The sequence below is a fragment of the Phragmites australis genome, chromosome 11, assembly GCF_958298935.1.
Source record: "Phragmites australis chromosome 11, lpPhrAust1.1, whole genome shotgun sequence".
Taxonomy (NCBI): domain Eukaryota; kingdom Viridiplantae; phylum Streptophyta; class Magnoliopsida; order Poales; family Poaceae; genus Phragmites; species Phragmites australis.
This window is the reverse complement of record NC_084931.1, coordinates 24,877,417-24,929,163: the sequence shown is the minus strand read 5'-3', so window position 1 is coordinate 24,929,163 and position 51,747 is coordinate 24,877,417. Positions and strand designations below refer to the sequence as shown.

The 51,747-nt window shown below is 42.9% G+C and overlaps 2 protein-coding genes across 2 annotated transcripts; both read left to right on the top strand.

Annotated features, from left to right (window-relative positions):
• Positions 1-985: 985 nt before the first annotated feature.
• LOC133883888 (beta-galactosidase 7-like) lies at positions 986-18,936 on the top strand. Its single transcript, XM_062323276.1, has 19 exons — positions 986-1,273; positions 7,211-7,306; positions 7,414-7,526; positions 7,630-7,696; positions 7,891-7,983; positions 8,054-8,197; positions 8,286-8,380; positions 8,478-8,586; positions 8,671-8,755; positions 8,852-8,970; positions 9,053-9,214; positions 9,323-9,507; positions 9,630-9,727; positions 9,919-10,031; positions 17,497-17,604; positions 17,683-17,790; positions 17,889-18,034; positions 18,138-18,447; positions 18,557-18,936. Exons 1-19 carry the CDS (start codon positions 1,043-1,045, stop codon positions 18,665-18,667), a joined length of 2,493 nt encoding a protein of 830 aa, XP_062179260.1. The 5' UTR covers positions 986-1,042; the 3' UTR covers positions 18,668-18,936.
• Positions 18,937-42,554: 23,618 nt separating this feature from the next.
• On the top strand, positions 42,555-43,345 carry LOC133883947 (dehydrin DHN3-like). The gene is made up of 2 exons (XM_062323354.1): positions 42,555-42,884; positions 42,978-43,345. The coding sequence occupies exons 1-2, from the start codon at positions 42,663-42,665 to the stop codon at positions 43,215-43,217; spliced, it is 462 nt and encodes a 153-aa protein (XP_062179338.1). The 5' UTR covers positions 42,555-42,662; the 3' UTR covers positions 43,218-43,345.
• Positions 43,346-51,747: the final 8,402 nt, after the last annotated feature.

The window sequence follows — 51,747 nt, the reverse complement described above, 5'->3', positions numbered from 1 at the left end:
CTTTATTTTTACTTCTGATAAAGTTTAAGGTACATTAAGTGATCCAAATAGAAAAAATTCGTTAATTTTATAAAAAATTTATTAAGATATCTATTCAACTTCTATAATCACCGACCTCGATACGACCCAGAACGTCTCAGCCACCAAATGGCTGGCTTGCAGTTGCAGACCGAGTTTTTTCCGTCCCACGGTTGTCATATGGCAGCCAGTAGACAACGCGGATCGTTACGAACGAGCACCGGGCGTGCATATTTCGAACGAGATGGCGGCCGGCGATTTTGTTGTGTACCGGCGCTGCAGTGCTGCCATCCAGTTGGAGGATCCCTGGTTTCTGCTTTAACGGAAAGGTCATGCCGTACCTGTACACAACTGTCCATCAACCATGAAGTTACCATCATCATTGATCAATGATGACTCGTTCCAACTGAAAGTTGGATGCAGCGATCAACCCTCGTCCATCACCATGAAGTTATATATTGTTTTATCAATATATAATAGTAAAAAGCTAAAGTTGTACTTAAAACGGTGTTTATATATAAAACGGCACTTATTTGTAAGTGGAAGGAGTACATTCATTACAGATTAAGTAGTAGTTTTATCACACAACTTTTAATCAAGCATGCACCGGGCCGCAGGGCACAAATTTAAATACGATGTTTGATTCTACATTTGTGAAGTAGTGACTTTTGAACTAGTTATAAACCAGATACGAAGAAAATTGTCTTTTTAAAAAGTCACTTATCACTTCCAAAAAATGTTTTTAGAAACAGAAGCGTATGAAACACTAAACCATGCATGGTATCTTCTTCCCTGTTCGTCGGACTCTTGTCCACGCAACTCGCGCTCCCCATCAAAACGCGGCAAGCAATCTCGTAATCGTTCACACAAGAAACGGGCAATTAGTAAACTGGCCAAACTTCATTAGACCAGGTATATATAGCAAGCCAGCAGCAAGAGATGCGCTGCCATCTCAATCGATCTCAATGCGGTCCATATGTGCTCGCACTTCCATTTCTGTTGCCTCTGCATGTATAAGTAGAGCATGCATTGCAAGGAACTGCTGACTCGGGAGAGGCACCAGATCAATTCAAGGACGTGTAGAGAAATGGCCGTCGCGGAGGCGGTTGCTGTGGTGCTTCTAGGGCTGGCGGTGTGCGCATCGGCTGCGGCGGCGGCAGGAGAGGTCACGTACGATCACCGGGCTTTGGTGCTGAACGGCACCAGGAGGATGCTCTTCTCCGGAGAGATACACTATCCAAGAAGCACACCTCAGGTAATCGATCCCTCCGTTTCTTGCTCCAATGCTACTCTGTTTTTCTTGCATGTTTCTCGCTCGCTTTAGTCCTTTGAGATGAGGAAAACCACTACACCACATGCCAACAAAAGCTTAGATTGCCCTCGCAAGAAACATATGCTGCATATTGGTTTTCTCCAATCCTGCGTCCCCTGTGAAAATTTCTTCCCCGTAGAGAATGGACCAAGAAACCAAGCCGGAACGCTTTCGATTTTTGCGGTGGGGGCGTTCGTGTCAGCTACTCAGCTTACGTTGGGATGGCTGACAGGGCTCTGGAGCGGACGCGTCCGCCCGCGGCCCGCACCACGTTGGGGAATGGCGAGAGGCAGGCGAAACCGATCCGATCATGGGCTTGGCGTTCGTTCGGCCCGACCGTGCAGCCCACTCCGCCTGACGCGCCGCGGCAGTCGGCACGGCGCGTGTGTTCCAACGCTCCGGTGCTCATGGCAAACGCGTCGCGGATGTGCTCTCCGCCCCTCTCCCGTTCGCGCCGAGCCTCGTGTACCTCCCACCGGCCACGGCGTCCTGGGACCTGGGCTACCGGGCACGCCTGCCGCTCTATCTCGTTTCCTCTGAGAATACTGTAAGATCGACGGCGGCTCGCGCCTCGGACCCAATCGTTGTCATCGGCAAATCATTGTGCACGAGCAGTTCGTGCCGACAGCTCGTTAGTGCCGTAGTTTAAGATGTTATCTAGTTGGCCGATCACTCAATGATCGTTGATAGATTAACGAAAGGGAAACGAAAAGAGGCGCCGCAGCAAAGCTGCTTTGCCGTTGATAGATTAGTGATCAGTGCTCACCACGTACTGGAAAGAGGAAACGTTCGTACGCCTTAGCTTGTCCCGGGCCCGTCCCAAACTCCCAACTGAAAGCTGGAGAGATTGCCCTGCCTTGCCCTTCCCTGCTCTGCTCTCGTACGTTAATCATTGGTCGCGTCAGTGTCTTGAGCATGCATGCGTGCATCGTTTAGACGCTTACGCATCTCTCTAGCCAAACGTCACGCGGTTTCTCATGGCGCTGCTCCCGCGAACCAACGCGAGTTCTGTCCAAAGTGCCGTATACAATCTTCGTGTTTTTTTTTTTCTTCTTGAACGAAAGATCTCCAAATTTTCATCTACTCGTTTTGGTACACAACAAGCAATGGGAACACACGCCATGCGCATTCCTTCGATAGACAGCTAGCGAGGGTGTTGTGCTGTTTTGCAAAGCGCATCACTCTGTTATCGTCTTCAAGGGGTATTTGGTCTGGAGTTCTGGACTTGCAGAATGCACTTGCAACACGTACTGTGCTCCAGAGCTAGCCTAAAAAGACTTCATAGTTCTCAGGGCTTGCGCATCGCGTCAATCACATATTTGAACACAGTCAATAGCCAAAATTTTGTGTGAATGCGTACAGTTTTTCTGAAGATCACTTGTCGTTACCGATTTAATTAAGCATGGGATTCTAACAGAGTAACAATCTCATTGGTCAACAGTGCAGAGTTTTTTAGTAACAGATTACTTCCTCCGTCCACAAATGTAAGGCCTATTTTATTTTGAAAAGTTATCCAAAGTAAATTTTAATCATTAATTTTTTTACAATATATTATCAAATGCTATAAAATCAACAGCATCTTAAAAGTATTTTGAAATATGAATCCCATATATTAAACATGCATACAATTTGACTAATTATCTATAAAAAACTTATAAATTTAACTTTTATAAAATAAAATACATCTTATATGTATGGACGGAGGGAGTATTTTATTAACACAGCTTGAACGTCCAAACTAGTGTACGATCAGTGGATCACTGTAAATTCGCCGAACCCGGTTCAACTGAATACACTTCACGAAGCCAATAGGAAGACATGCTCCCTCTGTTCTTTTTTGTTCAGTTGTTGACTTTACAGTTTTCGAGTTAATCTTTAACTACTTTATGTAACTATATATTAATATGGACTAATAAATTATTATTTTATAAAAAATATCAAAAAATAAATATGATAGTATGAATTTTATACAACAATTATTGATTGGTTTGAACGTACTAGGGATTAAACTTTAAAAACTTTGACGGCATGGATCCTAGTACTACAAACATAAAATAATAAAGGGAGTACAAGTGTAGACCTATCTTTTAATATGCAGTAGATGGCTAGATTGTAGTTGCAGGCTATTTGGGCAAAAAATCTAAAATTAGACAATATATATTAGCGTATTTATTAAAATAGATAATATATTATCGTATTTACAATTTTAGTATTCGTATTCGGCACATTATTTATTGAAAATGAAATTTCGGTACATCATACGTCGAAAAACCGCGGGCCCGGTTATATTCGGCACACGGTGTGCCGAATATGACATTTGCCTGCCATGCGGTCATGTCGTGCTTTTGTAGATCCCCGAATTTTAGTCGCGAGGTGACCGTACAGCAGGCAAAGGCTATATTGGGCACACCGTGTGCTGAATACTGCACTATAGCCTATATTCGGCACACCGTGTGCGAATACAGTTGATATTCGGTACACAGTGTGCTGAATATAGGCTAAAATACCGTATTTGCCATACGGTATGCCGAATATAGCTTTTTCGGCGTACGGTGTACCGAAAATATATTTTTGGTAAATGATGCGTCGAATACGGATACTAAATTTGTAAATACGACAATATATTATCTATTTCGATAAATACACTCATGTATATTGTGTAATTTTAAATTTTTACCGGTCACTTAACTAAATACTGTATACTAGCACTTCGATAGCCATGCGAAGGTCAAAAAGGTGTCGTTCTCGAGAGTGCACTTGCAGGCGACATGATGCAAATATTTACGGGAGCTATTTGCTAGTAACGTGTTTAACACTTAACACTTGTTTGGTAGATATGATATGAGACCCAGAGATCTAGTGGATTAGATCTGCATCCTAACGAGGTAGGTGATCCCGTAAACAAACCTAGAAAAATGTTTTCGCTAAAAAAAAAACAAACTGGCAAAAAAAAATAGTGCGAACCTTTAACCCTTGGCCTTGCTACATAAGCAAGATCCTGAGTGGAGGGAGTATAAGTTATTTCTTCTGCAAATGACTGTTTCTAGATATGGATTTTTTTAAGCTAAACTCTTAAGAGATAATCCATTGAGGTGGTTATTTGTAGTGTTGTCTCAACTATCAATTTTTTTTTATCAATTGTCGCCAATAGTTACCTTACCACCTTTGGTAGAGTTGATTAGATTTGGCAAAGCATTTAATTTGCAGCCAAATTTTAGCAAAATTCCTTATCACTTGGTTTCCTGGTTCATTTCCTTGAAAATATTTGCCCAAATTATGAGTTGCCAATGTGGTGACCAACTTTTAGCATGACAAATGTTGGCAAGGTTTGATCAGACAAATATGACACAATGTGTTAATGGTAGTTTAGAGATAACCCAAGAAACAACATCAATGCACACAGCGCACGCATGCATGACCGTCCAATCATCTCCGCGTGCATATATATTACGTGACTACACTCAACTCTAGTTATGGTTATATCACCCTCAGTTATAATTTTAAAAATAGTAGAGTTATAATTCGCAAGATAGTGGATTATAACTAGACGTAAATAAAAAAAATTAAGTTACAATTGCGTTATAGATGAACGTAACTCCTAACAAATTCCTTGCCTAATGATGTACAACTTAAGAAATACGACTGTAATTGTAGTACAATCTAAAACGTAACTCATTAGCTTCTCGTGTTGCAATTACATATTTCTAGACGCGTGGTTGTAACTGATCTACCAAGCGAATTGTAATTAATAGTTGTTTGAGTTATAACTACAGGATGACATAACAGTAAACTACAGTACACCTAGACACAAAATAGACTCATCGTATATATATAGTGTGTGTGTGATAGTGCTATTTTACACATATGATATAACGTATTATTCTACACCTACTGAATAAAATTTTAGTAATAATTACTGAATCACGTTTTATTACTAAATTTTATTCGATAGTACTAAAATTTTGTTCGGTAGGTATAGAGTAAAGAGTAATATGCTACACACAGGATGCAATATATATATATATATATATATACATGTATATATATATATATATATACATGTATATATATATATATATATATATATATAGGACACCTATTCTATACTCCTAGGAGTATGTACTCCCATATGCAATATACCACCTAAACAAACACTTTATACTCTTTTATCATTTTTAGTATACTCTAATACTAATTCTAAGATACTCCAATATGAGTTGTATGAAAAAAATTCAATGTTAGCCTTTCATTTTTGCTATATACTCTTTTTTATACATAAAAGAAGTATATACGCAAATTAAGATAAAAATTATGGAATTTCATAAAAAAATTCGTGGGATTTGTATTGTAGTATCTTATAATTACTAATGAAGTATATTTAAAGTGATAAAGAAGTATAACACACGTGTAAAAGTGGTATATGAGAGGTTGGAGTACATACACCCAGGAGTACATACTAGTTTTCCTATATATATATATATATATATATATATACATACACGCGCGCGCGCGTACGCATTTCCCTTTCAATTGCCCGCTCTCCCCATGAATCATGCCCATGTCATCACCCCAGTCCCCAGGTGTATCTAACCTGAGCAGAAACAGCACTGAAGTAGCCTAGTGATCATAGAAATGTCGATAAACATGGCCGCTGCGGCGGTGCTCGCCGTGTTGGCGGCGGTGTGCACGCCACCGCCGGAGAGCCGGTGGTGGGAGGAGAAAGGAGCGAAGAGAGGTGTCGCTCGATAGTAGGGCCTTGGTAGTGGACGGCACGAGGAGGGTGCTGTTCGCCGGTGAGACTCACTACACCAGAAGCACCCCTGAGGTAAAAGTGTATGCCATTGCTTTGATGCTACCTTGCAAGTTGGTCTCTCCTAATGGCGAGGTGGACCAGAGGTTTGACCGTGGTGTCTGGTTCACGGCGGTAAACTGAGCTCCTTGTCTCGTTTTCTTCGAGTAAGATGGAGAGCACCTTTCTTTTCTTTTTGGGAGACATGATTTTCCTTTTCTTTTTCTTTTTTGCGAAGGAGGGAGACATGATTTTCGTGCTTATGCTTTCATAACTTCATGCGCGATGCCTTTTTATTTCTTTAGAAATAGATGGCAGGAGCTCTGTTGTTTTTGGTTAAGTAGAAGAGAGCAAAAATCGACTTGCAGTAGAACTTTCTGTAGCGAAAACGACAACGACTAAGAAATCAGCCTCCTGAAAAAGCAATCCTCCTCTGTTCTATGTCTTTCTCTAACCTTCGCTGCTACTTTAGAACTCTGCGTCTCTGTTACGCCACTATATTTGCAAAGAACACAATAGCTATCACCCTTCCAATGGATCTTCTCAAGCTGTGATGCCGCCTGTATCTTATTTTGAAAAGCTTGCCAAAGAAAGATTTTAATCTTCATTGGCAATTTAGCTTTGCATAAGTCAGTCATAGAGGTATAGTTGAGGATAAATCCAGTGCGGTTCAGAGCCCAGCTAATATGATTAGGGCCCTCCTGTAACTGGACCTCACCTAGAAGGGACACGACCTGTTCTCAATCAGTCAGCTCAGCTGCGCCAAATGACCTTCTAAATTGCACATTCCACCCACCCCAACTATTGATTCGGCCACTGTTATATCAGATTCAGACTTTTTGACATATCTCATAGGCTCATATAGCTGAATTGGCTTAGAGGTCAGGCATATCACAAAGCGAAAACATGAAAACTCTTAGAATTTATACACAAAAAACATGCAATGTAAACGATGGTATGGGGACAACCTTCACTATTATAACGAACTTAATATTATTTTCCAGCTTCCTTAAAAAAGTTCTTATGCACTGCATGTTTCGTTCATCCTATAATTCCTTTCTTACAAAGTTCTTGAACAATAAAATCGACAGATGTGGCCAAAACTCATTGCTAAAGCCAAGAAAGGTGGCCTTGATGTGATACAGACGTATGTATTTTGGAATGTTCATGAGCCTGTCCAGGGTCAGGTAAACACTTTGTCCAGTTTGATTTGAATGCCGGTCAAAACACAAGCAATATTCTACAAATGAGTGGTCGAAAACTAACAGATGTGTACATTGTATCATTTCTCCAGTACAACTTCGAGGGAAGATATGATCTTGTGAAATTCATCAAAGAAATTCATGCTCAAGGGCTCTATGTAAGCCTTAGGATAGGTCCCTTCATAGAAGCGGAATGGAAATACGGGTATGAATGAATGAAATAGAAATGTGTTCTAGAGAGTAGAACCTAAAATATTTATAACTAGAATATTACCTCAACAAATGCTGAATATCTTTTGTTCACGCAGAGGATTCCCGTTTTGGCTACATGATGTCCCAAACGTTACCTTCCGAAGCGACAACAAACCCTTTAAGGTAATTGCACCTGGGAGATATGATTATTAAACTCAGCACCTGCAAACTGTAGCAGGCGAATTCAAAATAGAGTTTTCATTTGCCAAGATCCAAAATGAAACTCTAAGGAAGTAATTTCATAACCGATTCTATCACAATAAAAACTCTTAAGGCATCACATTAAATTACTTAAATTGGATCCATCATCCATGCAGAAACATATGCAAAGATTTGTCACAGATATAGTAAACATGATGAAACATGAAGGGCTTTACTACCCACAAGGAGGCCCCATTATAACTTCTCAGGTCAGCAAAACTTGACAAAATTCTCTCTTTTTGACGCGCACATCATCTAACTACATAGTTCGATATGCAGATTGAGAACGAATACCAAATGATTGAGTCTGCATTTGGCTCAAGTGGACAAAGTTATGTCCGTTGGGCAGCTGCAATGGCTGTGAATCTCCAGACAGGCGTTCCATGGACGATGTGCAAGCAAAATGATGCTCCCAATCCAGCTGTCGGTATTCATTGTCATACTGTTTCACAAGATTTCCACAATAGCTAGCTGAAAATTAAAACCAGTCTGACAACAAGTCCATGGCTAGATTAATACCTGCAACGGGCTCATATGTGGAGAAACATTTGTTGGACCAAACACACCTAACAAGCCTGCATTGTGGACAGAGAATTGGACATCTCGGTATATGTGCTATGATACTTCTGCTCTTTAGTTTTACACTTCCTAATCATGATGGAATAAAAAGTGCCTAATGGTATATTTTTTTTCCTGTATCCAGCTACCTTGTATATGGTAATGATACAAAATTGAGATCTCCAGAAGATATCGCCTTTGCAGTTGCACTTTTTATAGCAAGGAAGAATGGAAGCTATGTGAGCTACTATATGGTATGAACTTCCAAAAAAAATTAAACATTTCACAAGCACACCACCTCTCCATATTTTATTCATTTTCTGTTGATTATGATGCAGTACCATGGAGGAACAAACTTTGGGAGGTTTGCCTCTTCATATGTAACAACAAGCTACTATGACGGAGCTCCTCTTGATGAATATGGTAAATCTTTACACAATACGGAAGCGTGCTGAATGTATTTACACATTTCTATCATACAACAGTACTTCAATCGATTTAATTGTATCGATTATTCAGGTTTGATATGGCAACCAACATGGGGTCATCTCAGAGAATTGCATGCTGCAGTAAAGCAGTCATCAGAACCATTACTATTTGGAACGTACTCCAATTTTTCATTAGATAAAAAACAAGAGGTAAAATTACAAAAATCAATATTGCATGCTTTATTTCAATATATTCCAGTAACATAAAGACGTAATTTGTAATGTACTGCAGGCACATGTTTTTGAAACAGAATCGCAATGTGTGGCTTTCCTAGTCAACTTTGATCAGCATCAGATGTCGAAGGTGGTATTTCGTAATATATCTTCGCAACTCGCCCCTAAATCAATCAGCATTCTTTCAGATTGCCAGAGAGTAGTTTTCGAAACAGCCAAGGTGAGCAACCTACACTCTGTTGTGACAGATTTTTTTTTCTAACCATAGGAAACGGGTAAACGTCGTCAATTCTTCTCATGACTAGTTATTTATTAATTTTCGTCACAGGTAAATGCTCAGCGTGGTACAAGAACAGCTGAACAGATACAGTCTTTCAGTGACATTAATACTTGGAATGCATTCAACGAACCAATTCCTCAAGATGTGTGTAAGGCTATGTACACTGGAAACCATCTCTTGGAACATCTATCAACCACTAAAGATGAGACAGACTATCTCTGGTACATCGTTCGGTAAGATAAACTTTCTTACAGGTCTTTTTCTCCATCATTTGATATTTTTACTTCGTTTACTGGTCTTCAATAGTTCAATCACTATCTTAAATGTATGACAAGATAAAATTCGCTCAATGCAGCTATGTATATACACCAAGTGATGATGACCAGCTTGTGCTACTTAATGTTGAGTCACGAGCACATATATTGCATGCTTTTGTCAACAATGAATATTTAGGCAAGTATCCTATTAAATAACTGTAGTTTTCCAAAATTCCTCAAGTATACATTTATGAAATCATATGTATGTTCCAGATTACACTATTTTCTCTATATCGAGTTTACAATTGATATGCTTACCTTTTGTTATCATATTTCACTGTTATCTAATGTTGTATTATGCTTGATACTCCTCCATAATATGGTTAGGGTCTGTGCATGGGAGTCATGATGAACGTGGCAATATAATTCTGAACACACACATTTCTCTAAAGGAAGGACCAAACACCATATCATTGCTAAGTGTTATGGTCGGATCACCGGTATGAATCATACTACTTCTACTTTGTACTGAACTACTAAGAATTACCAATTACAGAAAATTAAAAGAATATGTGAAATGTGCTAAGCATATGATTGCACTAGGGTTGTATCAGAGTAACATCAACAAATGAGTCAAAGATAGTTAATCCAATTTAGGATAAGGCTTCAATTTCAGATTAATTTTACGTACTCTCTCCCATCAAAAATACATGATATTTTTTACTTTTCACGGTATTTAACATGCAACTTTAACCACTGTTTTCTATTAGAATATAGTTATTGTTAGGCTGTGTTTTGTGTGTGTAAAAGGGCCCAAGAGCCCATGAAACAAGAAAATATATATGTAGCCATACTGTCGGAGGGTGAACTCCTAAAGTAGGGATCCGGAGGGATCCCTTTTGAAATTCGGCCCGGGGATGATTCTGAATCTGTTTGCGGGTGAAGTAAATGGGCGTAAATGCAATGGCAGGTGGGATGAAATGATCTAATGCAGAATGCAGTAAATGCACTGGGGTTTTTAGACAGGTTCGGACCGCACTGAGCGTAATACCCTACTCCTGTGTGAATGCTATAAATGCCCTGAGAATATCCATCAGAGATGTTGCTGGTTACAAGAATGTTTGTCTATCCTAGAGCTTCGGGCTCCTTGTTCTTTGGTGGTCTCAGCTTCCGAGCGTCTTCGAGTCTTGGCGTCTGTGTTCCAGAGTTCCTCTGTTTTTCCTTGTCCATGCCCACCGGCTCTCTTAAATACTCGCCGGCGGTAGCGTGCCCCGAAAGAGAGGGCACGAGTTCCAAGGCGTCATAAATGGAAAAGCAGTCATCATGGGCTGCTGCGCAAAGTGACGGGGGGTTGAAAACGCGCCCCCCGCCCGGTCTCGGTCGTCATTATGGTGTTGGCAACGGGTGCCGCGGAGAGGGCCCACCGGGCAGCCACAGAGCAGCCCGGCGTGCCTGCCCGGTCTTGTTCGCCTGACACAGCAGGATGGCAGGCGGGGCGCCTTGGGCCTCGCGATGCTATCCCGAGGCGCGCTAGATGACGCGGGATGGGACCCGTGCATTAAATGTCCCCACGCCCTCCTGTCAGGATGTGGCAGGGACTGACACTGAGCGTGGCAGAAGCAGTTGGACGTGACAGGCCACGCGCCCTCTTAAATGCGGCATCGGACCTTTCACTGGCTGACACCTCACCGCTGGACCCTTGTGGGGGCCACCGACGAAGGACTTCTTGGGCCGTCGGGGAACCGAGTGCTCAAGGGGTCACTGTTCACCTCCCCGAGCACTCTCTTCCGGAAACGCCCTTTCTTGGTCCTCGGGGAACCGAGTGCTCGGGGGCCACTGTTCACGGCCTTGAGCACTCTCTCCCGGAAGGGAACCGAGTGCTCGGGGATCACTGTTCGCAGCCCCGAGCACTCTCTCCCGAAACTACCTTCCTTGGGTCCTCGGGGTACTCGGATGCTCAGGGGCCACTGTTCACAGCCACGAGCACACCCTTCCCGGTACTCGGCTTTTCTGGTCGTCGGAGGACTTAGGTGCTCGGGGGCCACGATTCATGACGCCGAGCACTCTCTTCCCAGCACTTGATCTTCGCAGATCATAAGGAACTCGGGTACTCGAGGACACTGTTCATGGCCCCGAGCACCCCTCCCGGAACTTAGTCTTTTCATACCTCGCGGAGATGATCTCCGTGGGAGGGCGCCATGTGGCCAATTGCAACAAGGCCGTGCGGCTGACGGCGTGGCTGCGTGCGGCCGGATTTTGTGGCGTGTGGTTTTTGTGCTGCAGGAGAGGCGGTGCGAAGCTGCTGCGTGGTGCTCGCGCGTGCGGGCGCCGGAGATGGCGGATCCGGCAGCACGCGTGAGGATTAGGCACTCGGTTGAGCGGCAACTTGCGGGCGCGCGTGCGAGGGTGAAGTCGGCGGCGGCGTTAGGGCCAACACCGGCAGCGATGCCACGCGTGGAGGTGCCAGGAGTAGCAATGATTGAGGGGCTGCAGCAGCAGCGATTGCAGGCAGGTGCTCAGTGAGGAGTATCCCCTGAAGAAAAGAAAGGGTTGGATCTGCACTGCGCACTTGGATTTGAGAGATTGGAGGTGGAGCTGATCTGAGAAAGAGAAAGAGATTGGAGGTGGTCCTCGATTGAGGCTAGTGGCTGCAATTGAAAGAGAAGTGTGCTGTTCTACTGCAGAGTAGTAGTCCGTCCTGCGTTAGCCTGAGTTGAGATGTGAAGGCAGTTTGGAGCTTGTTTTGTCTTAGTGAAGTAGTGTGGAGGCGGTGCTTTGGTGCTGAGTACAGAGTGGTACTCGGGGCTGGTAGAGAAGGAGCAAGTTGTGAGCAGCTGTTTGTTTGTTGCAGACCGAACGCAAGTTCTGTTATTCTGCTCAATCACTGCAGTATGGGAGAAAACCAGGACATTGAGCAAGTACTTGGAAAATTGGTGGAGTTGCTTACGGCGAAAAAAAAAATGAGGTCTCATCTTTAAGCAACGAAATTGTATCACATGCAGAACCAATTCAAAAATTAGAATTGATGCTAAATGATATTAAGTTGGGGGCATAAAAAATTACTTGACTTGGTCTAGAAGGGCATTGCCGTTGCTTAAGGCAAAGGGACTTGAAAGTTGTGTCAATGGAAAAATACCTGAGCCAGTGGACAAGTCAAGTGCAGCATGGGATGCATGGGATGCTACTAACTCCTTGGTAGCTGTATGGTTGTTAAACTTTATATCTCCGACCATAGTCAGGTCAGTGGATACTATCACAAGTGCAACTGAGATATGACAGTCTATCGAAGATGTATTCTAGAGTTGATAATGTGATGTTATTAGCTGAAACAAAGGACATGATTAGTGATCTCAAATAGGGAGAGGTGTCTTTGATGGATTATGTTACAGAACTGAAGCGATTGTAGGCTGGTGTGGATCACTATGATCCTATTGAGTTACCACATGCTGATTGTGTGGCTTGGGTGAAAAAGTGGGTAGAAAAAAGGAGAGTCCTTCAGTTCTTGAGAGGCCTAAACTCAGAATTTGAGGGAAGACGTGCCACTGTATTCCATCAAATCACTCTCCCTAGCTTAGAGGAGGCTATAGTTGCTATGTTAGAGGAGTTGAGACTAAAGGTGATGAGGGGAACTACTTCCCCTCCATTCCGTCCTATTTTTGCAGCAACTAGAACTATTGAGGCAAGGAAATGTTTTAATTGTGGTGATACATGTCACTTGATTCGCGATTATCTTAAACCATTCAAGCCCAACTGTGAAAGAGGAAGAGGCAGTAGCAGATATGCTTTGAGAGGTGGCAGAGACTATGGAGCTAGAGGTGGCTATAAAGCAAATGAAGTTGGCACAGAAGATGCGTTTTTCAAAGCAGGCGAACTTCAACAGTAGAACTTGAAGAATCAAAATAATTGAGAGGAAAAGGTGGAAAATCAGTAGATCAGGATCAAGAGGCTCAAAATGATGATTTCATCAACTTTGGCTACATGAATGAAAGTAATTATGCTCATGTATTTATACCCACACAAATATCACGATTAAATTGGATTCTAGACTCAGGGGCATCAAGGCACATCACAGGCACATTAAGTTAGTTTGTTTCATATACACAATATCCTCCCACATGTAAAAAAACCATACAAATTGTTGATGATATACCACAACCCATTACAGGTGTTGGTACAATACAATGCACTCCATCTATTAAATTATCATCATTTTTGCATGTGCTAGCCTTTCTGGTCAATCTTGTATCATTAAGTGCTTTAGTTGATCAGTTGGATTGCTGAGTTATTCTTGATCGGGAAAATTGTTTAATTCAGGAGAGATGAATAGGGAGGCATCTTGGGAGTGCAACCAGGCGTAATAGGTTGTGGTACATGAATTATGAAGGAATAAATGATGCACTGTGTAGTGTCTTAGCATGTCTTAGCAGCAACAGTGCGAGAGAAGGAATCTATGGTGATGCTTTTGCATTGTAGAATAGGACATCTTTCTTTTGATAAAATATGAACTATTTTGTGATGCATGTGAGTTTGCAAAACACACAAGGACATCTTATGTAAGTAAGGGTATCAGGAGTGCGCTCCCATTTGGATTAGTTCATTCGGATGTCTGGACATATCTTCTGGTTTCTATTAGTGGGATGAAATATTTTGTTACTTTTATTGGTTGTTTTTTCTAGATGACATGGGTATATCTAATGAAGCATAAAAATGAAGTGCTGAAATGCTTCCAAGATTTTTCTGCCCTTGTGAAAAATCAGTTCAATACTCAGGTCCAAATGATAAGAACAGACAATGTGACTGAATATGTGAATAAGGAATTTGGTAATTTTCTATTAGAAAATGGTATATTACATTAAATTTCATATCCAGACACACCTCCACAGAATGGCATGGCTGAAAGGAAAAATCATCATATTTTGGAGGTTGCTCGCTCACTTATGTTCACTATGAATGTGTCAAAGTTTTTATAGAGTGAAGGTGTCTTGACAGCTACATATCTTATTAATCGTACTTCATCTAGAGTATTTGGGATGAAGACTCCTTGTGAGATGCTACTAGATGAAAATAAGAATGGTATATTACATTAGATTTCATATCCAGACACACCTCCACAGAATGGCATGGCTGAAAGGAAAAATCATCATATTTTGGAGGTTGCTCGCTCACTTATGTTCACTATGAATGTGCTAAAGTTTTTATAGAGTGAAGCTGTCTTGACAGCTACATATCTTATTAATCGTACTCCATCTAGAGTATTTGGGATGAAGACTCCTTGTGAGATGCTACTAGATGAAAATAAGTTTATGGTTCCACCTAAAGTTTTTAGATGTACGTGCTTTGTTAGAGATCATAGATCCTCCGTGGGAAAGCTAGATCCACATGCTGTAAAGTGTATCTTTGTGGGGTATTCTTCCGGATAGAAAGGCTACAAGTGCTGGAGCCCTAGTGAACGATGTTTGTTCGTAAGCATGGATGTGACTTTTAGAGAATCAATGCCCTTCTATGGAGAGAAGACTGATCAAAGTTTTCTGTTTGAATCAGATTCTACTAGTCAAGGTGAAATCAGTCGAGAAGGGGAGGATAATGTTATGATAGAAAGTTCAATTCAGCAACGATCGAGGAGAATGAAAGCATTGATTAGCGGCTCAATTCCTCCTCCTCGACCTAGAATGGAGGAGGTGAGTGGTGGCTCGACATTAACTCCTTGTCATGAGAATAGTCCTATACGCAAGGAGCCACAAAATGAGGGCACCTTGAAAGTGTATACAAGGAGGAGATTTAAATCTCAAATAGAGGCTCCAGCAGTGACTCCATCATCAACCTATGAACGATGTTCACAAGCTCCACCAGAGATTATTGACGTGACATCAACCTCTGAGATTGAGGTTGAAAGCTCCTATTCAGATGATTTGCTTATTGCATTGCGAAAAGGTGCACGAGCCAAGGCCGGAGTGCCTCCACCAAGGTATGAGTTTGAGCACGATATTAGTAATTATATCTCTTATGCATCCCTATCTCCTGCAAATAGAGCATTTGTTGCATCTTTACAGTCCAAAGCAATCCCTAAGGACTGGAAAGAAGCAAAGCAAGATCCTAAGTGGCGTGAGGCCATGTTGGAGGAGCCGAGAGCTCTAAAAAAAATAAAACTTGGGATCTTGCTGAACTACTCGCAGGGAAGAAAGCTGTTAGCTGCAAGTGGGTATTCACTGTGAAGCAAAATCTAAATGGGAAGGTGGAAAGGTACAAAGCAGGATTGGTTGCAAGAGAATACAATCAGACATATGGAATTGACTATGATGAGAAATTTGCACGAGTGGCAGAGATGAGTACCGTAAGAACATTGATTTCCTATGTTGCAAACTTTGGCTAGCCCTTGCACCAGTTGGATGTAAAAAATGCTTTCTTGCATGGTAATCTCCAAGATGAAGTGTATATGGAGATTCCACCTGGTTTTTTTGAACCTGAGATAGCTGTGAAGGTGTGTAGACTAAAGAAATCCTTGTATGGCCTTAAACAATCTACTCAGACTTGTTTTGATAGATTCAGACGTGCACTGTGTAGTATAGGTTACAAACAGTGCAATGGAGATCATACAATGTTCTACCGACATTCTAGATGTCAGATTACAGTTCTTGCTGTGTATGTGGATGATATCATCATCATAGGCGGTGATGAAGTAGAGATCAAAAGCCTAAAGGAAAATCTGAGTAAGGAGTTTGAGGTCAAGGACCTTGGTCAGCTCAAGTACTTGGTATTGAGATTGCTCGATCTTCGAAAGATATAGTTCTCTCACAACGAAAATATGTTCTAGATTTACTTAGTGAGAAAGGCATGCTTGGGTGTCAGCCTACATCGACACATGTTTGATCCAAACCATAACATAAGTGCTGAATCAGGTGATCCAGTGAACAAGGAGAGCTATCAGAGGATGGTTGGAAGGCTCATCTATTTGTGTCATACAAGGCCTGAAATCTCTTATGCCGTGAGCGTTGTGAGCAGGTATATGCATGATCCCAGGAGTGGACATTTGGATGCAGTTTATCGAATCATATGGTATTTAAAGAGTAGTCCTGGAAAAGGGCTTTGCTTCAGGAGCCATGGTCATTTAAATGTGGATGGTTATTGTGATGCTAATTGGGCAAGCCTCCTTGATGATACGAGATCAACTTCAGATTATTGTGTTTTTGTTGGAGGGAATTTGGTGTTTTGGAGGAGCAAGAAGTAATCCGTTGTATCGCATTCAACTGTCGAAGCAGAGTATAGAACCTTGTATCTAGTGGCGAGTGAGATGTTATGGGTAAGAAATCTCTTATCAGAGTTGAATGTGCGGAGGAAGAGACCTTTGAGAGTTTGGTGTGATAACAAATCAGCTATCAGCATTGCTAGCAATCCAGTTCAGCACAAAAGATAAAGCATGTGGAGATCAATCGGTTCTTTATTAAGGAGAAATTAGATGATGGTACAATGGAGTTTAAGTTATGTAAACTCAGGTGGTCAAATAGTAGATTGTTTAACTAAAGGTTTAGAGTCAAAGATTGTAATGTAGCATGTAGTAAGATGAGAATGGTAGTTATCTATCATCCATCTTGAAGGGGAGTGTTGGGTAGTTTTTTGTGTGTAAAAGGACCCAAGAGCCCATGTAACAAGAAAATATATATGTAGCCATACCATATGGAACGAAGCATCTAGAATTTTTTCCAAATCAACAGTTATAATATCTAATAAAAATATAATATTATTAAAGTACTTTAGAAGATAAATCTACACGTATGATTTTTATGTTTTCAAGCTAAATATTTTGAAATCTATTGACCATCAAAGTTTTAAAAGTTTGATCAGATCTTAGTTAAAATGTTAGGTATCTATAACTGGAGGGAGTAAGCATGAGTAGTGTAACTTCTAATACTAGATGCCTTTGAATTCCTAGCCATGCACCAAACTGAACTTTCATCTACTATTTTAAAGGACACTGGTGCTCATATGGAAAGACGAATCTTTGGAATCCGGAAAGTGAGCATACAACAGGGACAACAGCCAAAACATCTGCTCAACGATGAGCCATGGGGATACCAAGTAAGTCTAAGTCAAGTCAAAATTAGAGTGAAAATAGAGACTTGACTTTGAAGCTTTGAGCTATCTGATTAAATGCAGGTTGGCTTATTTGGGGAAAGGAATCACATCTACACACAAGAAGGATCATACAGTGTTGAATGGAAAACTATCAACAATTTGACATATCATCCACTTATTTGGTACAAGGTATAGAAAGTACAGACCGATTGGTTCATAATTTTCAGCTATATGTCCACTCTTTACAGCAGTAAACTATAATCAGCATAATTTCTTCTGCGACCCAGACAACATTTCCCACACCAGCTGGAAATGACGCAGTGACACTGAACCTTACTGGTATGGGTAAGGGCGAAGTATGGATCAATGGAGAGAGCATCGGACGGTATTGGGTCTCCCTCAAGGCTCCTAGCAGAAATCCTTCTCAATCGCTGTAAGTAGAGTTAGCTCCAACTTCCATTCCCACTCTCTCGCCACTATATATTTTTCTTCCCTATAACCTCACAAGCACATCTCATTGGCATGGCATTCCTAAGGTATCACATACCACGGCAGTTTCTAAAACCTCAAGAGAACGTCCTTGTCCTTTTTGAGGAAATGGGAGGCAACCCACAGCAGATAACAGTGAACACAGTGTCCATCACAAGAGTGTGCGGCAATGTGAATGAGCTCTCTGCTCCGTCCCTCAAGTCGCAGGAAAAGGAACCAACGGTAGATCTCTGGTGCCAGGAAGGCAAATATATCTCGACAATTGAGTTTGCAAGCTACGGGAATCCCGTGGGGGACTGCACGAGTTTTGGCTTTGGAAACTGTCATGCTGGATCATCAGAATCCGTTGTAAAGCAGGTAAAGCACACAGCCTAATTATCGCTAAGCTATCTACGTTACTCCATTTTGCCATAATGTTCTGCCTTGTTAGCTAGTATGTAACTAACTATTACATTCACTGTTTCAGGCTTGCTTGGGTAAGACTGAGTGTTCTATTCCCGTAACACCTTCCAAATTTGGATGCGACCCGTGCCCTGGAATCCAAAAATCCCTCTTAGTTGTGGCGAGTTGCAGATGATACAACACAGGAAAGAACTTATTTGAATGGCAAAGCCAGCAGAAATGAAACAGATATCGAAACAAACAACAAGTATTCTTCGGCAATCAGTTAACAAATTGAGGCGTCGTTCATAGATTACAAGTACCCATTGCTTTGACCTGAATAGATTCGGACATGTGTAAAACTCACCCGAAAGACAATGAATCATTATTTTTGTTGCTTTGTGGTGCGTTGGCCATCGGCTATGATTCTTAATAATAAATGGCTACGTGCATCTTGTGATGCGAGACTGGGATAATGATATTTCATTTTTTTAAAAGAAAAATAGATCCCACTCATTTCTAGCGTCTCTCATCTCACGTCGCTATGCACCTTGTAACCGCTACCGGATGCTGAACCCGAAAGCACCATCGGAACGATGTGAATCAATCATCAACAAAGGGGAGGAACAAACAAACTAGATTGCTACGGAGAAGGATCACACTTACAGAAGAGCTTGGAGCTGCCCTGCGACTCCGCAGGACGCACTTTCCCCTTGACCTAGTGGCCTGCGGTGACGCCCCCGGACGCGTCGGAGGCCAGGCACCCCAGAGCCAGAGGCGGAGGTGCGAGCTCGCGGCCGCCGGCCGAACCAGCTTCGTGGTGATCGCCGTCACTGGTCACTGGAGGCGAGGAGAAGGCCCACGAGATTTTGCCGTCTCGCCGTCTCCGCCCGGTGCTGTCCGGGGAGGCCCAGCTCACGAGATCGACGGCAGGTACTGCGTGGGCGGACGTTTGACTTGTTGGCGCAAAAGATTTTCCCTTTTAAGCGCGGCCCATCTATTTATTGTTCGTCACTGGTCAGGTCCGCCGCTCTTCTAAGGGCTAGAAAACGCCCAGGTCAGGCCGTTGGTCGGCGAGGACGAGTGGGCTGCCAGCCTCTGCGGTTTGCGTCGCCGGCTGAGAAGGCAGGCCGGAGCGGCAGGACGCAGTGGGGAGGCCCATGCTTTGCGGCGTCAGCAGCCCAGACGAGAGGGCGGCGGGCTACTGGCCTTTTGTTGGGTTACTTCAGAATTCAGATCGCTCTGTAGATTTTGAGTTTTCGGTTTTCACTCTCTTTAATTTCGTTTAGTTGACTAGAACTCTCGCTACTGAAAAATCTGATTTCGGATTGTCTAGAGCTCTCGTTTGTGTATCCGGCGTGCCATCTGACATTTATACAGGCGATTTAGCTCGAAAAAGATGCCTATAATGTTCAGCTTTTTAAAAAAAAATCTTAATAAAGAATTTTAACAAACAAGTGGATTTGTATAGAGAAGAAGTGGTAAACTGACCATATTTTTCCAAACTCCAATACACAGAATCAGGTAAATCATTTAGCCTTATATGAACCGAATTCAATTTTAGACCTGAGCAGAAACACAATTCTGCGTTTGATGATTGCATACCGTTCTACACTAGGAAGAACCACCGATTTGGGCCAACGAGAGTGAAAAAGCTGCCCCGAAAATAGGATTTCCTCAGCTATGGTTTGTCACTGTTGACTGCCTAAACCTTGTAGCCGTCGTTCATGATGCCTTGGAAAATTCTTTGATTGAAACTTTTGTTTGCTCGCATTTTTCAGAATTTTCACCTTCTGCCGACACTCCAACAAACGACAACATAGCACAGCCATTAATCCGGCAATTTGGAATCATAGATAGTGGCTCTGAGCCTCATTTTCAAATGTCGTATCTTTAAGGTTACTGTTAACAAACAACAAAGACACCGAGGAGAACCAAATCAGTCAACATAAAGAAAATGACCCAGGGCCACTCTATTGAATTAATTTACCTAGGAGCTGATGGTGCTATATATGATTGTGACCGCACGAGCGTGCCAAACAGTCGTCACATTTCTCGCATCTAATCTGCCAATCTGGTTCTCGCTGACCTAGAAATTGTTGTCAGGTAAATATGAAATACTCCAAACATAGCAGACTAATGATTTAAAAAATAAAGATTATTCGTTTCGAAGAAGGCATTATACAAGGACCCCTTTGTGAGCCAAAAATGTTCAAATGAAATTTATCCATTGTTTTAAAGTAAGAAATACATCCTGGAGTTTCTTACAGTTTGTATAGCAAGCCATGCAAAGACCTTGCATTTATGCGGTGCCCAACATTTCCAAATGATATGCTGGAAATAAGTCTCAGCTGAGCCAAACAACTGCGCTTGGTAGGCTGAATTTGAGTTGTAGTCTCCATGCTCTGTTAGCTTCCATGTGATTGTGTCAGGTTTTTCAGGATTAAGAGTCAAGCCGTGGACTCGTAGCCAGAGCCTGACAAGTTGATCAAGGCTTTGAACCATGAGCACTTGAAGGTTGAGGTCGCTGAGCCATGCATCATTTTCCAAGGCCTTTTGGACAGTTTTGTTTTTTGATTTGGAGATTGCAAACACACTTGGTGCAAGAACTTTTGGTATGCAGCCATTCATCCATGCAGAGTGCCAGAAAGACGGTGTTTCTCCGTTGCCGAGGTGAATATTTGTGGCCGCAGCAAAGAGATGACTATCAGTCGCATCACATGGGATTTCCGTACCCACCATGACTTGTGTTGCGATATCCATTAGTGCCACAACCACCACATTCGTAGGTGATGAGGACATTACTCCCTCGGATACATACAATGATCCTCCATTGAACTTTTAAGGTCCAATCACAAGAGCTCGCGCACGACAATTAAATTTAGAGGTGAGCTCGTTTCTAAGCAACTATTTATATAATTTTGAGAATAGATTACTACCTAATGATTATGTGTTGTTTAGGAATTATGGAGAGGACAAGGAAATACATAGAGGAAGGCTTGGAGGCGTGGAGGAGCAGCTAGGACGTCCAACAACAGCAGGAGGTCCAGTCCAACTCGAGTCCGAATCAGTCTCGGCCTCCAGGACCAGCGAGCAATAAAACGGACGCCCAGGACGCATCCGGACTCCGTTTTCGACGATTCACATATGGTTGGAAAGATAATTTCATAAGGAAACCAATGGCGTTGGTTTGAGGTCCAAATTCCTTCTGAGTCAACGGGAAACGTTGAAACAAGTCAGCGTCCAGAATCTGTCCCGGTGCTGCGTCACCGTTTTTGGTCCGTTGGGCCATGTATCGTGTTGGAGTCCATTAGGGACGCGTCTAGGGGTCCTTGGCCGACCCTAATCCTTTATATACAGTAGCCGCCGCCCTAATTAGGGTTGGGTTTTGCTTAGATTATTCTATCAAGAACAGTTTCGCCGTTTCGTCGGTTTGTGAGACCCCAACTCGTGAGATTAATCATTCATCTGCAATTTGGTTGCATTCTTCCTTGTTCTTGCTTGTGTTCTTCGATTCGCAGGCAAGGATTTTAGCCTTCTTGGCGAGGTCAACCGTGCAACACCGGTTGATAACCAGAGGAGACGTGGTGCTGCGATTGCGGGGTTTCGGATCGTGTTGTTCGGAAGCCGGATCGACTTGTGTCTCGTTTCCACCAAATCGAGAGTTACCAGAACCTTTCGGAAGATCGGGAACCCTTGTTCATATTAAGTGGTATTCAGAGCTTCAGGTATACCGTCAGGTTCATATCTACCCTTAGTTTCGAGTGTTTTCGCCTTCGTTCCATAGTCCACTGCCATATCGTTTTTTTTCCTGTCCTACAACCCTTCCGCGCCTTTAGCTTTTGCATATTTCAGTTTCAGAGTTCGTCGTGTTGAGTTTGTGTCCTGGTCAAGGTCTTGTTGCTGGTTAGGTCGTGTTAGAGTCCAGTTCGTGTGTTTTCCCCCACCGTTTCCATCAAACCCTAGCCTCCGTCGCATATTTTCCCCACTTTCTTCCCGTTTTGTCCTCTAATTCGGAGTCGTTTCTCAAATCGGGCATAACTTTCGCATACGAACTCCGTTTTCAGAAAAGTCATAGAGTTTTTCGCATCGAAACAGCGTTTCGGATCCGTTCGTCCCCGGCTTTGCCGGGTTCGGCGAAATCAGAATTCCCAAATTCGCCTCCGAAGTTTGAGTTTTCAATTTCCAAATATTTTTCTCATTTTACGGCTGAACTTCAGAAAATTCTACAGGCCACGTCTTTCACTTGTTTAAGCTCAAAATTTCTGTGGTTTCCTCTTGTGTGCTCCTAAGTGAAAAAAATATCAAAAAAATAAAAAGAAAAAATCGAATTTTCCCAAAAAAACAACGACAGCCCAAAAAAATAGAAAAAAGAGAGGGGCAAAAGAGGAACAATATCTAGAGGAGCACATAGAGAAGGGCAAAGTGAGCTGTGTTAGCTTGTGCTGTTTAGTTCTTTGTTTCTGTTGCTCTTGCTATCCATCATACTTGTTTCTCCACCTTGTTTAACACACATACTTGGTACTTGCAACACTTTAGGCCAGCAACGAGAACAAGTACTTGGGACTATAATTCAGCATTACTATCTGTTTCTGATTTGTGTTCCACATATACATATTTGTTCTCTTTGTGTGCCTTCCAAGCCCCACAGATTCTTCTGAACAGCACTGGTTTGCATCCCTGCAATCGCTCGCACGCCTTCCAGGTATCCTTTGCTTTGCTGGTAAGAACCCTGGTAAGAGCTTGGTAAGGTGTCTACCTTTGCTGATCTTAATTGAGAGGCACCACTCCATCTTTGTAGTACGATTATTAGGGATTACCTTCACTGTTTGTTGTTGTGTTTGTTTCCACAATGTCAGTTGAAGGAGATAAAACGCCAAAGGACTTCAAGGAGTGTGTCAGCCAAGAGCAGCTACAAGCTGTTGTAGATAATGCTCAGAAGGAGATGAGGGAGACAGTCATCAAGGCTGTAACTGAAGCGATAATTGAGATGAAACTCGCAAACGCGGTTGAGCGGGTGGACAAACGGTTATCCGAGCTCACCGACAGGGTAAATGCTTTGGAAAACCGTCCTGTGCACAACGAAGATGTGAATGGAAGCAACACCGGTGATGAGTTGTATGATGACGATGTTAATATTGATCCAGCGGCGACATTGCAAAACAGATTACGGCGTCGTCTTCGCACTAACACCACAGGTATGGGTGGCGTTCCACATCACCACCACCATCGAGGTATGTATAATCGAGCTCCTGAAGATCCTTATGCTAAGGTTAAATTTACTATACCTTCTTTTTGGGACATTATGATGCTGAGGGATATCTTGATTGGGAGATGACAGTAGAGCAAAAATTTAGTGCCCATCAAGTACCTGAACAACATAGAGTTAGACAAGCCACTAGTGAGTTTAAAGATTTTGCTATTATTTGGTGGACTGGTTTAGCTGCAGATGGTGCCACACCTCGTACATGGGAAGAGCTTAATGTTGCTATGCGTGATAGATTTGTTCCCCCATCTTATCATAGAGACTTGCGTAAGAAATTGATGCGCTTAGAACAGGGAGATAAATCTGTGCAGGATTATTATGGTGAGCTTCAAAAGGGCTTGATGCGTTGTGGCATAGTAGAGGGAAACGAAGATTCTATTTGTCGATTTTATTCGGGTTTGAGACGTGAAATCCAGGATATTATTGATTATAAAGAATTTAACAATGTCAACCAGTTGTTTCAGTTTGCTATGCTTGCAGAGAAGGAGTTGCAGGGGCGTGAGCAGCAGGGCAAGTACAAGGCCAGCACCACATACACGCCGCGCACAGGACCATCCTTTGGGCTGTCCAAACCATCCACTTACAGGGCTCCCTCACCAGCGAGCAAGAAACAAGCAGCTACGGCACCAAATCCTGTCACTACACGACCTTCGGGCTCAGGTAAAAATTCTGTTTTGCAGGGACCTTCCAAGAGTGCTTCCTCTGTTGCATCAACGGGACGCACCTCTGGCATTCAATGCCGTCGCTGCCATGGATTCGGTCATGTGCAGAAGGATTGCCCAAGTCAGCGGGCATACATTGCAACGGAAGATGGGTACATCAGCGCCTCTGACATTGAAGCAGAAGAAGAACCAGTTGTTGAGGAGAGCAACGAAATCTTAGGCAGTGATGACACAGCGACCTATAGGAGCATCATTGTGCAGCGGGCGCTCAGCACAAAGGTACAACAACCAGAGAAGCTGCAACGCCATAACTTGTTCCAGATTTTCTTCGTCATCCAAAATCGGCGAGCACGTGTCATCATCTATGGAGGTAGTTGTAATAATTTGGTGAGTTCAGATTTGGTCAAGAAGCTTGGCTTGACCACACGCCAACACCCCCATCCATATAATCTTCAGTGGTTTAATGATGCTGGAAAAGCTAAGGTAACACAAACTTGCAGAGTTTCTTTTTCCATTGGTTCCTATACTGATTATGTTGACTGTGATGTGGTACCTATGGAAGCTTGCTCACTTTTATTGGGTCGACCTTGGGAATTTGATAATGATGCTATACACCATGGTAGAAGTAATACATATACTTTTATGCATAAAGGAAAGAAAATTACTTTGGTTCCTATGACCCCTGCTGAAATTGTACAAGCTGATAAAGAACGAGCTGCTAATTTGCGTGATACTAAATCTGAAAATCAGCAAGTTGCTAATTCTCTTTACCCACCTAAAAAGGATAAGTCTCCACCTAGTTCTAAGGTAGAGGGCATAAAATTGAAGGGTGGTGTTATGCTTGCACTAAAAAGTGACCTTGCTGAAATTTCTAATAATGATATTTGCTACACCTTGGTTTGCAAACGAGTTTTGTATTCGCTTGATGATGTTATTAGTTCGATACCTCCTGCTGCCACTAACCTTTTGCAGGAGTATGAGGATGTTTTCCCAGCTGAGATACCCCCGGGACTGCCACCTATGAGAGGGATAGAGCATCAAATCGATTTGATCCCGGGAGCAACATTGCCAAATCGTGCTGCGTATCGAACCAATCCCGAGGAGACTAAGGAAATTCAGCAGCAAGTCCAAGAGCTTTTGGACCGCGGGTATGTACGTGAGAGCCTTAGTCCTTGTGCTGTTCCTGTGATTTTGGTTCCTAAGAAAGATGGTACTTGGCGTATGTGTGTTGATTGTAGAGCCATTAATAACATTACTATTCGATATCGCCATCCTATTCCTAGACTTGATGATATGCTTGATGAGTTGTGTGGCTCTGTAATTTTTACAAAGATCGACTTGCGTAGTGGTTACCACCAAATTAGAATGAAACTTGGAGATGAATGGAAAACAGCTTTCAAAACTAAATTCGGATTATATGAGTGGTTAGTAATGCCTTTTGGTTTAACTAATGCACCTAGCACTTTCATGCGTTTGATGAATGAGGTTTTAAGAGCTTTTATTGGACGATTTGTGGTGGTTTACTTTGATGACATATTGATTTATAGCAAGTCTTTGGATGAACATATGGATCACTTACGTACTGTTTTTAATGCTTTACGTGATGCACGTTTATTTGGTAACCTTGAGAAGTGCATCTTTTGCACGGATAGAGTCTCTTTTCTTGGCTATGTTATTACTCCACAGGGAATTGAGGTGGATGAGATGAAAATTGAAGCCATAAAGAGTTGGCCGGTGCCCCAAAACATCAAACAGGTGAGAAGTTTTCTTGGACTTGCAGGTTTTTATCGTCGTTTCGTGAAGGATTTCAGCGCCATTGCTGCCCCCTTACACGAGTTGACAAAGAAAGGTGTGGTGTTCCATTGGGGTAAGGCACAAGAGGAGTCCTTTGACACTTTGAAGGACAAGCTTACGCACGCGCCATTGCTGCAACTTCCAAATTTTGATAAGACCTTTGAGCTAGAATGTGATGCTAGTGGAGTTGGCATTGGAGGTGTTTTGATGCAAGAAGGTAAGCCCGTTGCATACTTTAGCGAAAAATTGCATGGCCCTGTTCTTAATTACTCTACGTATGATAAGGAATTGTATGCACTTGTACGTTCTTTAGAGACGTGGCGTCATTATTTGTGGCCTAAAGAATTTGTTATACATTCAGATCATGAATCGCTTAAGTATCTTCGTTCTCAAAATAATCTGAATCGTAGACATGCTAAGTGGGTTGAATTTATTGAATCTTTTCCTTATGTTATCAAACACAAGAAAGGGAAGGATAATATAATTGCTGATGCCTTGTCTAGACGATATGCTTTGTTGTCCCAACTTGATTATAGAATTTTTGGACTTGACTCAATAAAAGAACAATATGTGTTTGATCCTGATTTTAAAGATGTATTGCTGAACTGTAAAGAGGGACGTACATGGAACAAGTTTGTGATCAATGATGGATTTGTGTTTAGAGCTAACCGTCTATGCATTCCAGTTGGTTCCGTTCGTCTTTTGTTGTTGCAGGAAGCACATGGAGGAGGATTGATGGGACATTTTGGTGCTAAGAAGACGGAGGATATGTTGGCCACACATTTCTTTTGGCCAAAGATGAGGAGAGATGTTGAGCGGTTCGTGGCACGCTGTACCACATGTCAAAAGGCTAAGTCTCGCTTGAATCCACATGGTTTGTATATGCCTCTTCCTGTTCCTTCTATTCCTTGGGCAGATATTTCGATGGACTTTGTTTTGGGATTGCCTAGGACTAAGAGGGGGAGGGATAGCATTTTTGTTGTTGTGGATCGTTTTTCTAAGATGGCACATTTTATACCTTGTCATAAAAGTGATGATGCCGTTTATATTGCTGACCTCTTTTTCAAAGAGATTGTTCGCTTGCATGGTATGCCTTCTACTATTGTTTCAGATCGCGACGCTAAATTTTTGAGTCACTTTTGGCGCACTCTATGGAATAAGTTGGGTACAAAACTATTGTTTTCTACTACTTGCCACCCACAAACTGATGGCCAAACGGAGGTAGTGAACCGCACTTTGGGTACCATGTTGAGAGCTATTTTGAAGAAAAATTTGAAGATGTGGGAAGAATGTTTGCCCCACGTGGAGTTTGCTTATAATCGGGCAACACATTCTACCACCAAGGTAAGTCCTTTTCAGGTAGTGTATGGTTTTACCCCTCGCACTCCTATTGATCTTTTGCCTTTACCTACCACTGAAAGAACACATAGTGATGCTAGTGCACGTGCTGATTTTATTCGTAAGTTGCATGAAACAACTAAAATAAATATCGAAAAGATGAATGAAAAGTATAGAATTGCTGGTAGTGAAGGTAGGAAAGAAGTCAAACTTGAACCGGGTGATTTAGTGTGGTTACATTTAAGAAAAGATAGGTTTCCAGAGCTGCGTAAGTCTAAATTAATGCCAAGAGCTGCTGGTCCTTATAAGATAATTGAGAAAATAAATGATAATGCATATAAACTTGAGTTGCCACCCGAGTTCGGGGTTAGTCCTTCTTTTAACATTGCAGATTTGAAACCTTACTTGGGAGCCGATGATGAGCTTGAGTCGAGGACGACTCCAATTCAAGAGGGGGAGGATGATGAGGACATCACTCCCTCGGATACATACAATGATCCTCCATTGAACTTTCAAGGTCCAATCACAAGAGCTCGCGCACGACAATTAAATTTAGAGGTGAGCTCGTTCCTAAGCAACTCTTTATATAATTTTGAGAATAGATTACTACCTAATGATTATGTGTTGTTTAGGAATCATGGAGAGGACAAGGAAACACATAGAGGAAGGCTTGGAGGCGTGGAGGAGCAGCTAGGACGTCCAACAACAGCAGGAGGTCCAGTCCAACTCGAGTCCGAATCAGCCTCGGCCTCCAGGACCAGCGAGCAATAAAACGGACGCCCAGGACGCATCCGGACTCCGTTTTCGACGATTCACATATGGTTGGAAAGATAATTTCATAAGTAAACCAGTCGCGCAAGTTCCTCGAGGTGGAGGATACCGAGGCCTCCCAAGCGTGTTGGTCTGCAAACTCTAGCCCAATTCACTTTGCATTTCCCTCTAGAGATAGAGTTGTCACCTGCCCACAGATAACACTTTCGTTTCGTGTCTATCGTCTTTAGGACCTCCTTTGGAGACATTATTTCCGTGAGACAATAAATTGGTTGCGACGTCAGGACCAACTTAACAAGTGCTGCGTGTCCTCCCATGTTTAGATTTCTGTTGGCACGAACATATGAATCATCGCGCCAATACATGAGCACTTCGTGTGTAAGCCGCAGCACCACGCGCAGGGTGTACGGCAACGGAGATAACTATTGCGTTTTCGCAGCAACGAACTATTGTATTTTCGCGGCAAACCGGCAAATAGTAACTAACATGACGAGCAGCATCTAGAAAGCCTAGTCAGGCACTGCAGCGATGGATCTTCATCAGCAAATTGTACTTGGAAGGGACCCCATCAGGACATGGTTGGCCGACGGCTTGCACTAGGTCGTGGAAATCAAGGAGGACATCAGTAGGAAGAAGAAGAAAAGTAGGGTAAACGAGAGAAAAAGTAAAAAGATATGATAATAGATTGATTTTATGTCGATTATTGGTTGGATGCAATCGGCCTCCATCCTCTCAACTATTTATAGGGGGAGGATTAGACTTGACCCTTATAAAATAGGACTTTATCCCTAAAACATGACTAAATATACCTTGTTCGGCCAAAACTACCAAAAGAATCCAAACAGATCTCAAAAACAAACTCGACCCGGACTCGGACTGAGATGGTCCGGCGAGAACAAATTTCAGAACGTCGGATCATCCGGTGAGTTCATTTGGCTGAAAACCCTAAATTTTTATTTCAACGTGCACCGGATATTCCGACGTATTAAATGTACTCACCGGAGAATGTTGCAGGACCAATATTTGCACAAAGCAAATTTTGTGCAAATTTCACCATTGAGCTCACCGGATGGTCTGGCGCTACCTGGGATAACATAGTGGACTATTTTTTGTAGAGAGCAATTCTCTCTATGCGATTCAAGCTATAAGCATCGGATAGTCCGGCGTTTGCACTGAAACCCTCGTTGGACTACTTTTTGCAGAGAGTGGTTCTTTTTGCAAGAAATTGACTTAACCTCATCGCATAGTCCGGCGTTAACTAAATATCTCATCAGACTAATTCTTCCAGAGAGCATATTTTTGGCAAATATTGACCTACAAGCACCGGATAGTCCGGCGTTTGCACCGGAGAACTCGTTGGATCAATTTGTACAGAGAGCATGTTTTCTACACGAAATCCTCTTCTACTCACCGGATAGTTCGGTGATGACACAAACTTAATCACCGGACTATACGGTGTGCACAAATAGTCTAACCGTGTCAATTTTTGCTATCAACACATGCCTCCTTATTTTTCAATAAACTTGCTTGCCGAGAAACACTTGCACCCAAGCAATCATGAATGACATGTAAATTACTTTGGCTATTTGCTTAGGATGATGGTCGACTATACATTGGCCATGCTTGTTTCTTAGGGCGAAGACAAATAACATTGGGCATGTTTAATTTCAAGCATCTAATATAGCCAAAATAAATTTTCTAAAATGTATAATCAATACACGACTATTTATCAACCAAATGTTTCGGCTTCTTCAATATTCAAGCACATTCAATAACAATATTCTTGATACGACCGTGACAGCCGATCATATATATTATGACCTTTTGGTAAAGCCCAACTACGATATTGATATTCATAAAACAACATCCAAGGACTATACAAAAACCATGGATTATAATCAAATTTACCTGGAGAAGTAGACCATGGCATATGCACTGGCGGGTTAGATGACAAAGTCCTTCCATCAAATCACCCTTCAGCCGAACATGACCATTGTTCAGCTATATTCACTATTGCAACATTGGATTTCTTTATTGAATTATGCCTGGTCACGTCAACAGAAGAAGTTGGATCATCTTTCCCTCCATTAGACATCAACTCATTAGCTTTTTGCTTCACTTCTTTTGTGACACTTTGATTACCAACAACTTCTATAGTATCTTCACGTCCGAACTTTTGTTCAAATTTCTATCTCTCTTGACACGATAAACTTTTTTGATCACCTTGCCTCTTCTTTCACCCATAGACCGATTCTTTGATCAAAATGATCACTATTTGTAGGTGACATCCTGTCAATTACTAGTCCTCTAGGATTAGCTAAATCCGGATAAAAATCAAAATGCATAGGAGGCGTCATCCATGGACTATAACGACCACATGGTGGACAAGGATAAAACACATTGGAATAAAGTCCCCATGGTGTATGCATCAGGGATTCGTATGATGGAAACGGCATTGATGTATCAAAACTACTCCGTTGGCGATTCCAACCATCAAACTCTTGTCTAAGAGGTGACCCCGATTGCTTGAAATTATTAGGCCGATTAGTAACTTTTTGGCCGGCCTTTTCATTCGCATATCTAGCTAGAAGTTATTTGAATGTCACATTCGGCTTTGCTTTTGGTGTAGCTCTAGATGTTTGAACACTATCCTTAGCTTTAACTTGTTTACTATCTTTAGGGACCCAAACCACACTCTTCTTTTTGTTTAGAGTCTTGCTAGCTTTTTTAATTCTATGATCAATGAGCTTGCTATCTATCACTACTTTCTTTCCTTTGGTGGAATCAACCTTTTCTGGCTGAATCAACACTTTCTTGTTCTCAATACTAATCACATTTATATGAGAAGATTTTTCATCTAACTCATGCCCCCATATCCTTGCAAATTTCAATCGACCTTCATTAATAGCCGATTGCACATGCCGATGGAACACATTACAATCATTAGTACTATAAGTAAACAAATTATGCCACTTGCAATCTGAACGTCCTTCAATGCTACAAGTGATGGTATAATATGGTGATCAAAGAATCCAATACAATTCTCTTGCAATAAGACATCAAAAATTTGATCACACATAGTCATATCAAATGTATATTTCTTCTTCTTTAGCCGATCCCTTTGTGGAGACGGCTTCAAAGCTAAACAAACAAATGATTCAAATTTGCTACCTACCATTTTGACTATACATTTGTTTGTATTTCCCTTGTCCAATATCTTATAATTGTCTTCTACTACATTAGTATTGGTTTCCTTAAGCCCTTTCAACCTCGGTCTTGTATCTCTAAATCCAAAATAGTCACAAAACTTATGCCCAATTTGTGACCAAATGTAGACCGAGTTTAGAACAAGTAAACCATGCAATGCTCAACAAAGATAAAGGAAACAATTTTATTTTAAACACATTGCTAATGCCGGCCTCTACTTATGGTGCAAGAACTTGACCGACATGCCCCACTGTGATTCTACTATCTCTACTCGTGAATTTTGCATGTTCTAGCACTTTGAAATCCCGCGGATATATGACTGCATTATCATGATCAAAATACGGTCTTTTGTATATTGATATTGCCTTATCAAACTCCATTTCAAATTCCCCTTGCGACACACCATCAATATATTTATCAACACCTCTACACGATTTGACTTCAAGTGGCAAGAGTATTTCCTTTTCACTAGCCAACTGTTTGTGTGCAATAGTAGTCGACTTTTTGATATTTGTACTTGAACCTGATTGTTCATCTACGTTACCTCCCTTACGCAATCTTTCAGAATCATTAAGCATAGAATCACCAATAAAATTATCTACTGAGACTATAAAATTAGATTGGGACGCAAATAACGTAGTCTTAGATCGTACCTCTTTTAACAGGGTATCAATGGATAGAAACTCATTTATCTTAATGACACCTTGCTTTGTTTTCTGATAGCACGAAAGCAGCTTATCTTGCAATTTTGCTTCAATTGCACTATAATCTTCTTCAGATAATTCATCAATCATAGATGTGTTGCCATTATTGATATCAGCTATGGGCATGACCGAAACACCTTTATATCGGTCTTGATCATAAGTTGTTTTAGCGCGAAATTCAAGTGGCAACACAAAAGCTTCCTTAACTATGTCCGACCATTCAACAAGGGCCAGCTTTCATCTTTTTTCCACATCATATTGCCCCCCGACGCTCTTAGACCCTGTATGTGGCATATTTGTCACTTTGGTTATGCTATGAAGATCTCTATTTGTTTTTGCATGAACCGAACTACCTGCATGTTGTTCGGCTATACTAGCATTAGAGTTAGGTCGTGTTTGTTTGGGCTTCTGCTTTTGAGCTTTTCTGAAAAGCTGTGCTTTTAGCTTGTCTAAAAAGCTAATTTTGGAAATAGCTTGTTGGCTTCTACAGTAATTTTTTGGCTTCTCAGCACATAGCTCCTCAGAGAAGCACATCTCAGCGAGCTTCTCAGCTTTAGTTCATTTTCCTCAGAAGCAGGCTTCTGGCTTCTCCAGAAGCCACTTCTCCAGAACTTCGTTTGTTCTGGCTTCTGGCTTCTGGCTTCTGCTAGTAGCAGAAGCAGAACCAGAAGCAGCAAACAAACACGGCCTTACTATGATTCCTTTCTTCATCAGATTGTGTTAGACCCGAACCCTTTACATGTTTGGCTATATGTTCTTGCATGCCATGACTATCACCCAAGTTTTGCGACATACAAATAAGATTTGCATTAGGATACACCCCTAAAATACTAGCCTTTTGCTTCTGACCACTTTCAGGCGTTGTACGTTGCTCGGCCATAAGTCGAGTTCGTGCAACAGTAACTTGCTCTTGTGGCCTAAAAATATGTGGTTGTGGTGTATCTAGTGTGGTTTTGGGCAACAAGGATATTTTGTCTCCATTTTTAACACCATCTGAACTACCCCTTCATTCGGTTGTAGCTACCATGGCCATGCTATCCTTTTTTTTCTTATCAGTTTGGCCATCTATGAATGTATTAACATCTCCCTCCGAAGCATGTAAATGTTCGGCCAAACCAACTTCTATAACATCACGACCCTTATAACTACCATTTTGTTGTTCACCCGGGACCACCCCTTCTCTATGCACAAAGCTAGCTTTAGCTGATACCTTTTCAACAGTTGCCGACCTTTGTTCCCCTAAACCCAAATTTGAATTAGAGGAACTAAAAATCTCCCGTATCGAATTAATCAGTTGTTTTATACCTTCCCACCCCAAAAATGATTCACATATCATATGTGCTTCGTCTCTATTTTTCATATCAGATTGCCTCCCGATACTTTTAGGTTCCACACGTTGCTCGGCCGTAGGCCGATTAGGTGTCACATCAATTGGTTGTTGCGACCTAAAATAATTGGGTTGTGGTGCATTATAAGTATCTTGCGGCACTTGATTTGGCTTCGTATATGGTATATGCTGCAAACAACTATTAAAATTACTATCTAGCAATGAACCATATGTAACGCCTGAACCATGAGGTGGTAGGGGAGGTACGCTACATGCTATAGTGTGGTATGGAGGAATCGACACACTTTCTGAATTTTCATTTATTCGGCTATAATTATTAGTGACATATGAAGCCAAATTACATATATGTGGTGCTGAAAAAGTATAAGGTGCAGCCTCCATTCTAGTAACATACGGCGTAGCATATGATGGAGTAATATAATTGGCCGAATGATCAACATTATTGCGGCCATACACATCATTCATTGGCATAACTTGATGTGTAACCACAAGTGGTGAAACCATTGCCGATGAACTAAAAGGTGCAATTTCTTGTTGCACAAAACTAGAATTATTAACATGAGATGTCTCATAATAATTGACCAAACCTATCATATTAATTCGGCCATGTTGATCATTCATCGGCATGTTAGTTTGTGGTACTCTAAGTGATGTAAATATTGCCGATGAATCAAAACACGCAGGCTCATGTTGTAGGTTGCGATTAGAAATTAAAGCATGCATATTGTTTTGTATTGGCTGTTGTAGCGAAAATGGTCCTATTAGACTATGATTGTGATTTTGGTGATTAATGATAACATAGTCAATGAGACTAGCATGTTTGTCAAGAATATATGTTAGTAGGTCTTATGGATGCAATACATGAAGAAGCCACCGTAGTTGGGACATAGTTGGACCGAATTAGAGAAGTCCTAGGAAGATTTGTCTCACCGGATGGTCCGGTGCTCCGGGTGTTTGAATTCACCGGAGTATATTTGTCAAATGGGAGAGAGGCCTGAAGACCTCATCGGAAGGTCCAGTGTTTGCCCAGTGTGCTCACCAGAGCAATTCTTCCAGAGAAGGTGTTGTGTTGAAGAATATGCCTCACTGGATAGTCCGGTAATCAGTGGGAGTTGCACCGGAGCATTTCCAAAGAAAAAAAAAAAGAGAAGACTCAATCCACCGGATGGTCCAGTGTTGAGAAGGATGAATGCACCAGAGTATTATTACCAGAGAAGGATGCAGCCACTGAAGATCGAAGGTTCAACCCATCGGATAGCCCGATGTGAATGGAATGAACATAGGACAATGAACAGTGCAAAGAAGGAGAACGAAGTTCAAGGCAATGGATGGTCCGATGATAAAGGCTGTGCAACACCAGAGCATTATTTCTAGAGAGGGTTGCATTGGCTTGGTTGGCTGAAGTCAACTCAACGGACAGTCCGGTGATGAAGTGATGAGCATCAGATGCATAAACCAGAGCAATTTACACAGAGAAGAAGGAAATGCTCGGACAACTCAACATAACTCACCGGATAGTCCGGTGATGAAGATGAAGTATACACCAGTGTGTCCGGTGTTCACAGAGGTTGAGTGGGGTTCCAATAGCTAGTTTGAGAGAGTATACTCACCGGATGATTCGGTGTTAGTACTAGTGTTCGCACCGGATCATCCGGTGTTAACAGCTTTTCAGAGCCGTTGAGTTAATGGCTAGCGCTCGAGTTTGAGGATATAAATACCCACCCACTCGACCATTTGAAGGTACTGGAGTCCAGAGGAGTTCATGTATACGTGAGAAGATATCTAAGCCACCAAAGTGCTTAAAGTGATCATTCAAGGCGATTAAGCACACCATTAGAGAGTGATTAGTGCTTATAGACCTAGAGAGAGTGTTGCTAGGTGATTGTTGCCTAGAGAGTGGATCAAGGAGTGATCCAACCTTGTACCAAGTGGTACGCCAGCACTTTGGAGTCTTGGTGACTCGCCGATAAGCTTGTTGACCCTTGGACTTGGTGTGGAGCAGCTGCAAGGCGATTTGTATAGGGACGTGGAGACCCTTGCCTTGGTGACTCAAGCTCCGAAGTGATCACGGTGGCAAAAAAACCAGAAGAGAGGCTAGTGGTGAGACCTTGCCTTGGTGGCTTTGTAGCTCATCTGGGTGGAGGTCTTGTCTTTGTAACTTGGTGGATCAAGAGCTGTGACCGGGTGCCGACCGGGAGCATATCCTTTGTGGAGCTCCAACGTGAACTACACAGAAAAATTTCTTTATGCCGAGTTTGCTCTCTCTACATTATTTATGTTTCTGTATTTACATTCTTGCAATTTACCTTCTTAGATAGGTTGCAAGTGCTTTAATTGGTAGTGTAGACACACTAGATAAACATAGAGTACATTTAGATAGAAATTGATATAGGTTTACCTTGTGTTGTTTTTTGAGCCAAAATAGTTCTAAGTGTCCTAATTCACCCCCTCTTAGGACGTTATCGATCCCTTCAGCTGTTGCATATTATCAATACATTATAATTCTAAAACTGAAGATTTAAAACAATCACCCAACGTATAATCTGAATTTGTGGCTGGTGCACTAAATTAATTAAGTATAAGCATAGCAATATCAACAGACCTATTCATTGTATTTGCAAGATAATCATGAGAAATAGGTAACGCATTTGTAAATTGTACCTCGGAATTGGCATAGATGGATGGTGTGATAACGTTGTGGTTGATCCTGAGTTCATATTGCACCATGGTTGGAGAAGTTGACTCCCTTGCGATAGCATAGAGCGGTAGCGGATGACGGCTTCCCGCAATAGCAGAATGTAGCAACACAGCATGCAGTGACAGCATAACAGCAGCGCGTAGAGCAGACACGCATCACATGGTAGCTCGTGGCAGTAGAAATATGAGTGCAACACATGGCGTGCAGCGCATGCGTGCAACACAAGATGACGTGCTGCAACAAACAAGCGAAAATGGACTAAAAAGGCCTGATGTGGCAGCGACAGATAAAAGAGATCGATTTGATAATTTGCTAAGTAAACATATTCAGTTGTACCTAAGCCGAACAAATATTCCCCAATGGAGTCACCAAATTGTGTTGGCACAAAAATATGGAACCTCACTCTAACACATGAGTACTTTGTGTGCAATCCGTAACACCACACGCTGGACATACGACAACATAGATAACTATTGCATTTTCGTGGTAATGAGCGACCAGTTTATGAGCAAACTGGCAAAGGATACTCGTCGAGCAGAACCTCAGAAGCCTAGTCTAGCACTGTAGCGACGGATCTTCGTTAGCTAATCGCACTCGGGAGGGACCCCGTCAGTGCACGGTCAGCCAGCAGCTTGCCCTAGGTCGTGGAAATCAAGGGCGACAACAATAGGAAGAAGAAGAAAAGTAGGGTAAACAAGAGGAAAAGTAAAAAGACATGATAATAGATTGATTTTATGTCGATTATTGGTTGGATGCAATCGGCCTCCACCCCCTCAACTATTTATAGGGGGAGGGTTGAACTTGACCCTTATGGAATAGGACTTTATCCCTAAAACATGCCTAAACATACCTTGTTCGGCCAAAACTACTAAAAGAATCTAAACATATCTCAAACAAACTCGACCCAGACTTGGACTGAACACTGGATGGTCCAGCGAGACCAAATTTCAGAACGTCGGACCATCCATTGAGTTCATTTGGCTGAAAACTCTAAAACTTACTCCAATGTGCATCGGATATTCCGACGTGTTAAATGTACTCACTGGAGAATGTCGCATGACCAATATTTGCAGAGAGCAAATTATGTGAAAATTTTGCCATTGAGCATATCGGATGGTACGGCGCTACCTCGAATAACACACCGAACTATTTTTTGAGCAATTCTCTCTATGTGATTCAAGCTATAAGCACCAGATAGTCCAGCGTTTGCATTGGAACCCTCGTCGGACTACTTTTTTTTTTATAGAGCAATTCTTTTTGCAGGAAATTGACTTACCTCATCGGATAGTCCGACGTTAACTAAATACCTCACTGGACTAATTCTTCCAGAGAGCATGTTTTTGGGAAAATATTGACCTACAAGCAGCAGATAGTTCGGCGTTTTCACTGGAGCACTCGCCGTATCAATTTGTACAGAGAGCATGTTTTCTACACAAAATCCCCTTCTACTCACCGGATAGTCCGGTGATGACACGACCTTAATCACCGGACTATCCGGTGTGCACAAGAAGTCTGACTGTGCCATTTTTTGCTACCAACAATTTCCCCCCGTCATGCCGACAGACGTCCTATTGTCTTGTCTTGCAGTGGCTGGAAATTGATGAGCCCATGGCTCCTTCGGATACTATCTTTACCATCAATAATTCTCAAATCATACAAGGTCCAATTACAAGAGCATGTGCATGATAATTAGACCACCATATGAACTTGTTTTTCGTTGTTCATGCTTCCTTAGATGAATTACTACTAAATTCTTGTGATGTTTTATAGTTTAGGAACGTAGAATAAGCACCACAATCTTACCCGGGCGTCACCCCTTGAAAGCCAAGTCTACTCAAACTCGAGGCTGAGCTCTAGTCATGATCGTGGTTGTGGTCGAGTCGGAGGATAACACGTTAGTAAAATGGGCATAACTCTCTCATACGAAGTCCGTTTTAGGCAATATTGGACATTCTGGAAAGCTTATGACGAGCCCTTTCCAATGGTTATGAGATCGACCAAATATTCCTTATAGTATAGTTAGAGTCAAAGGGATAAGGTGTTGCACCACCGTTTTGGACCTAGTTGGGTCTTGTAATCGTGTCGCTATCGGAGTCCAGATTGTGCAAAAATCTTTTCATGGTTGCACAACCCTAGGTCAACCTCCTCACGTCCCCCCTATATATACACAGTAGCCGTTGTAGTTTAGGCTTGGGTTTTGCTTAGATTATTCTATTTTATACATTTTCGCTACTTATTCGGTTTGTAGAACGCCAACTCGAGCACTTCATTGGTAATTAGAAATATTCAGATTGCATCTACCTGTTCTTGCTTGTTTTCTCGATTCGCTTGCAGGAAAAGCCTTCTTGGCGATGTCAACTGCGTCTTGGCACGGTTGATAACCACATAGTAGTGGTGTAATGGTTACGAGGGTTCTCGATCTGTCTTGGTCAAAGCCTTTGGATCGTTGACGTCAAAAATCCACCATTCAATTTATCATATTACCTTCGGAAGATCAGACAAATGCGCAATAGAAATCTACCCTGTGGAGTCTACAAATGGCTAGTGGCAGGCCCAAGTATTTGATTGGGATGGCCAAGTGTACCACCAGCAGATTGTCAAGGACGTGGTCAAGGTCGATGTTCTCACACCTAATAGGTGCAAATTGATTTTTTTTTGGAAATTTGTCTTGATACATGTGTCATCTCTAAAGGATGTTAGAATTTGCGGTAGCACCCTAATATCTTCCTGTCAGGAGTGGGTTGTCGGACATCAACATAAGAGCAGCAGCAGAGGAACGAGACACCAGAGCTGGGTGTGGTTCTGGTGAAGTAGATGGAGCTAGGCATGGTCCAAGTGAAGTAGGTGGAAACGGGCCAACCAGAGCCAAGAAACCGAAGAGGTTCCAAAAGCCTAACAGAAGAGTTACCGGCCCAAAATGGATCTGCTAATCACTTGGCCCATGAGGCTTGTAATCAGTGGGAAAGGAGAGTAGTATTTAGGCATCTTTCTTCTTGTGGGAGAGGAGCGAACAGGGGGGGGGGGCAAGATGGACGATAGCAAGCTTGCTTGTGTGTAGGCGTGTGTGGCTAGAACTTCATCGGAGTTATTACTGAGACATATATACACACATACATACACTATATCGTGGGTTCGTGATAAATATGGTATCAGAGCCCATTTCCACCTTCCACCCTCGTTCGTGCCTGTGCATCCTCTCGGCCTTGAGCGGTAAAATTGCAAGGGGAAGGTTGCGGTTACTACAACGATTGCGGTAAATCCGTTACCCGGTTCGCTTGGCTTGGAGAAGGGTCATGACTCTCATGCCCTGGAGCTGCTAATTTTGCCCTAGATCCTCTGGATTACCTGAGGTGCCCTCAGTATCAAATAAGGGAGTAGAAGAAATCATCGGAGATGGAGAAGGTGCTGAACAAGATTATGATGGTTTTGTCAGCGATACAGTGCACCTTCAACCGCAACACCACCGTGGCGGAAGATCTCAACACTTGGAGGCCACAGATCGACACCAGGATGAACGATCTACAAGTCTCCGTTGAAGATTTGAAGAACAAGGTTGATCGGTATGAGGATCTGCTGAAAGAGAACACTTCGCCTAGGGTCGAGCCATCGACCGCCGCTCATTAGGTGGCTACCTTAAGGGAGGCGACGCTCAGGCCAGACTACCACAACTCCGATCACTGCTACCGAGATGTGGGTCGACGGGTTTTCACCACCCTGATACCCACCCTGGTCACAGGTGCGAGAGGTTTCCACAACTCTCCTATACCCTTTGGTGTTCTTGATTCGGCTAGACACACTGAGTTGACAAGTGCTAGCGGCTTAGGATCTCTATTGCCCAAACGGGAGTTTCCCCAATTTGATGGTTTTAGTTCTATGATTTGGATTAGAAAGTGTGAAACATATTTTGAACTATATGATGTTCCTGAGTTAGTGTGGGTCAAATTTGCTATCATGCATTTTGAGGGATCTGCTACATTCTAGCTTCAATCAGTAGAGTCACAAATTTCTAGGATGAATTGGAGGGAGTTGTGTCATGCTATAGGAGCTCGTTTTGAACATGAGCAGCATCATCAACTTATTCGTCAATTTTTCCATATCAAACAACTTAACTCAGTTATAGAGTACACAGGAAAATTTGACGAGATAGTCCACTAAATGCTTGCTCATGACCTTGGCTTTAGCTTTGCAGTCATTACTAACAGATTCATAGATGGACTCAAAGAGGATATTAGAGCTGTTGTTTTGATTCAGAGGCCGCTTGACTTGGATACTGTGAGCTCTCTTGCTATTTTGCAGGAGGAAGTGACACTGGAAGTTCAGAGGATAGATATCAAAAGAAATGATGGTAATTCCTTCTTGAGAGATATTAATAGAAGTGTTGCTCCAATGAGTGCAAAGACTTCTCATCACAACCTGGTTGATGATAAAAGAATAGTAGAAGCACAAAGAAGCAGAAATGACAAGGATAAATTGGCAGCTCTCAAGACTTATAGAAGATCCAAGGGGTTATGCTTCAAGTTTGTTGCAAAATGGAGGCCTCAGCACACATGTTCTTCTACAATTCCTTTACATTTTGAGTGTCATTTTTCCTAGGTCCATTTAAACATCTTATTATGTTATCTTTCATTTAAACATTAGAACGAAAGCATTCAACATCTGTTTTTTAGTGTCATTTTCCTAGGTCCATTTGGCATATAATCACTATTGCCTTGGGAATAAAGAAACCTAGAAGCATAGGTCATATTATGAGAGATTGGCTCAGATCAAGGATAGCTAATAATAGATCACTCCTTATAGGTGTGGCTGCCATCTTTTGGTACATATAGCTATACCATAATGACAGGGAATTTTGAGGGGTACATTTTGGTTGCGTTCCGAAGGCTGCTACAAAAGGAATCAGAAAGGGAGGATATCCTGAAGGCTTGTCACTGTTTAGTGGTGGTGGCAATGCAAGTCTTCGTCAAGAATGGATGGCCGCAAAATTACAGGCTATGTTTTTAATGCTTCTTAATCACTATCATTTGGTTCCATAATTTTAAAACATTGTAATAATGAACATAGGTTGTATGCACCGAATGATGCAAAATGCCAGAATTTATTTCCTTTATCTCAAAAACAAAAATCCCAAGTTCCCCACGTACCCTCCCATAGCTCCGTCGTTTGCCGCTAGGGATGGCAACGGGTCGGGTCAGGACTAGATGGAGCAAAACCACACCCGACTCGAAACCCGAACCTCGAAACCCAACCCGCACCCAAAGTGCTAATTGGGTTAAAATGTGCCCTCGCACCCTAACCCGATGGGGACCCATCGTGTCTTATTAACAGAGGAACGCGCGGAGCCGCGGAGGGGCACATATGTTGAAGGATGGCGCCGAGGGGGTAGAGGCTGGGGACGCGTCAGCCGCCTGTTCGGGCTGCACCAGCTGTCGCCGGGCAGGCTGTTCAGGCCGGCCGTTGGGCAATGCCAGCTGGCTCTCGTCGCCAGGCCGGCTCGTGCTAGCCACCATCGGGTAGACCGCCACTGAGCCTCCTTTGAGGATGTTACCAGTGGGAGGAGTCGTCCGACCGGGGAGATCGACACCGCCGGCGGCAGATCCACTAGATCTGGGCGGGGAGGCCGTGGAGGCAGGATCAAGTGACGGGCGAGAGGGGAGGCGGGGAGGCTAGGCGATAGGGATTCCGTGCAGTGCGCCGATAGTCGGGGAGGCCAATCGGGGCGACCGAGCATGGTGGTGTCGGACGGGCAGAGAGGTCGGGCGTGACTGTGTGAGGGCGTCGAGGACTTGGGGATGGGGAGGCCGAGCGAGGAAACCGGGAGGCCCAATGCCGCCTGATGGGTGAGCTGGGCTGACGAGTAAGTTAGACTGGGCTAACGGAGAAACCGTGGACATCCACAGGTGAAATTAAAAAACGCAAATCCAACTCAGCCCATTTTGGATACTTGACTCACCAAACACGCGGATACTTGACTCACCAAACACGCAAGTGAAAATTTAATCCGAATCCGAATCTATCAATATAAAACCTACGAATACATAGATCCACGTATCCGATTAACATCCCTATTTGCCGCGCGCCCGTGGAGGCACATGCGCATCGGTAGATGTTATCTTCTCCCCCGCCGCGTGACAGCCCATCTTTCCAGAAGAACCCGAGACGTGGCGCCACCGACACGTCTCGCAGCCCTACACGTGCTGTTCCCTCGCCCCCGCCTCACCCAGCAACGCATGCACACGTACCCCCCTGCCGTGGCGCCCCGGAGCCCAATCCCTTCGCCCTCGAGCCGGCTATAAATGGCGGCGTCGGCCCACACTTGCTTCACCACCACCAGAACAGCAAAAACACACTACGCAAGAGAACACCACTAGGGATACCTGTAGAGACAGAAGTGACCCGGTGCAGCATGGAGCACCAGAAAGCACAGCACGGCCACGGCACCACCGGCCGCGTCGACGAGTACGGCAACCCGGTTGCTGGAAACGGCACCGGAACCGTGACCGGCGGTATGGGCATGGGTGCACACGGTGGTGCCGGTACCGGCGCCGGCACGGGCGGGCAGTTCCAGCCCGCTAGGGAGCAGCACAAGACAGACGGCATCCTGCACCGCCCCGGCGGTTCCAGCTCGGTACGTACGTACTTGCATGATTCTTTACTCTACGTCCTTGCGTATCTATGCATCTAAGTAGATTTTAACTAGAGACGTTATTGTTGTATATAGTCTGAGGATGACGGCATGGGTGGCCGGAGGAAGAAAGGCATCACGGAGAAGATCAAGGAGAAGCTCCCCGGCGGGCAAAAGGACAAGCAGCAGGGACACGCCGGCATGACCGGCGGCGCCTGCGGGCAGCAGGGGCACACCGGCATGACCGGCACCGGTGGCACCCATGTCACCGAGGGCACCGGCGAGAAGAAGGGCATCATGGACAAGATCAAGGAGAAGCTCCCCGGGCAGTACTGAGCGGGCGTAGCACAGCGTACGTGCGACAAGTCGTGATACACGGCACGACGTTCCTATAACATAATAAGACCCAGGCTGGAGCTTTTATATGTTGTATTTGAAGAATAAAATAAAATGGTTTGAATATATTTTTAGTCTAAAATAACATAATAAGATGTTTAAATGAAGGTTTTATGTTAAAGATGACCCGAACATTTAAGTATCCTTTTACGTCCGCACGTGCGAGACAACACTTTCCACTTATGTGTAGTCGTTGTTGCGACGTCACCCATTTACGTGTAGGGATAAAAATGGTAAGACCTCAATCCCGATATCTATTAGTTCCTAGATCAAATACCTGACATGTACCGTTTAATTATTGTAGTATTATAGTTAAACTTCCGTACCTACATATTAAGGAGGTTCAGAGTACAAATACATCTGAAAGCAAGATCTTCAGAGTACAAACGCATCGGAAAGTAAGACCCAAAGTTATAAGCAGCTAAGGTAAAAATGCGATTTAAGCCTACTTTTTATTCTTGTCTTCACTCTCGGTAAAGTTGGCATTGATTTATTCATCTGAATAATAGTAAGATTGAGTACGAAAGTTACTTAATAAGTCTTATACTACATGATGGTTTTACGGTTTATTTTTAAGCACAAAGCATAAAAGGTAAAGTTGGCATTGATTTATTCATCTGAATAATAGTAAGATTAAATACGAAAGTTACTTAATAAGTCTTATACTATATGACGGTTTTACAGTTTATTTTAAGCACAAAGCAATTTATGCTTGCTTTATGTAAATATTCAGTTGTGTCATTTACTATAGCTTTTAAAATAGTTTTAATAGTTCAAAACCTAATAACCTTTAGCTCCTAGAAGGAGCTATACCTTGTTTCGCAGTCTATATCACATCTGGTGTACCTCTAGTACCATACAGCTCTTAGTTGATTGAGCCAGTAATTACATCATACGGATATCTAGTCTACATACTTACTCGTCAAGATACGCACCCATAATCTAATCAAGTGAGGTTGATGCTTCACATGTCTATGACCATGGATATAACTATTCGAATAGGTTTATACTCAGCAGATGTTGTACATTGTACCCATGTGATATGCTCAGCCTTCAACCGTTGCAAGCAGAGGAGCGAATCATACTGAGATGCTTCAATCACTTTTCCTGCCGGGTTATTCTACGAGATTTACCCTCAAGCATCAGAGTCCATGTACTAAAAGCCAGTCCCCATTATAAGCCTAGGACGGTTCTAGAAACCTCCAAATAGAGGGATAGATGACCACTTGACTACTCACTGCTCTCAGCCTACTCGTATGATGTCCAACTCAGTCTAATAAAGGAAAAGTCAAGTCTTTCCCATTCAGACCGCATGGTTGCACTGGGTGGCTAAGCATGACAACGCAAGACTCGATGCTTAAGCGGTCAGGACATGTATCTTTTAGCAAATAAACACCATAGATGTGACTCAAGCCCACAGGAGCATCTTCATCCAAAGTACTATCCCACTTGCCCCCACCAAAACAGTTTTCACCTATCTTCATCAAGGATTTCACATCCATCACAAAGTTCACAACCATCAAGGATTCATGACATATGAATTAATTTGATAAAAGGTGAACGTTATCTCAGAAGAGATGCATTTCAAGGTGACATCTTTGAGGAAACGTATTCAATTCTAAGCATACTAGATATCAAAGCGTTGTCCATCGTTAATATAGATAATAACAGGTAATCCTATGGTGATTTGTGGTCTGGATGATAACATTTAAGGCATGACAAGTATTGATAAGTAGTTTAAAGAAAATGCGATGCATAGCACATGTGATAATAAGCCATATTTTAGTTGATCATGTAGATTATTTAAAAACATAGGTCCAATATGATCAACGAGATAGGACTTGCCTTCTCTAAGATTTTCTTTAAGGTCTTGGTTGTAGTCAGGATCTTCCTCACTCCTGATGCCTCCCGTGCAGCACTCACAAAACTCTGGTGTTTCTGCAATTACGACTACGATCAATAACATGCTATATTAGAGAAGAATCAATTAACACCAAATGAAAAGAAAAGTGAGCCCTAATGGACATCACACTGTGATAGATGGGTAGATCTCGAATTTAGATAAATTTTGGTGAAAGAATTACCAAAATTAGAGCTAGAACGGAGAAGTTATAACTGCTGAAAGATTTAATCTAATTTAAATCAAGAAATGACACTATCATGGTGGGGCCCATGGGTGGGACCCATGTGAACAGTAACTAGGCCCATTGAACAGCAACTTGGTGGGGCCCATATGAACAGTACCCACTTGGGAGGAAAATGGGCTTGGACTAGGTCGGGTCTGGGCCTGGATGGGTCGGGCCGAGTTGTGGTTGCACAGTGCCGGGCTGCACAGAGCTGGCCCGATTAGGGGATTCAATTTCCAGTTCATCCCCCGAACGTCTATCAAGTCCCAGGCCGTCATAAGGATCAGGAAAGGACGCCGACGCAAAGTCCCTGCTAGAGCTATTGACTGGCACTAGCGCACCTAGCATACCCTCCTTCCACTTCCTCTCTAATTTCTCCTCTTCTTCGACCTTTTTCTCCAGAAGGTCCCAATCGATCTCCCCCTCATCATCGGAGACTTCGATGACCTCGGTCGGGGGATCCGCTCGGGCTGGAGACCGAAACAAACCAGCAGAAGTATGATGGTCGCCGGCTCCAACTTGGCAATCACCAGCTTCGACCTTGCAAGCATACCCGCGACGTCGATTGACTTTGGAGGCACCACGGTGAGCGAGACCGGCGCCGGAGGCAACTCTGCCCTCACCAAGCCTTCTGAAGTTGTCAAGCTCTCCGGTGAGGAAGGAAAGGAGCACGCCATGACCCCGGGGCTTGCCAACACTACTAAATAGAACACGAGACGGGAAGGAAGATGTGAGGGCAGTCCAAAAGATCGTCAAACACTCCCCTTTTAAAAAAAAAAGATCCCAGCGGCACCCCAACAGGTGCAGCGGTCAAGCCGCTCGAAATCTGAGGGGGCACACTAAAGGAACCAAAGAGTCCTTCAGGGCCAGCATCAATCTCTCTCTCTCTCTCTCTCTCTCTCTCTCTCTCTCTCTCTCTCTCTCTCTCTCTCTCTCTCTCTCTCTCTCTCTCTCTCTCTCTCTCTCAGGACGCTTAAAAGCTCCTCCGGTGACACGAAAACTTGGACTTAAAATCAGAAGATTGACGATGTCAAAACAACCGCACCCCAGACAGATTATGTTTGCCAGGGGCCCAAGTGGTACGACCAGGACGGACCTTGATTACGGGGAATCTTGGGGGCTACTGTCGGTGTATGGAGTATAGGGGTACCCTAGCGAAAGGGTCCCCCAAGGAATATAAGAACCAGGGAGGCTGGGCGCTATTGTCGGTGTATGGAGTATAGGGGTACCCTGGCAAAAGGGTCCCCCAAGGAATATAAGAACTAGGGATGCATATTTCCTAAAAACTAGTCGATCGCACGACTAGGGTAGGAAGTCCCAAAACCAGTAGGAGGCTTACACGACCAGCCTCATTGGAACCTCGCCTGAACCCGTGACCAGCCCCACTGGTCGTAGGGCCAGACCTGACACAAATTGTCCAATCACATTTATTGATATCTACTCAAGTGTTTTTTTCTTCCCCAGGAGCCTTCCCCTGTGAACAAAGTCATGGACGGTGCAGAAGGTAGTGTCCCGTCCCGTGGCATTAAATGCTATGGGGTGGGGCAATGCAGACCAACACAACGCTGCACAACGGATGGGACGGTGTCAGCAGGCCGGTCAGGCAAGTTGATAACTCCACATACAAGCGGAGGGCAGAACACCCGGATAAGTTGGCGTGACAGACAAAGATCTTCGGCACACGGCGAGAGGATGTATCAAACCCTTAGGGCAAGTGGGCACGCTTTGTCCTCTGTAATGATGGCTTGGGTTAGATATTAGGATGAGCAGGAGTCCTCTGTTTGGACCCACATGTAAGTTCTCCTTCTCCCTCCTATATAAAGGGATGAGGACCCTGTTTGTAAGAAGGGATGAGGACCCCGTTTGTGAAAAAGGGAGAAAGCCTGGCAACCACCTAGAACACCCTCTATAACCCACTCAAATCCTTCATAAACACAACACACAGGACATAGGGTTATTATCCTCTAGGAGGCCTGAACCTGTATAACTCCTCGTGTCTCAGAGTTCATCACACACAATTCATCCTATGTTTCACCAAACGCCAGCTCATTAACTCCATATGTTCCCAAAATACCGTTCACACATCCACTGTCCAATATACTTCAGAATCACTATCAGGGATTAACCCTAGACAGGGAGAAAGAAAAGGGAAAAAGGAAAATAAAGAGAAAGATTTTGGGCTTAAATTCACATGAGTGATTTGAATTTGGATATGAACCAACTTAATGCAGAGATTATTTTGCAAATAACTCTAGTGCATTTTCGAATACCTAGTCAATTTAACATATTTGAGTATGTATTTTTCCTTGATTTTAGTTGACTTAATTAATCACAAAAAGTTTTAATTAAGAGTGAAACTTTCTATTAATTAGTATGCTAAAACTCAGGATGTTACAAACTTACCACACTTAAATGGAATCTCAACCTCGAGATTCGGAAAGCTCGTCGAAGAGATTTGGAAACTCGTTTATCAGATCCTCTTTGCGTTCCCATGTAGCTTCTGCTTTTGTGTGATTATTCCATTGTACTCGTCAGAACTTGATTGCAGTCCTTCTGGTTTGATGAGTTGCCACATCCAAAATTCGGATGGGTATTTCCTCATACTGAAGATCTTGTTTTAGCTCCTTGATCTCTAGGGGAACTTGTTCCTTTGGAATTCTTAAGCATTTCCTTAACTATGATACATGGAACACATTATGTACATCGGATATTTCTTCTGGAAGTGCTAACCCATATGCCACTGCTTCAATCTTTTTCAATATTTCATACAGTCCCACATATGAGTGTCAGTTTCCCACAAACTTGAAATCTCTGGATGCCTCTTATTAGGGACACCTTAAGGTAGACATAGTCCTCGATCTTAAAAGTCAAATTCCTTCTTTGATTATCGGCATAACCTTTCTATCTACTTTGAGATGCTCTCATATTCTATCTGATCTTGGCAACTTGATCTTCTGTGTCTCTAATCAACACAGGTCTGAAGAGCGAATGCTCTCCTACTTCCGACCATAGTAGAGGTGTTCTGCATTTTCTTCCATACAATGCCTCAACAGGCAACATCTTCATGCTTGTTTGGAAGCTATTGTTGTAAGAGAACTCTGCAAATGGTAGGCTTTTCTCTCAGTCTTTTCCGTAGGTTATCACAGAAGCTCTCAGAAGATCTTTCAAGATCTGATTTTCTCTCTGAATGTACATGATATCGCCTAGAGGGGGGGGGGTGAATAGGCGTTTCCTGAAAATTAAAACTTCATAGTGGATTAATAGAATTCGGACACTGCAGTTCAATTTGGAGACTCTGAGGTCCGAAGACTCCGAGCTATCCCGGATAGTCTGGCCTATATAGGAAATTGAAAACTGAGCAAAACTAAGCAAGTCTAGTTGGCTATAAAGGTTGTCACATGTTCTAATTTATGTAAGAGCTTCTTTTAACCAACCACTTGCAATTACAACCTAACAGACAAGTAGATCGAGGCAAATCCTCCCCCCCCCCCCCCCACAAAAAAAACAACTAGAACAAGGAAAACATGCAAAAATGTAAAGGAGACAAGAATTTGTTTCTTGAAGTTCAGATAAAATGACCCTACGTCTTCGTTGAGGTGCTCACAAAGAGCTGGGTCTCTTTCAACCCTTGTCCTCACCAAGCAACCATGAAGATCAAGCTTCGGCTTACTCAAGAGTTCTTCTTCCTTGCGGAGGCGAGAAGAACCTTCACAAACTTTCCGGGGCACTCCACAAGCTTGGGTGCTTTCCGGGCGACACCTAACTGTCACACCTGGTTTTAACGGACAAAACCAAGTGCAGCTTATGTGTGCCTAGGAAGTTTAACACACATAAAGGCGTCATAGGTGAAGTAACAAAAGCAATACTTTAACTTACAATCGTTCACTTCTTACAAAAAAGACTTCACCTAAACAACTTCAATAACTAAACGACAGCATCTAAACAACGACAGCGAGACGATTGCATCGACGACCAAGCACTCCACAGGCACCGACCAGAAGACACGCTCCTAGAACGTCAGGTCGTCGTTTAGGAAATCTTCAAAGTGTCCCACTAAGCAGCATATGTATGGTGGGAGATAGTAAGGGTGAGCACATAGAGTACTCAGCAAGTGTGGGAAAATAATGATACGTAGGCTTACGACAAGAATAGGCTAACACATGGTATATTTGCGTAAATGCGAGTAATAAAAAGATATTTGGACTCAAAAATATTAAGCAGTTATTAAGTGAATATAACCCAAATAGTCCAACACCCAACATACAAGGCTCCCCACATTGCACACCATAACCGTCTAGTACTCCCTGTACTATAACCAAAACCATGACGAAACCCATATCCATAACCAACTAATCATGTGAGGATCCAAGTCTTCCATAACCGTGAGCACGGCTGTTATAAAAATTTTATACTCTACAGAGGTTGTCCATCTTTCCCCATGAGTCAGTGGAATAATATTGTCGTGTTTGCAAGATACTTAGCACACGCCAGTGGTGTGCCACCAAGAAATCACTAAATGATATTTTCCACTAACCAGAGACTAATCCAGTATGTGTCTGCCCACTAGGTTTCACCACCAGAATTTACACGAGTTCAACTCCTTCCCAGAAGCCCCATTTTGTGCCGACACAACACACACTGGATAGGCTCTAACTAGTATGTCACGCCTTACCTATATCAGCCTTGTGGTTAGTACGTTACTTCTTTGGTTATTGCTCCATGAACAAGTCCTTAATTTGGTTACTTGAGCAAACACTAAACCAACAACAGAAACATGACAACCATCAAAACCACTTTACTCAAGGCCTAAGCTTCCATGTTGCTAGACCATTAACAAATTAACCACCATTATTACATATGTTCATTTGTCAAGATTATGATACTTTTCAGTATCCCAAAAGCATGGCTAAGCAATCTACCCACCAAAGATACCTAACAATAAACCATCTAGGTTTCAAGGGATGATAAGAGAAAATCTAGGGAAAACCCTAGCATAGGTGACTACCCATCATATTGGCAAACAATGCATGCAATTTGTAAAATAAAACATTTAAAAACATAGATACAAGATGATCAAGGATATTTGCCTTCTCCTTGCTGCTGCTCAGTGCATTCTTGCTCCTGGTCTTGATGTTCCTCAAATTGATACGAGGAGTTGTTGACTAATCGCACATTTATCGGCAAAACACACAAACATAATACACTAAGAATAGAACACAAAACAAAAGAACAACAAGACAAAACCTATCTAGAAAAATAGAGCTCTGAAAAATGAATCTAACGGCACAAGAATCGCTTAAAACAGAGCTACGACGAAAAAGATATACTAAAAACAAGATTAGAATTTATTTTATAAAAGAAAATGATTTATTTATAATTAACAGAAAGTATAGGGGCCTTTTGTAAAAATAGAAGGACTTATATGTAATTTTGGAAAAGTTCAGGGACCTAAGTGTAAAAAGATAGGGCTCTTTTTGTAATTACAGAAAAGTTCATGGGCTAAATTGCAAAATTACCAATTTCTGGGAATTATCAGTTTTATTTTTGTATTGAAAAACCTTGGCTTAATGCGTAGGCGCTGACTCGTCAAACACGTCAACGCTTTTCCCGATGTGGCGCTAAGGTGGCTGATGACGAGGCAGATGAGGTGGCCGGGGTTGACTGGGATTAAAGAGACGACATGTGTCAGCTTTTGATTGGCCGGCGAAGGGGTATTCTCCAATCTAATCTAGGCCATTGGTTTCGTATCTAACGGTTCACGATGGATCAGCCAGCCGGGGAAGCAGACCGCGGCGATGCTGAGGGGGAAGTGGCGGCAGACTCGCCGAAAAGTCACGAAAAAGGTGCTCCGGCTTGCCGGAGGCGATGGTTAGCGGCGGAACACCACCAGACGCGCACATGGATTCGATTTGAGGGCTTACCTTGAGCGGATTGGCACGGGAAAGGGCTCGGCGACGGAAGGGGTCTCCAACAGCCAGAGAATCAAGGCGAGAGCGGGAGGAGCTTCGGCGAGTGGCGGAGGTTCTGTTAGGTGGTTCGGGTGAAGCTCAACGACACTAGGGCGGCTCAGTGGCATGCTAGACCGAGGGCGGTGGCAATGACGGTGGTAAGCGCTCGAACTCGGTGATCTACTCGGGACTCGGTGACTTGGCTTGATGGGAACGATCAAGGAAGGGTGGCCACATATATAAGAGGTGAAAAGGGCTTGGGGTGGCTCAGGACTCCACAGGCGGCGTCGCGAGATTGAATCGGACTCGACAGCGCAATAGCTTCGAATCGGAGACGAAGATCTTGACCAGTGGGTCCCACATGGTGGTGGCACAGGTGAAGGCGAAAATGGCCGA

What these genes read in the sequence shown, in the direction of transcription:
- LOC133883888 (XM_062323276.1), top strand. Translation starts at nt 1,043, where the DNA reads ATGCATTGCAAGGAACTGCTGACTCGGGAGAGGCACCAGATCAATTCA. An exon ending in GTGTTATGGTCGGATCACCG is followed by an intron (nt 10,032 to 17,496) that starts GTATGAATCATA and finishes ACTATTTTAAAG; the next exon opens with GACACTGGTGCTCATATGGA. An exon ending in ATGAGCCATGGGGATACCAA is followed by an intron (nt 17,605 to 17,682) that starts GTAAGTCTAAGT and finishes GATTAAATGCAG; the next exon opens with GTTGGCTTATTTGGGGAAAG.
- LOC133883947 (XM_062323354.1), top strand. Translation starts at nt 42,663, where the DNA reads ATGGAGCACCAGAAAGCACAGCACGGCCACGGCACCACCGGCCGCGTC. An exon ending in GCCCCGGCGGTTCCAGCTCG is followed by an intron (nt 42,885 to 42,977) that starts GTACGTACGTAC and finishes TGTTGTATATAG; the next exon opens with TCTGAGGATGACGGCATGGG.